The following is a 70,743-nucleotide window of genomic DNA, read 5'->3' as shown; positions in this document are numbered from 1 at the left end:
CTCAAAAATCAGACGCTACTTCAAAGGCCTCATAACTCTAACCCTGGGAATCTAGGCAGCAGCCTCCCTTGATCCATGGTTAAACAAGCATCTTAGCCCCTCGCCTTGGGAGCCACAAAGTTATAGAACTTCTGGGCTGAAAGAGGCCTTAGAACAGAGACTGTTAGAATTGGAAGAGATCTTAGAACAGAGTGTATGACAGAGCTGGAAGGAACCTTGGAACATGGGATGTCCGGAATGGCCCTTGGAATAAAGAGTTGACCTTGAAAAATAGGATGTTAGATCTGGAAACAATCTTAGGATCACAGATTAATAGGTGGAAGGGACCTCAGAGGTCATCAAAGTCTGCCACCTACTCTCAATTTACAGATGAGGAAACTGAGAGCTGGCTAGGGTAAGTGACTTGTCCTAGGTCCTGCCTTAGATCCAAGGCTCCATCTTGGGTCTTCTGACTTTGGTCCAGCACTCCTTCCACTGTATCAGTTGGTCTTCCTGAATCTGGTCCCATTCTTCATTTTATAGGGGAGGTAACTAAGGCATGGATAGATTAAGAAAGAGCATTTATTAAGTGCATACCCTGTGCCAGATACTGTGCTAAGTTCTGAAGATAAAAATGCAAACAAGAAAGATGATCCCTATCCTTTAGGGAGCTTATATTTTAATGAGGGGAAACAAGAAGTGAAGGAGGGGAGGAGGAAGAGTAACTGCAAGGTAGTGGGCAGATGAAGAGGAAGAAGAGGAGTCCATACAGAGTCCAGGAGAGACTGAGGTGAAGCATGGCTGGGCTCCTTATTAAAATCACTGTCTCAAGGATGGAGCTGCTAATGAGAAGGGAGGCTACAGGGCAGAGGTGAAATGACTTGTCCCCTGTCATGAAAGGGCTCTCACCAACAGGGAGGAGGTGGTTCCTGGGATGAAAATGATAGAAAATTTAGTGGGAATTGATCACTCTCTAATAATCATAGTTGGCATTTACATAGCAGTTTAGGATTCACAAAGAGCTTTATAAATATCATTATTTGCTCATTTCAGTCATGTCTGACTCTTCACGACCCCACTGGAGTTTTCTTGGCAGTTTCTCCAGCTCATTTGGCAAATGAGGAAACTGGGGCAGACAGGGTTAAGTGACTGGCCCAGGGTCATATAGCTGGTAAATGTCTCAGGAAGGATTTGAACTTGGGTCTTCCTGACTCCAAGCCTGACACCCTATCCACTGCATCACCTAGTTGCCAAATATTATTGGGTGTTGTTATTAGGTAGTAAGTATAAGAGCCGGCAAAGTACTCTTACTTGACATCCGGTGCTCTTTCCACAATATCACTGATCTTAATAAGAGGTATTGGTTCCTTTGTCTGTCTCCTCCTCCTTAACCATGAGCTTTAAACTGAAAAGCACGGAGGAAGGAGTAAATGGAGAGTGGTTCTAGTGAATGGAGGAGAACGATGGAGAGACACAAATTCCAAGAGGATCCAAGCAAGAGCTGGCAGCTATCTATGGCCTCAAAGGTCCAGACACAGATGACCCAAGCTTCAGCAACAAGGGGACTTAAGGTGCTCACACAACAGGCCAGGTTTGACCTCATACCAGGGGGCTGAAACCCATGACTGAAATGTGACTCCAGATGGAATGGCCAGAAGAAATGGGATGGCTAGAAACGGGTACCACCATTTAGGAAGGATGTTGATGAGATGGAGATGAAGTGAGTCACCAGAATGGTGAAGGCCTTGAGTCCATGTCACAGGAGAACCTGTTGGAGGAATTGGATATATTCCGTCTGGAGGAGAGAAGACTGACAGCTATCTTCAAGTATTTGAAGGATGATCACATGGAAGCGGAATTAGACTTCTTCTCTTTCTCCTTCTTCTTCCTCTTCTTCCTCCTAATCCTCCTCCTCTTTCTTCTTCTTCTTCTTCTTCTTCTTCTTCTTCTTCTCTTCTTCTTCTTCTTCTTCTTCTTCTTCTTCTTCTTCCTTCAGTACCAGGATCATTGAGTAGATGTAAAGAGGCAAAATCAGTGTGGATGTCAGGACAAATCTCCTGACAATGAGAAGTGGAATGGGATGCCTCAAGAAGTGGTGGTTCCCCCTTCTTAGAGGTCTTCAGGGAGAGGTCAAGTGACCATTTGGCAGGCATATTGCAGTAGGACTTCCTTTCCAGTAAAGGCTGAACTAGATGGGTGCTGAGGTCCCTTCCAACTCTGATATGCTGTGACTCTTTGAAGCTACTAAAAAATCTGTGAGCGAAAATGTTCCTGCTGTGTGCTGGGAGTCTTTTAATTCATTTGGAAGGAAAAAATAGAGCCAAGTTCATGGCTCAGAGATCAGGTTCTTCTGCCCTCCGCCCACCACCTTCTCTACACTGGGCAGCCGTAGGGAGCTGCCCTGCCTCTGAACAGGAGAAGACAGACCTTCGAGTCAATTCTCTGAATTGACTTTGGGGTCACTTGGAAGGAATCAGAAAGTGGAAAGAGGAGTACTTGGAAGCTTGGTTATGAATCAGTCTTACTAGTAGGAAATGAGGGAAGGAAAGAGGGAAGGTGCAGACAAAGGGAGACAGAAGAAGGGGGAGGTAAGCGGGTCACAAAGGTGGGGAGTGGAGGTGATGTAGAGGAGAGGAATAGAAGAGAGCGGGGGAGGTGACAGTTACAGAGGAAGGAGGAGAGTTGGACAGGGAAAAGTTGTAGAGGGGATTATATAGAAAGAGGAGCTGGGGGAGCTGGGGGGAGGGTCTGGAGAATAGAAGAAAGAAGCAGAGAAGGATGCAAAGGAGAGGTAAGGAGAAGAAATAAGGTAGAGGAAGTATGGAGCAGGGAAGAGATGCAAAAAAAACAAGATTATAAGGGAAGGGAGTGGACAAGAGGTCCTGGAGAGGATGGAAGGGAATTACAGAGCAGAAATAAGCAAGATGAGAGAAGATAAGAGGATTACAGATATAATCAATTGCTCCAAACCCCAAGTTCTGAGCTGACATGGTCTGGGTTTGATCTTGAGGGCATCTCAAAAATCACTGTCTTTGGCACATTTTGTCCTAATCCAGGTTTTTCTTGAGAATCTCAGAATTTGTCATTTGTGTGTCAAGCCAGAGTTTTCTCCGAGAATCTCAGCTCATGGTTAGGTCTCTACAGATGTGGGTAAAGGGGAATTCAGCTCTCATTGGGGATACAAATATACAAAATGAAACAGCCTCTGCCCTCAAAAAGCTTATATTCTATTAGAAGAGACAGCACATGTACATATAAGTACACACAGACTAAATACATAAGTACATAGTAATAAAATGCAAGGTGACGAAGGAGGGGCAAAAAGCATCAGCAAGTGTTGGTGACAATGAAGAAAGACTAGAAGGTAGTACTTACAGGATAGACTTTGTATATTTTACTCCACAGAAAGAATTTAGAACATATAGGATTCACAATGGCCTGCTAACAATCAAAACAATTCACCTTCCCTGCCTGGTGAGTCCTGTCTCCCTCAACAGAGATGCATGTGGTGCTCCAGACAAAATTTTTAAATTAAATTAATTTTTTAAAGAAATTTTAAAAAATGAAATAAACAGGTCCAGTCTTGACAAATCATAATTTGGACTCTCCCTCTCCTAGGGGAGGGAGAAGTATTTGGGGTCATTTAGAAGTCAACTCTTCACCAGTAAGACTTGCACAGTCTGGGTGATTCACAGTGCTTGGGCGCCTCCATCACTGTGCTAGCTTACAGCCCATAAGGTTCCCTATTCTCTTGGAGACACAGTTCCAGGACATTTCCAGACCATACTGCTTCCATTTCAGTACTTAGCACTGTGACTGGTACAAGGTAGCAGCTTAATAAATGTTTATTGACTGACTCCACTCTAGTCAACTTCTTTGAGAAAGCTCCAACCAGAACCATCTGGACCCTCACTCTGGGTCTTTAGGCTCTAATAGGTGAGCTTCCCTTTATCTTGTTCTCAAAGGATTCTTGGCCATTCCCAGACCATGTCTTTGCCCCTCCCCCTTTCTAGCTCCCCTCTATGAGTTATCTCTCCCATCAAAATGTAAGGGTTCCAAAGCTTACGGGTAGAAATGCTGTTGTTTGCTTCTTTCTGTAATTCTGGTGCTTGGAACCGGAGAACTTTATCTAACTGAAGTACTAAGAAGTTCTTTATCATTCATTCATTCATTCATTCATTCCTGTTTCCATAGCTACCTTCTCTGGGGCCTGAAGCTTTCGCTACTTCTTCACAGCCGGGCCCAGGAATGTGGATTCCAAGAACGCTTTCCCTTCCCGGACTGCTCCCAGTTATTACCATCTTTCAGGCAGGAAGGGTCTTTTGGTACCTCTCTATGCCTGCTAAGCCTGGCATAGGGAATGGCAGTGGGGAAGTCCTCGAATGTGTGTGGGGTTGGGCCAATGCACATACTTCACCTGCCTCCCATCCCTCCCACACCCACCCACCCCCCCAAGTCTGGTCTCTCAAGCATCTCTTTGTGATTCAGTTGGTCTTTCTGCTTCCTTTCATGGAGCCTGTTAAAATGAGATAGTATTTGTAAGAGCTTAGCATGGTGCTTAGTACATAGTATGGACCACATAAGGGCTTACCCATCCCTCGTTGCCCATTTGAGTTTATCTTCAGGGAGGGGCCATTATTATCCTCATTTTACAATTGAGGAGACTGAAGCAAAGATTAAGTGACTTGCCCAGGGTTGCACTGCTACTAAGTGTCTGAGGACAGATTTGAACTCAAGTCTTCTTGATTCCAGACCCAGCGCTCTATTCACTACATCACCTGCTGCCTCAGTAAAGTAGTCAGTAGCCTGACTCAATTAAATCATCCAGAAAAGTGAGACTTAATCACTCATTCTCAAGGCATTGAGAATGAATGGGTTAACAACTATCTAGGCCAAGGGCATTCCCTTTCTGCTCCTCCGAAATATGATGCAAATCCAAAGTGATATGTGGTTGGGACATAGCCTACATATCTCTATGCAGATTCCTCCCAGATCTGTCTCCAGCCCTAGCCTCTCTCCTGAGCTCTAGTCCAGTATCACCAACTGCCTCACAGACATCTCTGCCAGGATGTCCCATAGCCATCTCAAATTCAACATGTCTCAAATGGAATTCATTATCTTTCTCCTTAAACTCACCTTTCCCCCAAACTTTCCTCTTTCTCCTTTCAGTACCTTTGGGGAGCAACCACAGCATCATTCTCAGCTCTTCGTTCCCACGGCCCCTCTCCCCCCATATTCAATCAGTTGCCAAAGTCATCCATTCTGAACAGTGTATTTCCTATCCATCCTCTTCTCTCCTCCACTCACTAGCTGCTACTTTAGTTGAAGCTGTCATCACTCTCACCCAGACCATGGCAATAGTCTCTTAATTATATTCCTAACTTCCATTCTATCCCCCTCTCTCCTTTATCCTCCATCAGATGCTAAAATAATCTTCCTAAAGCCCAAGTCTGACCTTTTCATTCCCCTGTTCACAAGCCATTTCCTTCTCCAGCTTATTTTATAGATGAGGAAACTGAGGCAAACAGGGTGAAGTGACTTGCCCAGGGTCACATGCTATAAGTGTTTGAGGCCAGATTTGAACTCATGAAGAGTCTTCCCAATCCCAAGCTGTGTTCTGTGTGCCATGGCACCGCCTAACTGCTCTTCATACACTCTACATTCTATTCAAACTGGAAGTTACCATTCTCTAGACCTGGTAGCCCATCTCCCACCTCCATATCTTTGCTATATACAGTCTCCCCATGCCTGGATTTTCTTCCTGGTCACTTCTGCCACTTAGAATTGCTAACCTCATTCAAGACTCTTCAGATGCCGCCTCCTACAGGAAGCCTTTCTAGATTTCCTTAGTACTCTATGTATCAGAAATGATTGTCATGTGTAGACAAACTATATCATTAAAATGTGTTTTTAAAAAGAAAAAGTGTTGTTTTGTCCATCATAGGTGATGACTTGTCCATAAATTGGATTTAAGCGAGGCAGAGTTGCACAAAGTCATTAGGCTCACTCTCTCTTCCTGCGTCATCCAAGTCCAGTGGCAAGGCAAAAGTCAGGACCAAGGGTGATGGCTGGGATGCAGTGGATAACCTTGGCATCTTCCATGTCTGACCAAACTCTAAGTGCCCCACAGCACCTGCTTCAGCTGCCTTCGTGGCCTTTGGAACAAATTGTTCTCATCCACCCATTCCCCTGAGGGAAGTCTTCAGGGTTTGGGGTAGACACCCCCCTAATTCAACAATGGGTTTGAGGTCTGTCAATCACCATCAACCTGGTATAGCCCATCTGTCAAGATGGCTTTATCAGGGTGTAGAGCCACAGGTGAGAGCTGGGTGTATCAGATGGACACTAAAGGTGGGTGAGCAGCACTCCCACCAGAGGAGCTAGTCTTTCCTATACACCCTGATAAATGCTTATTGATTAATTGTAAGGTTGGAGGAATTAGAGGTGAATGAGGGCTGGAGTAGCTAGATAGGGCTGTGTGGGGGAAGCAGATCTAGAGATGAAATGTGAATCAAAGGTAGTATTTGAAGAAGTGGGAAGGGATATCCCAAGGAGATGGAAGACAGAGGGGCAGGAATGGGTATAACATGCTTCATGCACCTTTAGAAACTCACTGCCCTGTCTTTTGCCTTTCTTTGCATCCCTAGCACTTAGGACAGTACCTGACACATAGTAGGTACTTAATAAATGCTTGTTGAGTGACCTCAATTTTCTAAGACAAAATGACAGTCTTTAAGTAATTGGAAGACTGTTATATAGAAAAAGACTGACAACATGAGGGAATGACAGAATTAATTGAAGGATGGAGACTTGGTCATGTTTTTGGAAGGAGGGGAAGGTAAGGAACCAGAGAATAGGGAGAGATTGAAGGATGAGAGAAGTCTAGAGAACAGTGGAGCAGGAAAGCTCCTGGAGAATATGAAATGAGGAAAGGATGAAGGGCATAAGTAGAAAGGATGGTTTGGGGGAGGAGAAGGGCCACCTCTTCATTATCAGAAACTGGAACATAGGAGAAGAGGGTGGAGGATGTCGGGAGTGGTGCTGAGCTGTGGAATGGGGGAGGAGAGGGAGTTTTCAATGGTGGTCTTCATTTTCTTAGTAAAGTAAGAAGTGAGATCCTCTGCTGAGAGGGAACAGAGAAGAAGTGGAAAAGAGGCCCAGACTTAAAGGAGATTACAGAGTGGGCAGATCCTCTGATATCCTGGAAAAAGAAAGGCAAATCATAAACTGCTGCTTTCTGGCCTTAGCTATTCTTAACCAAGAGCAGCTAGGCAGTGCAGTGGATAGAGAGCCCAGCCTGGAGTCAGGAAGACTCATCTTTCTGAGTTCAAATCCGGCCTCAGTCCCTCACTAGCTGTGTGGCCCTGGGCAAGTCACTTCACTCTGTTCGCCTCAGTTTCCTCATCTGTAAAATGAGCTGGAGAAGGAAATAGTGAACCACTCCGGTATCTCTGCCAAGAAAACCCCCAATAAAGTCGTGAAGAGTTGGATCCAACTGAAAACAGCTCAACAACATTCTAGCTTTAAAGAAATAAGCACCATAATCCCTGGTACCTCTTTTTCTCACCCCCAGCCCTGCCTCAGTGGGTGCTATTTGACTAACGGGACACTGGTGTTGTTGCTGTCAGTGCCTTCTTCCAGCAGGAAGACTGTTGCCTGCCAGTGTGTTCCAAGACCCTCTGGGGGTTCTCCTGCCCTGCATGTTCCAGGGTATCCAGGGCCTCTAGTACTGAGGGCACGCCCCAGTCCTTTAGCTAGCAAAGGCCCTCAGCGAGCAGTACTCCATCCTATTTGATCCTCAGCAGATGGAGACACTTGCCAGCAAGACAATTAATTAATTGTGACTTTCTCCTGAGCGGTGAGACCCGTTTCTATTGATCTCCGGCCTGTCTGGAGTGAGAGAGACAATTAGGAGGGAACACAGCGGCTGCAGTTAATTACCAGTGGAATGAAAACCGTGCCTTTCAATTTATTAAACTTTTATCACAAAAATAACACAAGCGTACAGGCCCGGTGAGGAGCAGGGAAGGAGGGCCACTCTGAGCCCTCTTCCCTCCTTCCCTGTCCTTGGTGTTTGGGTATCTTAATATGGATAGGAAACTGGAACAGGGCCTGATTTCCAAACCCAGGGTCCATTAAGAACCAGAGGACAGCAGCCAGGCCAAGGAACACAAGTCCCCCCGCTTAAGCATTGAATGAAATTAGGCCTAGAGAGAAATAAGAATCAATCAATGGATCACGAAAAAAAAAATTCCTCCCTTAATAGGTTAGATTTGTGCAGTGTTAGCATAAGATGTGCATGTCCCCATGCAGCTGCCAAACACAGAAGAATGGATAGATAGCTCTGGAATCTGGCCCACCCTCTCCCAGGGAGGCTGTGATTCCTGTCTTGAGGGGAGCAGAAAAGGGACTTTTGCTGGGTTCTCTTTTCTCCAGTCCCTAGATACCTATTTGCCATTCCCTCAAATATTGTTGGTTTAAAACAGGGGTGGGGAACCTGGCCTAGGGGTATGACATGTTCAAAACAAAAGCCACTTCTCTGGCTAATAGCCCTTTGCTCTAATGGGAGAGGGTAGATCCAAGTTTATATTGACTCACCTCCTTCCCCCCAAATGCAGGTTGCATAAAAAAACCACCACAACTAGTGAATAGCAAGTAAACCCATTTATCCAAGCAAAATAGCAAACAAATTGGAAACGTTGTCCAGATTAGAATAGATCAGAAAAAAAATACCATAGCGAGTATGGGCTCCTCTGATGGGAGTGAGGCAAGATCTCAGCCTGAACCAATAGACAGAAACCCCAGTCTTACCCAAGGGTCAATTCTCTCTCTGAAATCTCTAGGGAGGAAAACTGTAGAACAAAGATGATTGAGGAGCCGGCTTCCACTATGTGTATGCAACTTCCAAAGCATTTCTCTCTCTCCATGTGTCTTTCTCCAAAAAGAGTCTGGAACCAAACATGTCTCTCCTTGAAGCTCTGCCTAGAAAAATATCTAGAGCAGGGCTGGGGAACCAGCTGCCTCCAGACCATGTGTGGCCTTCTAGGTCCTTGGGTGCAGCCTTTTGACTGAGTCCAAGTTTTATAGAACAAATCCTTTTATTAAGGAGATTTGTTCTGTGAAGTTTGGATTCAGTCAAAGGGATGCACTTGAGGATCTAGAGGGCCACATGTGGCCTCAAGGCCACAGGTTCCCCACCCCTGGGACTCTAGAACTAACTCCATCCCTCCCACAGGTTCACAGCATTCTATCAGCATTCTCTCTACCAATTAGGAGTTAAAACACACAAACAGCAACATACAAAATTTCCCAAACTTCATAGAAAAGCCAAGTTACAACTGAGTTGAAAAGGATCTTAGGACACAGAATTTCATGACTAGAAGGAGTCCTAGAATATCTACCTGTTAGAACTGGAAGAGAACTTAAAACATAGAACACTGTATTTGGAAGGGAACTTAGAAGATAGAATCTCAGAATTGGAAAGGACCTTAGATCATGGACCCTCCAAGGTAGGAGGGACCTTAGAACACAGGATATTGGGGGGCAGCTAGGTGGCACAGTGGATAGCACACCAGCCCTGAATTCAGAAGGACCTGAATTCAAATCCAGCCTCAGACACATAACACTTACTAGCTGTGTGACCCTGGGCAAGTCACTTAACCCCATTGCCTAGCCAAAAAAAACAAAAACAAAAAAAAAAAGAACATAGGATACTAGGCCTGGAATGGAAAACAGGACATAGAATGTCAGAGCTGGAGGCAGTAGAGGGACCTTAGAACACAAGACGCCAGGTCCAGAAAGGATCCTACAAGGTAAAAATCTTAGATATGGCAGGAATCTTAGAACGTGGAATCTCAGACCTGGAAAGAGTCTTAGAACTTGTCGGTGTTGAGCAGGGCCTTAGAACCATAGATTTCAAAGGTTGGTGGGTACTTAGGACACGTATTATTAGAGTTGTATAGCACTTCACTACAGATATTTTCCACCACCACCCCCAGCCTCGAGTGGGACAGGGTACAGTAGGAATAATATTATTTCCCAGAGCTCCCTGCCCATGGAAGCTAGGTTAGCTTTTCCTAAAACTCTATCCCATTCAGGCGAGTCAAGTTTTTCCTTAAAAGGTCCTTAAGCTGGCTTTTAAACACCTATGAGATTTTGCTGGCTCAGAGGATTTTATTAGCTGACATGCCTTCCTGGTCACCTATAAAAGAGACCTGCCCATCATGAAATAGCTTTCAGATTTGGTGGACATTCCAAGGCTATGGGAGTCATCACACCCTGCCTTGATGACCAAATATGTTTTGGAGCAAGACCGTGCATTGAGCATCTTTTTTTGGCTGAGTAAACGTTTTGTTAGTTGTTAAATGTCCTACAAGTATCTTTTTTAATTCTAGTATCAGACCTAAACTCCCAGGGGGCTGACCTGAGTCAGGCCACAAGAAGGAGTGAAGAAACATTCATGGATTCTGAATTCTACACCCAATTGAAATCCACTCTTGGGAGAGACACCCACACTCTGATTCCAAAGGAATATAGTATTCTTCACACCCTTTCACCCAACTCCACCTCCTTCAGATGAACAAACTGAGGTTCAGGCAGGAAATGACTTTCCCAAGGTCTTGTGGCTAGGCATTGGCAGAACTGAGCAGAGGAGCTAGAGCTTCTGTCTCTCAGCGGAGGGATTTTGCCCCTGTTCAGCAATTATCACCAAAGCTGGAGAGAAGGTCAGCTGCAGCTCCAGGACCTCTCTCCAGCTCACAGCAATGCCTGGCATTTTTTAAATTCTGTTTTGATTTTTGACATCTTTTATTTCTACATCCTCATCTCCTCCAATCTCATCTTCCTTCTGCCAGAAGCCTTTCCCACCCTTCCTCCTCATTCCCACCAGCTGTCATTGCCATCACCCTGAGATTACCTTCTAGATATTCTGAATATATCTGATGTCTACCTTCTTATTTTCATGTTTACCTCCCCTGTTAGAATGTAAGCCCCTTGAGGGAAGGGACTGCTTCTATGTGCCTTTGTATCCCCAGTGCTTAGCACAGTGCCTGGTGCATAAGTAAGGGCTTAATAAATGCTTGCTGAATGACTGACTGACTGAATAAATCCCTCTGCACTCCCCCAAATCAGTGAAACATCTCTCATAAAGAGAAAAAGGAAAATAAAAGTTCAGCGAAATCAATGAACACATCAAGTGAGTCCATACTCCTAGGCCCCCCTACTAGAGACACCATAGTGCATAGAGCACAGGACCTAGAGTCAGAAAGACTTCTCTTCCTGTGCTCAAATCCAGCCTCAGACACTTACTAACTGTGTGACCCTGGGCAAGTCACTTCACTCTGTTTGCCTCTGTTTCTTTCTCTGTAAAATGAACCAGAGAAGAAAATGGCAAACCACCACAGTATCTTTGCCAAGAAAACCCCAAATGGGGTTACAAGAAGTTGGGCATGACTGAAAAAAATGATTGAACAACAAAGTCCCCCATCTCTGCAAAGAAGGGAAGAAGGTAGTGTCCATAACTGGGGGATGTGTCTATAGTTATCCAGCTCCCATCCCCTTGGGTCTTCTACAACATCCACTTTCCTAAAGCATCTGCAAAAGACTGCTCAAAAATCATGAAATGGGGGCAGCTAGGTGGCGCAGTGGATAGAGCTCCGACCTTGGAGTCAGGAAGACCTGAGTTAAATCCAGTCTCAGACAATTGACACTTACTAGCTGTGTGACCCTGGGCAAGTCACTTAACCCCAATTGCCTCACCAAAAAAAAAGAAAGAAAGAAAAGAAAAATCGTAAAATGGAAGTAAGACAACAACATGACAAATGAAGGAGCATTTGTTTTGGAGTCAGAGAACCTAACTTCTAATTTGGATGCGGTTGCTAACTCCCTAAGTACCCTTCAGCAAGTTACTTTTTCATTCTGAGTCTCAGTTTCAAAACTTGTTAAATTAGGGTGTTGCACTAAGGTCTCATCAGGAGTATGGACCCTCAGAAGGTCATTGCCAACCCCTCACTTTACATAGGGGGAAGCTGAGGCAGGAGGAGGTTAGGTCACTTGCCCCAAAGTTACGTGAGTAGTGTTTGAGGATGTATAGGTTTCCCTTGGGGATCCAGATCCTTCGAGGAAGTGGGGCAGGACATGGGGGGAATTGATTGGGATTCAATAGTCTCACTTTTCAGGAGCAAGAAGAAAGACTGTGGATTCTGGAGGCACTGATCAACCCAGGTAGGACCCAGAGCCCAGCCCGGGGCCTTCCTCTCTACTCCACTCTCCTCATTGTGGAGGCGGGCCCAGCTTTAGGAAATCTCACTCATGAGCCCCATGCTCGAAACATCAAACAGGGAGACAGAGAGGAAGCTGCCAGGCCGACATCTCCTAGCAACAGCCTGTTCACGGCATGATGGGAAAGCTGAAGGAATAAAGAGACAAAGTGAATTTCTGGGGCACGCAAAAAAGTTGTTCAGGAAGGGGGGGTTATTGTGACTGCCCTTGCCCAGAGGAGGAAAAGATATCAGTGTTATAATGAGCCTGAGGAAACAGGAATGTTAATAGTCCCTTACACTTGCAGTATGCTTTCCATAGGCCTTTCACATTAATTTTCCCATTTGCAGATCCAGTTAGAATTATAGATTAGAAAACCTGGAAGGTAACACAGAATGTCAGAGCTGGGAGGACCCTTAGAACAGGATATGTTAGAGCTGAGGGGCCCTTAGAACACAGGATGTCAGAGCTGAAGGCCCTTAGAACACAGGATGTCAGAGCTGGGAGGGGCCTTAGAACACAGGATGTCAGAGCTGGGAGGGCCCTTAGGACACAGGATGTCAGAGCTGGGAGGGGCCTTAGAACACAGGACGTCAGAGCTGGGAGGGCCCTTAGAACAGGGTATGTTAGAGCTGAGGGGCCCTTAGAACACAGGATGTCAGAGCTGGGAGGGCCCTTAGAACAGGGTATGTTAGAGCTGAGGGGCCCTTAGAACACAGGATGTCAGAGCTGGGAGGGCCCTTAGAACACAGAATGTCAGAGCTGGGAGGGCCCTGAGAACACAGGATGTCAGAGCTGGGAGGGCCCTTAGAACACAGGATGTCAGAGCTGAAGGCCCTTAGAACACAGGATGTCAGAGCTGACGGCCCTTAGAACACAGAATGTCAGAGCTGGGAGGGATCTTAAAACAGATTATCAGAGTGTAGAAGGGGGCTTAGACATAAAATGTCAGAGCTGGGGGAAGGCGGATCTTAGAACATAGAATATTAAAATTGAAAAGAGATTCAGAACACAAAATGCCAGAGCTAGAAGATACTTCAGAACCTAGAATGTTAGAATATGAAATCTTAGAATAAAGAATGACTGGACATAATAAATCATTAAACCCACCCCCATTTGTGTTTTATATGAGAAAGCTGAGGCCAGTTTAATCTTGTCTTAATTGAGCCTTTTTCTCCCCTCCTCCTCACTGATTTAATCTTCACAACATCTTATTAGGTAGGTTGGACAGAACCTATCATCTCCATTTTACTGATAATGAAACCAAGGCCAAGAGGATTAAGTGACTTGACCAAAGTCACAGTTAGTAGTAGAACTGAGTCTAAATTAGCCCATGCTTTTTGCCCAGAGGCTCCCCGAAGGTATTGGCTGGTTCTTGGCCTATTTAAGGAAGGTGTAGTGTTTGAAAGTGATTGCTGTAAAGTCTGCAATTCTTATTAAAAATTCTAGGAAGCCTAAGGGCTCCTGTATGGCATATGCTAATTAAAAGGGAGGAGCTCCTTCCCATCTCTCTGGTAGCGTTTTTTTTTTCTGGAGCTGTTCCTCCCCAGCCCACCTTCTCTCTCTGTCCTCCTTGCCTCTCAACACAGTTCACTAGGGGTCTGTAAGCTAGCTGTCTTTGCACTAAATAGAACAGAACTGGGAGCTATCTTCTTGATTGATTCACACACTAGGATGAGTGGCATCTTTCCTTCTCTCAGTAACCAGGGACAGACAGATGGAGTCTATATTGGGTTTCATGGTTAGGAAGGAAGGTAGTCAGGAATGGGGTGTTTTACTCAGATTTATTTCCAGAGGACAACAGGGAGAAGAATCACAGAATCTCAGAATTAGGCAGGATTTTGGAGGGTCTCTAGTCCAACACATACATGGTTTAGAATCCCCTTTATAGAATCCTAACAAGTAGTTACCTGAAAAATGTGGTACAATGGAAATCATATGGGCTCCAGAGTCAAAGAACCTAAGTTCAAACCACCCCTCTGATTCTTACTGTCTTTTGGGACTTGGGCAAATCACATAACTCATCTAGATGCCAGTTTCATCATCTATAAAATGAGGGCATTGGAGCAGATGGCTTCTGAGGTACCTTATAACTCAAGAGCTAGTCTGCTCATAGAATCCCAGTGAAAGCTAACACACCACCTCCCAAGATCATCTATTTTCTTTTCAGACAGCTCTCATTATTCAGTTAGTTCTCTTTCTATTGTTCTGAAATCTGTCCCTCTGAAACTCCTAATTCTGCCTCCTGTGACCAAGTCCAAACAATAAACCTAATCCCTCTTTCACACTCCAAATGCTTGAACACCACAATGTCTTCCCTAACTCTTTTTTATTCCAGATTAAACAATCCCAGATCTTTCAACTGGATCCTGGAAAATCATGCTTTCCCCATCCTAGATTGATAGAGTTGATAGGGTTTTTTCACTTGTGTAGGAATCTCCATTTGCTCTTATTAAATTTAATCTTCTTAGATTCAACCCGATGTTCTAGACTATTGAGATATTTTTTATCTTGATTTTGTTATCCATTGTGTTATCTAACCCTCCAGCTATGGATTGTCTGCAATTTTGGCAGGCATATTTCTATAACTTCATTCAAATGATTATTTATGATGTTGAACTACTCAGTGCAAAGGACAAATCCTTGAGGCACTGTATTAGTAACTTAACCCCAAGCTAATAACAACCATTCATTTCTTCTCTTTGGGTTTATTCATTCAACCAGCTCTAAATCCCCATAAACATATTATTATATAGTTCTTTTTCCATCTTACTCACAAGGGTACATTGAAAAACTTTGTCAATTACTTTGCTAAGCTCTATACATACTTTGTCTACACATTCCCACAGTCTATCAATCTAGTTACCCTGTCAAAAAAGGAAATGGACCTTTAGTCCACATGACCTGTCCTTTATAAAGTTAGGCTGACTTTTGGTTATCCTTGCTCCCCTTCCTGGATGCTCCCAAATTGTCACTTTAATAATGTGTCCTAGAGGGGCAGCTAGGTGGTGCAGTGGATTGAGCACTAGCCCCGGAGTCAGGAGGACCTGAGTTCAAATCCGGCCTCAAACACATAACACTCACTTAGCTGTGTGACTCTGGGCAAGTCACTTAAATTGCCTCACCAAAAAGAAGAAAGAAAGAAAGAAAGAAAGAAAGAAAGAAAGAAAGAAAGAAAGAAAGAAAGAAAGAAAGAAAGAAAGAAAGAAAGAAAGAAAGAAAGAAAGAAAGAATGATGTGTTCTAGTGACATTCTAGAAAATGTCATTCCAATGACAGAATGCTGGCTTTGGAAGGGACCTTAAAACATGCTATAGAACTTTAGAACCTTGAGAACCATCCTCCTCCTTTACACAAATGGAGAAATGGGCTCAGAGAGTTTGGGGCTATGCATTTGAAAAGAGGACTTAGGCTAGGACTTTAATGGTAAACTTTTAGATAGGCTTATGAGGGATATTTTTTTTCATCAGGGAGAGAGCTAAGGGGATTGGGAAGGAGAGAGGGAAGAAGAAAAGGGAAGGAAGAGGAAGAAAAAAGGAGAGGGAAAGAGGAGGGAAGAAGAAAGGAAAAGAGTAAGGAAAGAGGAGGGAAGGGGAGAGGAGAGATTCATTCCTAATCAGTTCTAATTATTTAAAAACTCTTCCTAGGGGCAGCTAGGTGGTGCAGTGGATAGAGCTCTAGCCTTGGAGTCAGGAGGACCTGGGTTCAAATCCAGCCTCAGACACTTGACACTTACTAGCTGTGTGACCCTGGGGAAGTCACTTAACCCCAATTGCCTCACCAAAAAAAAAAACTCTTCCTTCCTCTGTCTCTCCCCTTCCCCCATCTTGCTAGAATGTCCCAGAGTATCCATCTTTTCCATTCAGGAGTTGGAATTGGTTTAGTTGGGAAAAGTGCTAGGTCTGGAGTCAGACCACTTGGGGTAAAATTCTGGTTTTGTTTCTTACTACTATGTGATGCTTGTCATGTTATTTCCATTCTCTGGGCCTCAGTTTCCTCACCTGTAAAATGAGATGTTTGGGCTAAATGTTCTCTAAGGTTCCTCAAAGTTCAAAATCCTATGGTCCTAGTTAGATTCCATCTATGTAGCTGCTGGAAACCAAAAGAGGACTGATGAAGCTTTAGGACAGTAATCCTTTTGCTACAACCTTAGCTAAGATTTCCAGTAAGGTCTAGAGGTGGCTTTGCAGATAGATTGGAGAAGATTTGGGGTAGTCTACAGGCACAAATAAGAAACAGAGCCAAGCCCTATCCATCTTGGTGGTAAGATTTGGTATTGCCGATATATAAGGGCCAGTGATACTGTAAGGGCATGATTGAGGACAAATGTCAGTGATGACTCAGGCAGAGGCCAGGACCCTGGACAGCTCAGAGGGGAGTGCTTTGCTGCGCCTGTTATTCTGATTTGTCCCTGGCTTCTGACACTGATTCCTGCAGCCACAGAATGACAATTTTAGAAAGTAATTTAGACAGAGAATTCAAGAGCCGGATGGAACCTTAGAACATAAAATACCACAGCGGGAAGGTAGCCAGGACTAGGAGAGACCTTAGAGCATAGAAGGCACCTTCCAAAAAGGTGTTAAAGACTTAATGTGTTTTCCCTCTTGGGTGTTTGGGGTGTGATTAAGGAAAGAAACAGAGGAAGATTGGATTTGAAAAGAGGAAACAGAGTAAAATTTAATCCAAAGGAATGTATCTCTCATTGTAGGTTTGCAGGCAGTATGACAGGCGTGTGGGGAGATAGATTTTGGCCAAAGAACCTTGCTTATGTCCTGAAAATCACACTACCCAGGGAACAAAATGATTTGGAAGACCAGCCCTGCTGAAATAACTACTGGGACAGTGTTTGCTTTTGTTTGGACAGTTTTCACCACCTATAAAGTGTTGAGAATGCTCAGCCTTCTCATGCATTGGCCATCTTTTTTTTTAATGTGTGTGAGAAAGATATTTCAGACACAGGCTTTTCAGGTATGCTCAGAGTCTAATAGGATTAGATTAATTCTGCCTGGCCTTGCAGGACAGAACTAGGACCAGTGGATAAAAGTTACCAGGAGACAAATATAAAAGAAAGACTTTGGGCAAGTCATTCAACAATGGGCCTCACCTGTGAATTTAGGAGTCTGGGCTATATCACAGATTTAGAGCTGAAAGGAACCTTGGAGGCCGATGAAGCTAACTTCTTTCATTCTACAGAGAAGGAAATTGAGGCTGGAAGAAGTTAAGTGAAGGCACAATGTCATATAGCTAGTAAACGGCTGAGGCAGGATTTACACTCAGGTCTTCTTGACTCTGAATACAATATTCTATGCACTGTGCCAGGATCAGGCATGGCATGCCCTAGATCAAAGATCTATGGTGCTAAGTGCTTCCTAACAATAGAAATAGAAGGGTAGGAGGCTCCTTGTCACTGGGAGGGGTCCCTAGCATGACCTCTCTGATTGGCCCTAATGTTCCTGAAGCCCTTATAACCTCCCTCTCAAGTAGAACTTCAACAGCTATTCATTTATTCACTGGGGGGCCTTGCAAAGTAAGCATCCCCCTGACAGTTTGTGATGCTAGATGGCCCCTTGCTGTGAGGCCTCTGATTGTCCCTAATGTGTCTGGAGTCCTTGCTGACAGGCCTGCTCTTGTTCAGGACCAGCTTCCTCCATCAAAGGGCTTCCCAGAGCCCACTTAAGAATGAAGGGCCTTCCAGCCTTCTCTGAGAGCTATCCAAGCTATTCATTTGCATAATGCTGGAAGAATCTGCTCCCATTTTCCCACCTGCAACAGACTCCTGTCTGATTAGAGCCCCCTCCCCTTATTTGGAAGCTAATTACCCTCCAACTCAGAACCGGGTGTTTATCTGTAATCAGTAACAGGATGGGAGGAGGGTGAGGAGAGGGAGATGGCAGCTGACATCCCAGCTCAATACTTCAATGGATGGCTGAGCTCATTGCTGTGGGCACTCCTCACTCCCCTCATTGGCATACACAGCACCTTGGTACAGCAGAAAGAGTACTGAATGTGGTATCGCAGGAAGTAAATCTGAGGCCCAGCTCTGTCACGTGCTACATGGGTGACCTTGGGTATGTTACTCCGACTCCATGGACCTCTGTAAAATGGAAGAACTGGCCTAGATGGCCCCTGCAGGCCCTTGCAGCTCTAGGCCAATAGTCCTACGATCATAATACCTATATGACCTCGAGCAATTAACTCAGTTTACCTCTCTGGACCTCAGTTCCCTCAACTGTAAAATGACATTGTACTTACTGGCCTCTGAGCTTTCTTCCAGCTCTAGAACTATGAGCCCTTGACTCTGTAATTCCTTTCCATGCTCTTCTACAAATCCACCCCAGAGCAGACCCCCTTCAATGTGCTGAAACTTCTAGTCCTTTTTCTATTTCCTGGCTATGGGCAGAATGCTCTTACTATTCATGTAGGTGGACTTGGAGTCAGGAAGACCTAAGTTCAAAATCAGCCTCAGACATTTACTGGGAGATCCTGGGAGAGTCACTTAACTTCTGTCTGCCTCAGTTTCCTCAACTGTAAAATGGAGATAACAATAGCACCTACCTCCCAGGGTAGTTGCTAGGATCAAGTGATATATAACAGGTAAAGTGCTTTGCAAACCTTAAAGTGCTGTATAAATGCTAACTGTTGTTATTCATAATGTAATTAGCTATCATTAGCAGCGTCTCTTACCCCTCATTCTTGCCATATGACTAGTCCAGCTCCCCAGTTCAACTGGATGGAAGAATCATTTATTAAGTAGGGAGCCGTGTGAAGTAGGGAGCAAAGGGCCAGACTAAGCCAGAAAGCTCGAGTTCTTGACACTGACACTTGCTAGCTGAGTGACCACGGGGAGTTCATGTAAGCTCTCCGAGCCTCAGTTTTCCTCATCTGTAAAAAGAATACCATAACACTTGCAGTACGTACCTCACAGGGTTGTAAAGGGCTTTGCAGACCTTGAAACTCTATATTGTTTGGGTTTGGAGGAGTATGTGTAAAGAGAATATACCTATGATTTCATTTATTCTTTTTTTGCCTTTGTGTCTTCAGAACTCAGTGCAGTGCCTGACATGTAGTAAGGGCTTAACAAGTGTTTGTTGAGGGCAGCTAGGTGGTGCAGTAGATAGAGCACTGGCCCTGGATTCAGGAGGACCTGAATTCAAATCTGGCCTCAGACACATAACTCTTACTAACTGTGTGACCCTGGGCAAGTCACTTAACCCCATTGCCTAGCAAAACAACAACAAAAAAAAAAACAAATGTTTGTTGAACAACTGACTGATTGATATGGGGAACTCCAGACAGAAAACTACCTTTATCAATGTAAATCAATGCCTTCTCTGCACTGGGTCTCTTAAAGAGTTGACTGGGAGCACTTAGAATTTAAGTGACTTGTCCAGGGTCACAAAGCCAGGAGGAGTCAAAAGTAAGACTTGAGTCCAGATTGTCCTGACTCCAAGATTGCCTCTCTTTTATGCCACACTGCCTATCAAGTTATTGTCACCATCAACATCTTCTTCTTCAACTTTATCATCATCTTCATCTTCATCATCATCATCATTACTGTGGTGGTTGTCGTAAAGCCTAGGGTGCTAGATCATACAGATTGTACAGGTCAATAATATGCCCAATGCCCCTCCTGCACATAGATCACTGGAGATACACAGTGGCTTTGTTGCGTTCACCATGAACTCCTCCATTGTCCTCTGGCTCGCCTGCAACTTTGACCCCTTAAAGACTGTCATTTTCCAAGATTATCGGCCATATGGCATCCTCCAGGAGGATATTTGTTTTGAGAAGATGGGTCTCTGCACTGGGTAGCTGGCATTAGGAAAAATGAATAAGAGGCAGAGGTGGCAGGTGGCCAGTCAAGAGACTGAGGGTTCCAGCCCCAGCTCTGCCACTGTTTGTGACCTTGAGAAAATCACTGCCCATCTCTGGACCTCTGTTTCCTCATCTGTAAAATGAGTGAGTTGGTCTAGAATCTAGATTAGGGGTTCTTGGCCTGGTATCCATAGACCCACCCCCAAATTATCCATTGATATATTTCAGAGAATCTGTGAACCTGGATGGAAAAAACAACATCTTTATTTTCATTCTCCTCTAACTGAAATTTAACATATTCTTCAATTATTCTAAAGTGTTATTCTGAGAAGATACATAGGCTTTACCAGAACTCCTAGGGGTGCCCATGACACGAAGAGGTTAAGAACTCCTGGTATAAACGCTCTCTAAGGTCTTGCCCCTCTTTGACATTCTATGTTCCAAGTACCCTTCCAGCTCTAACATTCCATGACTATGATTCTGCTCATATCAAAGCCATCCCTTGATACAGCCCCAGCGATGCCCCTAAGATGGTTATAGATGACCTACCCAGGCCCATTTAGCACCTACCTACCAGAAGTCCCGGATGAGACCAGGGTTTCCTGGGTGCATAAGGCATGAGAGACAGACATCAAAAGTCTTGATTTTACTAGATATTACTAATAATACCTAGCATTCATAGAGCCACTTTAAAATTTGCAAAATGATTTACATATATTGGCTTATGTAAGTCTCATAACAACCTTTTATGGTAGATACTATTATTATTCCCATTTTGAGATGGGAAACCAAGTCTTCAGGTTAAGTGACTCGTCCAGGGACATACAAAAAAAAGCCTCGGAGGCAGATTTGGGACTCGGGTGCAGCGCTCTAACCACTGCACCATGCAGCTGACTTAGCATCAGAGCATGTTAGGAGATTATTTCAGCTTTGATACTCACACCTCATCAGTGCCCTCAATGCCTCCATCCCTCTGATTGGAAGGCTCGAAGAAGGAGCAAAAAACTTCTCTCCAAACCTCCCTTTAGCTCAGCCAACTCTTCATTCCCCCCATCTGCCCTGCTTGGTTCTGACCTCACCATCATTATCTCTTCTCCTACCCCTGACCCTCCTTCAGCTTTCTTTGGTATGTTGCCTTCCTCCATTAGAGTGTAAGCTCCCTGAGGACAACAACTGTCTTTCTTTTTGTTATTGGTATTCCTAGCACTTAGCATGCTACCTGGCACATAGTGGGTGCTTAACAAATGTTTATTATATTGTATTGTACCTGGAAGACGCCTTAGAGACTCAGAGCATGAAGTCAATGACAATATTTGTTAAGCCCTTTCTGTGTGCCAGGCACTGTGCAAAGTGCTGGAATGCAAATACAAGCAGAAAGAAAGACAATCTCTGCCCTCAATGAACTTACATTCTAATGGGAGAATACAGAACATAAAGGGAACTGAAAAGGAGGAGGGAAGGAAGGAAAAGGTATTCATGAGGGGGAGTGGTAGAGAAAGTCCAGAGTGTCAGGAGTAGACTTCAGAGAGGAATGAAGACATGCCTAGCTTGGGTACTTTCCTTGGGGAAAAAAAAAATGAGGTTCTGGGAGGAACTAGTCAGTTGCTCCAGTCAAAGTAAGTGGTTTTATTGGCACAGTGAACTTTCAGAGTGGAAGGACCTCAGAGGCTATCCACCCTGCACTTGAACTAGAATACCATCTGCAACATTGTTTAAAAAAAAATGGCCACACAACCATTGCTTGAAATCTTCTCGTAAGGAGCCCATTACCTCCTGAAGTGGTCCATTCCTCTTCTGGATAACTCTCCTTGTTAAGGCAGTTTGCCTTATGGCAAGTCTAAATCTGCTTCTCTTCAATTTCTACTCATTGCTGTTAGTTCTGCCTTCTGGGTACAAGCACAACAAGTTAAATTTATGTTGCACACGATTCATTAAATTCTTGAAGACAGTGATGATGTCTTCTCTTCTCAGGCTTAACAACCCCAGGACCTTCAACCCATCCTCATTTGGCATGAACTCAAGGACTCTTCATTACCCTAGTCCAAATTCCCTTAGCTATGCTACACAGTCATCTAGCTGACGCCTCTCCATCTGGTCCACGAGAAAATAGCATCAGGGATGTACTATGTCTATAGCATGTCCCTTAATCTACCAGTCTCAAAATGTTGTCATACAAAAAAGGAAATGGGGGTATTCTTGCATGGACCTGTGCTTGATGAAGCCAGGTTGGCTCTTTGTGATCACTGCTTCCTTTTCTAGATGTTCACTAGCCATCCCTTTAATAACACATCCTAGAACTTAGCTCGGAATTAAAGTCAAGTTTGTTAACCTATGCTTTGCAGATTTCATTCTCTTCCTGTTTTGAATGGGATGACCCGTCCTTCTCTCTTGTGATTCTTCAAATATCACACTGACCATGGCTCAACAATTACACAATAATGATTGCTGGCGCTTACGTGACGTTTTAAGGTTTGCCAGGTACTTTACAAATGCCATCTCATTTGATCCTCACATCAACTCTGGAAGATGGATGCTGTTGTTAACCTCATTTTCCAGATGGGAAAATGGAGGTTGAGAGAGGTCAAGTAACTCGCCCAGGATCACAGTCAGCAAGTTTCTAAGGCAGGATTTGAACTCGGTTCTTCCTGACTCCAATTCCAGTGTGCTGGGCCTAGCCTAGTGTCTGGCCCCCACCCCCACCCTGGCTGCCATCCACCGATGCCTTCTGTATTCAGCTGGAACAAATGACTTGAACTCATCAAGAACAGCAAGATGTTCTCTTACTCTCTCCTATTTAACCCAGGAGATTTCTTACCAAATTCTTCAACTTATGTCTAAGGATCAATTTTGCCAGGAGAATACATCTCCTAATTTATAATTGAAGTTCGTGGGGAAATTGATTCTCTTTACAGAAGATCACTTTACAGTCAATTTAGCTGGGATGTCAATCTTCCAAAAAGTCAGAGATGCCTGAGACATCATCTACTCTCCAGGGAGTAGATGCAATATACACCTGCCAAAGAGGGGGTCTCTGAATGCAACCCTTAGCGGGCCCCTGATACTATAGACTTTACAATCCCCAAGAGATGCCCCCGTTCAAGGAGGCTCCAAAGCCAGATCTGATTGGGAGGAGGAAAAAAGTGAGCATCGGCTTGCCCAGGGCCCAGGCCCTCAGGAGAGACAGAAATCTGGAAAATGAGAACGGTTTATTATGCTGGGGATTAGGGGAGTGTTTGACAACTGTTCCCAGTAAGCTGATTGCTGGGAAGAGATGTACAGGTGCAGCCCTGCATCCTAATGATGTGATAGTACCTGGCCCGTACCAGGAGGGAGGATAACTGCAGCAGGGCACAGGGAACATGGAGGGGCCATCACCAGATGCCTGGGGATTGAGGACTGGTTGTGGTCCATGATCCCAGCAGACATGGGCTATGACTGGGCTTAAAAGATCAAGTCCTGACATTGCTTCTTACTGGCTATGTGACCTTCAGCAAGTCATTTCCTCTCTCAGAGCCACCATTTACTCATTTGTAAAAGTCAAGAGATTGGATTAGATCAGGGGTTCTTCAAGTGTCCTGAACCACTCAGGTGGCTTGGTGAAGCCTGGGAACCCCTTCTCAGAAGGATGTTTTTAAATGTGTAAAATGTAATCCATGGGCTTACAAAGAAAATAAATCAGTGAGGGTCCTTAGAGAAAAGAACATTAGAGCTGTGAGGGCCCTTAGAACACAGGATGTCAGAGCTTGGAGGGGCCTTAGAACACAGAATGTCAGAGCTGGGAGGGCCCTTAGAACACAGGATGTCAGAGCTGGGAGGGCCCTTAGGACACAGGATGTCAGAGCTGGGAGGGGCCTTAGGACACAGGATGTCAGAGCTGGGAGGGCCCTTAGAACATAGGATGTCAGAGCTGGGAGGGTCCCTAGAACACAGGATGTCAGAGCTGGGAGGGCCCTTAGGACACAGGATGTCAGAACTGGGAAGGCCCTTAGAACACAGGATGTCAGAGCTGGGAGGGGCCTTAAACACACGATGTCAGAGCTGGGAGGGCCCTTAGAACATAGGATGTCAGAGCTGGGAGGGTCCCTAGAACACAGGATGTCAGAGCTGGGAGGGCCCTTAGGACACAGGATGTCAGAACTGGGAAGGCCCTTAGAACACAGGATGTCAGAGCTGGGAGGGCCCTTAGAACACAGGATGTCAGAGCTGGGAGGGCCCTTAGGACACAGGATGTCAGAGCTGGGAGGGCCCTTAGGACACAGGATGTCAGAGCTGGGAGGGGCCTTAAACACACGATGTCAGAGCTGGGAGGGCCCTTAGAACATAGGATGTCAGAGCTGGGAGGGTCCCTAGAACACAGGATGTCAGAGCTGGGAGGGCCCTTAGAACACAGGATGTCAGAGCTGAGAGGGCCCTTAGGACACAGGATGTCAGAGCTGGGAGGGCCCTTAGGACACAGGATGTCAGAGCTGGGAGGGCCCTTAGGACACAGGATGTCAGAGCTGGGAGGGGCCTTAGAACACAGTATATTAGTGCTGGACAGAGGGGAGGGGGAGGCTTAGAACACAGGAATGTCAAAGCTGAAAAGACTATCTAGTCCAATACTTCCACTTCAAAGGTGAAAAAAGACAGCCCCAAGAGTCTCTCCAAGCTGCTCAAAGACACAGACCGAGTTAGTGGCAGAGTGCAGCTGTCATCTCGCCCAGTTGAGGGCTTTTTCTAAGGCACCTCTGTCTACCTAGTGTCCTAGAAGCAAAAGAGGAAGTCTTCCTTCGCACCATTAGGTCTGAGGCTTACAATGCTTGTCTCCTAAGAGAGAGAATTCACTCGACTGAGACATACGCAGTTGTCACTGACTGCAAACAGATGTTTCCCCTGAACGTAAGTTTAGAAGGAGGGTAAGGGAAGTATGAAAGGACATGGGCCCTAGACACCTAAGGGGAGAGTCACAGGACAGGACAGAGAGGCTAGGGGCCAAACCAAGAGGGAAAGAGACCTGAAAAGACCATCTGGCCCAGCTCCCACCTTCAAGTAGGTCAAGTTTTATTATTTCCATCTTACAGCAGAGATTAACTGAGGTCTAAGTAAATCAATTGGATTCAAATCAACAAGTATTTTTTGCCAGGCCCCGTGGTAAGCAGTTGGGGGGATGGATTACAAAGTCCTCTGTGGCAGAGTGGATGAAGGGCTCACTTGCAGTTAGGAAGACCTGGGTTCCAATCTCTCCTCTCATATCTGCCAGCTGTGTGATCTCATGAGCAGATCACTTTATCTTCCTGGGCCTTTGTTTCCTCATCTGTAAAATGGGAGTTGGACTCAGTGACCTCTGAGTTCCGTCCCAGCTCTACGCCTTCCATCTTATAATCAGGAACACACAGTCATGCCCACCTCACAGCGTTGCTGTGAGGCACCAATGGCATAACGTCTGGCTGACATTCTGTTAAAGTACCAGAGAAACGCCAAGTGTTCTCATTATCACAGGAGAAAGAGCACTAGGCTTAGAGTCAGGAGATCTCAGACTTTAATCTCTCATCTGTAAAATGGACATTTTTTTCCACTACTTCACAGATTTTTTGTGAAAAGCGCTTTCATGAGCTATGGAAATTGGAGATTTTAGGGGCGGCTAGGTGGCATAGTGGATAGAGCACTAGCCCAGAAGTCAGGAGGACCTGAGTTCAAATCCGGCCTCAGACCAAACACCTGACACTTACTAGCTGTGTGACCCTGGGCAAGTCACTTAACCCCAATTGCCTAAAAAAGAAACAAACAAACAAAAAAGAAATTGGAGATTTTATAATTCTACAAAGGTGACTGGTGGCCACAATCTTTCAGGAAATCAATTTGGAATTACACACAAAAAAGTTTTTAAACAGGGTAGCTGATCCTAGGCTTCTAACTCCAAAGAGATCAAAGATACAGGAAAAAGTTCTTTACATACAAAATACATCTGGAACAGCTCTTTTCATGGTGGAGAAAAACCCTGGAAACTAAGGGGGTGCCCAACAATTGAGGAATAACTGGGCAAATTCTGGCACATAAATGTGTCTGGACACTATTGCACTGTATGAAATGATGGAAAAGATGGATTTAGAGATACATGGGAAGACTCGTATGAACCAGGACAGAGCGAAATGAGCAGCACCAGAAGGACAATTTATACAATATCAACAACATTGTAAAGACAAACAATTAGAAACCTGTCAGAACTCTGTCAGCACAACGACATTCATGGTTCAGAGAGCCAATGATAAAGCATGCTCCCTACCTTCTGGACTCGGGGTGCAGAGCGAGACGTATTTTTCAAAGAGAGCCAATGAGGGGTTTTACTTTGCTTGACTATGAATATTTGTCACAAGGAATTTTATTTTCTTCACCTCCCCCCCCCAGAGTAGGAATAGGAAACAAAAATAGATTTCTGTTAATTAAAAAATTAAAAATTAATTTAGACCAAAAAAAGTCAAATGACTTGTCTAAGGTCACACGTTGAGTTGACCATGACATTTTGAGCTGTAGCTGAAAATTCATTGGCCCCTGGAGAGCCAGGTGAAAGCAAGACCTTATGACCAGGATGGTGAGTATGAAGTTCCCAGACTTAGGACAAGGCTGTGACAGGGAGGTGTAGGGATATGCTATGGGGAGCAATGGTTTGGATGAGGTCTCCTGAACGGAGAAATACCCTCCGTGCAGCTGGCACCACACTGGTCCAGGTTTCTGTCTTCAGATGGTTCAGGTATCATGAGTCCCATTTTACAGTAAAGTAACTAAAGGCCAGGTCAATGAAATACAGGACTTCCCTGGTTATACTGACCTCTAACTAAGTCTGGGGGCTAGACCTGAAGGACCCAATCATTTGGGCCTGTAAGACCCACAGGATTCCTCAGGACAGAGACCACCCCCCCTCCACCAGTGCCCCCCCTCCCCCATTTCTGGTACCTGTAAGGCTAAGGGAATCACTTCGTGTTTGATGTGAAATCTTATTCTATTTGCTCTTTAAACATCCGCATAATCCTCTTAATCTTTTTACATCTCACCTGCCAAAATGTCTCTGAGGCTTCCATTAGCCCCACTCTGGCTGGATTTACTTACTCAAGAATAACAAAATGTCAGAGCTGGGAGGGGCCCTAGACCACAGCACATCAGGGCCAGGCGGGCCTTTAGAACACGGGCTGTCAGAGCTGGGAGTAACCTTAGAGACCATCTAGCACAATGTTATTCAAACTTTTTGATCTCAGGATCTTTTTATAGTCTTAAAAATTATTGGGGACCTTTCTCTCAAAGAGCTTTTATGTGTGTTATTTTGATATTTACTCTGTTAGAAATTACAACTCAATATTATTATGAAAATAGTTTTCACCTCAAGGATCCCGCTGGGGTCCCTGGACTATACTTTGGGTGATAGTCTAACACTCTCCTCTTTTAAAGTAAGGGACTAACGCCCAAAAAAGGAAAGTGACTTAACCAAGGTCACACGGTGGAAAAACTGGGACTCACACTGAAGTCTTGGGCACCCCAAATCCTTCACCTTCTCAGTTCCTCCCACTTCCAGGTGAATGCTAAGTCACTTGGTAGTTGTCCATAACACCAAGCCTGTATATTCATCTCATACAGTCCTCTACTTCAGGGCCTAGTTATGCTAGCTTTCTGAGACTCGAGCAAACCACTCATAAAAGCCAAGAAGAGTTGAATTTCTTTGTTTTTTGCTTCAGGGTCCCCTCACAAAGGGCAAGGGGAGGATTTGTTCTGCAGTAAGGGTAATAGTATTGTACAGTGGAAAGCGCAAAGACCTGAGTTCAAATCCTGGTTGTGCAACTCTGAGTGACCTTGGGCAGATCATTTGCTCTTGAGCTGGTCCCTGAGTATTCAGGGTAAGAAGGAGTAAGGCCTTAGGAGGAGAGGAACCAACTGGTTTTCAGAGTTGCCACAGGAATGGTATCTCTCACCTGATGCCAAAAGAAAGAAGACTTTGGAGACAACAGAGGAACTGATGGTTGGGTAGTTGGGTGAAAGGAAAGAGGCTAGTGGAGGATTCTCTTGGTTCATTTGCAATGACATATTCAATAAGAGCCACCACTTGTGAGGAAAGAATGATTTTTTTCAGGGGTACTCCTTTGTTAAACCAGATAACTAGGTGGCACAGTGGGTATAAGCATAGGATTTGGAGTCAGGAAGATGAGTTCCAATCTAGCCTCAGACACTTACTAGCTGTGTGACCCTGAGCAAGTCACTTAACCATTTGCCTCAGTTTCCTCATTTGTAAAATGAGCTGGAGAAGGAATGGCAAACCACTCCAGGATCTTTGCCAAGAAAACCCCAAATGGAGTCATGAAGAGTCGGACGCAACTAATGACCAAAAAGAAAAAAGTGATCCTGAGCAAGTCACTTAACCTCTGTCTGACTTAGTTTCCTCCTCTGTAAAATTGGGGTACCTCACAGGTTGTTGTGGGGATATAATGAGATAATATTTATGAAGTGTTTTGTAACCTTAAGGTACTATATAAATGCTAGTTATTAACATCATCGTTATCTCTAAGTTCCCGCCCAACTCTGACATTCCCTGTTCTAAGACCCCTCCCGCCTCTCGCATTCACAGAATCACACAATATCAGAGTTCTAGGGGATCTCAAGGGTCCAATCCATATCTGAAGAGTATCCCCCTCTACAACATCTGGCAAGTGCTTGCTTTTCTTGAAAACCTTTCTCTAGAGACATCTCTGTAGACAGGAAAAGAGGAAGGAAATAATGGTTTACACAGTGCCTACTGCATCCCAGGCACTAGGACAAAAGCTTTACAAACCTGGATAATTAATTGTTAGGACGTTTTCTTTGGCATCAAGAAGAAGTTTGTTTCTTGATCACTTCCTCCTCCCTCATCACACTTAGTTCTGCCCTCTGTGGCCGAGCAGATAAAGTCTAATGCCCCCCCCCAACTCGACACCCCTGCGGTTCTTTAGACATGGGCTCTCGTAACACCCCTGCCACTTCTCTTCTCCAAGCTAGAAATCCGTTGTTCCTTCTGCCGCTCCTCTGATGGCATGATCTGAAGATGCTCGGCCATTTCCATCCCCCCTCCTCTGCACCCTCTCCAATGTGTCAATCTCCTTCCTAAATGGTGGTACCACCACACCATACTCCTGACTGTTACAGACTGTGGGCTGGCCAGGGCAGAGAGCAGCCATCTGCCTCTGAATGCACATTAATTTTTATGGCTGCCATGTTAAAGTGCTGATTCATATTGAACCGCCAGTTTATTTTTCAAAATGGGGAGGGGTGATAGAAAGAAGTCTGGTATTTTGGAAAGAGTACTGGACTGGAAGTTTTGAAAGACCCAGGTTTGAACCAAACCTCTCGCACAAATTAGTTGTTTGGTCACAGGCAAGTAAACCACTTAGTCTCTCTGAATCTCAGTCTTATCATCTACAGAATGGGAATAATAACAACTATAGTTTTGACTTTACAGGTTGTAAGAATTACATGAGATTTTCAAACCTTTAAAAAGCTGTACACATAATTTTTTGTTTTTGTTTTTGTTTTTTTTTTTGGCTAGGTAATGGGGTTAAGTGACTTGCCCAGGGTCACGGTTAGTAAGCATCAAGTATCTGAGGCCAGATTTGAACTCAGGTCCTCCTGACTTCAGGGCTGGTGCTCTATCCACTGTGCCACCTAGCTGCCCCATATACATAATTTTTCAGTAGTTTTTCAGTCAAGTCTGACTCTTCATAACCCCATTTGGGATTTTCTTGGCAAAAATACTAGAGTGTTTTGCCATTTCCTTCTCCAGTTCATTTTATAGGTGAGGAAACTGAGGCAACTAGGGTTACATGACTTGCCCAAGGTCATACAGCTAGTCAGTGTCTGAGGATGGATGTGAACTCAGGTCTTCCTGACTCCAGACCCAGCACTTTATCTGCTGAGCCACCTAGCTGCTTCCTACATACATAACAGCAAGCATTTATTTATGGATTTAAAGTTTTCCAAGCACTTTACAAATATTTTCTCATTTTATCCTTACAATAACCCTGTGAGATAGGTGCTATTATTATCTCCTTTTTTACAGATGAAGGCACTGAGGCATAGAGGGGTTAGTGACTTGCCCAAGGTCACAAGACTAGCCTCTGAGGCTGAATTTGAACTGGTCTACTTGACTCCAGACTCAGCACAGCCATCTAGTGGCCATGTCAAGTATTACTAAAGATTCCCAGTATGATGATGGTGATATTAACTAGCCATGCTTTCCACCTTCTGCTTGTGAAGTTAACTTTCTGAGAGCTAGTGTAGGATTTTACACTTCTTCTGTTGTGAGGCAATCAGGGTTAAGTGACTTGCCCAGGGTCACACAGCTAGTAAGTGTGATTTGAACTCAGGTCCTTCTGACTCCAGGTCTGATGTTCTATCCACTGTGCCACCTAGCTGCCCCTGACTTTACACTTCTGATTGTTGAATTTTATACTATTAGATTCAGCCCAGATCTTTGTAGATCCTGACTCTGTCATCCAGCACATTAACCATCCTTCCAAGTATTGCAGTATCTGCAAATTTGATAGACATACCCTTCAGTCAAATTCAACAAGCATTTAAGTGCCTATGGTGTGCCTGGCATTTGGCATGACATCTATGCCTTTATTCAAGCCATTGATAAAAATGTTACATTGTACTCTGTCAAGAACAGATCCCTGAGATGTCCACTAGAGACCTCTCCCAAGCTGACATCAAGCCTTTAATGAAGGATCCCAGTCATGAACAGATTTTGGGTGAAGGCCTTTAAACAAAAGGCTCTGACACCACTTTATTTCCATTATGTAGCCCACATCTCTCCACCTTCTTTAGAACTGTTGCTAAGGCGTTCTAGCAGAGTGGCAACTAAGGGGAACATTTAAGTATGAAAAACAAACAGGCATATGTCCAAAAAATGAGATGACCTTGTATGATCTGGTCTTTGATGTGATGTAGCCCCTATTAGCTCTAACATTGCATGAGTCTGTGAGTATAATAGTCCTGTGAGGGTTGCCAGTGGGCAGATGTTATTATCCCCATTTTGTGGATAGGGAAACTGAGGGATGGAGATATTTGCCTACTGATGATCCCAATTAGTGGGTGCAGGCCCAGTCGGCTGCCTCAGAGCCTAGCGTTCTCTCCTTTAGATCCTGCTGCCTCTGGCGGTGCCACTCCTTCTATAAGAAAGCCTGCTCCCCTCTGAGCTAGTCAAGGAAGCACTTATAAAGCAAAATACTCATTAAGACAAAGTGGAATGATGTGATCTGTCCAGGACCTGAGGTCCCTGGTCCCTAGACTAGGGGAGACAGAACAGAGCCGAGCAGCTGCCTTCTCAAAGACATCCTTTCCCTCCCTGCTTTCACACCTCTCCTCCTTCCCCACAGGGCCATCTTTCATCTTTGTTCTTATGGATTTTGTCTCTCTCTTTCACTCTCTGTCTCCGTTTCTCTCTGTGTGTCTGTATCTTTGTCTCTCTGTCTATGTCTTTCCATCTCCCTCTGTCTCTGTCTCTTTGTCTATCTGTGTTTCTGTCTCCCTCTCTACTTTTGTCTATGTGTCTCTGTCATTTCCCTCTGTCTCTCTCTCTGTTTTCCCATTTTTATTGGTTTCTCTCATTCTGTGACACCTCTTCTCCATTTCTCTGTCTCTCCCTCTTTCTCTGTTCTTGTGTGTCCCCTTTTTGTACACCTCTGTGTCTCCCTTGCACTCTATTTCTCTCTGTCTCTATCTTTCTCTGTTTCTTGTTCATCATTTCAGTCATGTCTGACTCTTTGTGATCCCATCTGGGGTTTTCTTGGCAAAGATACTGGAGTGGTTTACCATTTCCTTTTCCAGCTCATTTTACAGATAAGGAAACTGAGGCATGGTGGAAGGGGTACTCAAGTGACTTCCTAAGGACACCCATGTAGTGAGTGAAAGATGTGGAATTTGAATACAAGTCCACATACTCCAAAGCTCAGCTTTCTCATGCATTGAAGAAGAAACACACTCAGAAAGGAGAAGTGTTAGAACCTGCACTAATTATCGGGTCTTCTTCTCTTGCCCAATCACTCTTCCCGCCCATCATGGTTCTTTAAGGAGGTTCTGGTTTCCACGAATGTGTCTGTTGTCCCCTCCAGACTGCTTCCCTGCCCCACCAGCCACCTGCCCCCCAGGCCCCAGCTTCCCCTTTCATTTCTCAGAAGCCTCCCTATTTTTGCTGAGTTTGTCTGTTTCTCTGGTGGAACCCCACCGGGGTTTATTGGTCAGGAAAGGGGAAGTGGGGAGGGATGTGAAAGTTGGCACCCCTTTCTAAAGGAAGAATAAGGTCATTTCCCTTCAGGCCCTTAGTGACTCCCCTTTCTTGAGGGCGCAGACGGCTTAGAGCCAGGCGGTCAGTGGAAGCGTCTTACCCAAGCCCAGCACTCCCAGGGCAGGTAAGACCTGAGAGTTCAGCCCCATCTTAAGGGAGCTGGGCCTTGAGGCTGGGACCCAAGTTCATGTCCAGTGAACTGGGTCTGGGGCTGAGGCTGAGGCTGAGGCTGCAAAATCATTTCCAGGGTCAGGATGCTCCCAAACGTTGCCTCAGAAATATCTGGGAACTAGTCTCATGGTTAAGGGATAGGAAGAATGACCAAGGAATGAGAGGGCTGGAGAGGTGGAGCTGAGGGTGGGGGTGATGATGTGGGCTCAGGGTGGGGGAGATGATAGACCTGAATGACAATTGGGGGTGGGGGAAGGGAATTGAGGAATCTGGGCATAAAAGGAATGGAGATGAGGGGAACTGCTAATATGGGAGATGGACCTTGGGGAGAATGGGGTAGGAGGGGGATGGAATTTAAAGGGGAAAGGGGGAGAAAAAACCAGGCCTCAGGATGTTGGAATACAGGTAGAGGGTCCCACACGCTCAATGCTCACTCCTCTCCCTTGTCCCATTCTCTGACAGCCCTCCCTCCCAGCAGAGCACCAAGCCCACGCCCGCCTTTGTCTCTCAACCCCATCTCTCATTCCTGCCCTCCAGAGCAACTCCAGGGGTCCCTCTGCTAGGTATGGCCCAAGGAAAGGGATGGGGAAGGGCTGCTGCCTCCTGGCACCACAGGCCTCCTCAGAGACAGGTGTCTGGCTATGATCTTTTCTGGGGCTGGCCCAGCTGAGATGGGCCTGAATAGGGCAGGCTCTTGTGGGCAGGAGGATGAGACAAAGGGATTAATGGGGCACCTGCCTCTGACCCCCTCCCGGTGCGGCCTTTTTCCCCACAGGCAGCATGGCCTCGTGGGCCTGGCTGGCAGCCTGTGTGCTGGCCCTGTGCCTGGGCTCCACCTTGCCACAGGATGTGTGCAGAGCTCCTGATGGGAAGCCGGGGCAGCCTGGAGCCCCAGGTCTGAATGGGCGCCCAGGACCTAAGGGGGATCATGGTGAGCAAGGTAAGCGCAGCCTCCAGGACAAATGCCCTCCTCCCCACTCTAGGCAACCCAGCTCCGAAGGCCAGGGTGAGCACAGGGCAGAGGGTGGGGAGAGGGTGGTGAGCTGAGAGATTCTTCAGCAAGTTGTAGTGACAGATGGAAATCCCAGCTTTGCCGCTGGCCCGCTAAGTGACTTTGGGCAAGTCTTGTTTACACGTCTGGGCTTCGGTTTTTCTCCCCCTCTCCATCCCCCTCCCCCCATTTAAAAAGTAATGAAGTAAATGGGTTGTGTAATCTTCATGGTCACTTCTTCTAGATCTAAGTTCTATAATTCCCTAAACTCCAAGGCAGAAAGGGTCAATGAACAGAGGCTTGGGATAATTCAGTACTAAATTTATAGCTCCCCAGCATTACCAAGCCCAACCAGCCTGAGCTCTGTCCTTCAGGGCATGAGAGGAAAGAAAAGGATCTTAGGGAAATGGGAAGAATCCATTTAGAGCCGATGGAACATCTTAGGCCATTAAGTTCAACCCCTCCATTTTGTGGATAAGGGAACTAAGGCCAGAGAGGGGAAGTGACTTGGCCAAGGTCACACAAGGAGTAAGAGGCGGCAATGGGGTTCCAATTCAGCTTTTCTGTTCCCAAATCCAGTGCTCATTCAACAGCACCAGAATAGGGGAAAACAAAACAAAGTGGGGCAATTTGTCTGTGTTCTGTGGATTCCGAGGATCCACCCCACCTCCCAGACAGACAGAGGCCGGTGTGCCCCTTCCCCAACTGAGCAAACCAGTCCAGACAGATCCTGCTCTTTTTTTTTTTACCTCTGGGACTCTGTGCTCCAAGAGCCCTCCCATCTCTGACATCCTCTGTTCTAAGGCCCCTTCTAGGCCTGCTTCTCTATATTCGTGCATTCTGTCTTCTAATGCTTGCAGGTCTTTACCTGGGTGCTCAGCTTTACCCACATGTGGCCCATGTCCCATCCTAGGGTACTGCCCTCAAGGTCCCTCCAACGTTGCTCCAGCTAAGCTGGAGTCTCTGGTGCTCAGACCACGGGCTCCCAGAGAAACTCGCACTCAGTCACCGAAATCTCTTTCACAACAGGGATGCCAGGAGCAAAGACAGGAATTCGGGGTCTCAAGGGGGATGAGGGTGAACCTGGTCCCCCTGGAAAGCCAGGGAATAGAGGCTTTGGAGGTCCGGCTGGCCCCCAAGGACCCCCAGGACTGCCTGGAAAAAGCGGTCCCAAGGGAGAGATGGGAAGAGTTCAAAACCAGCTCCAGCCAGCCTTCTCAGCAGTCCGGAAGAACCCACGACAGGATGGCAACGTGGTCATATTTGACCACATCATCACCAACCAGGAAGACCGCTATCAAAGCAACACTGGCAAGTTTATCTGTAATTTCGCCGGCTACTACTACTTTACCTTCCACGTGGTGTCCACTGGGGACCTTTGTCTCTTCATCACGACCTCCAAAGGAGGCCAGACCAGACGCTCCTTGGGCTTCTGCGACAGCAACAGTAAGGGACTTTATCAGGTCAACTCTGGTGGCACAGTGCTGAAACTGGCAGAGAGTGACCAGGTGTGGATTGAAACAGACCCTCACCGGGGCAACAAAATCTACAATGGTAAAGATATTGATAGCGTCTTCAGCGGCTTCCTACTTTTCCCCTCCAACTGAATTTGAGGCCGTAGGGTAGAGAAGCTTGGAATGTCCAGCAAAGGCCAGTCTTTCAGCTTCTGTCCCTCTAATCCTTGCCATCCACACAGGACCATAGCTCTGGGGCTGGAAGGGACCTCAGGGGTCATCACGTCCAATGCCTTGATTTCACAGATGAGGATACAGGCTGTCAGAGAGTTACAGTGACATAGCCAGGGTTACAAAGCAAATGTCTGAAGCAGGATGCTAACCCAGTGCTACCACGTGATGCCTGCCTCTTGGGCAAGCCATTTAAAAACAATAACATCTATTTCTTTTAGTACCTTAGGAACTTTCCAAAGCATCGTCTTCGCAAAACACCTTGGGACTGGGAGAGAAGGGTCATTATCCTCATTTGTCAGGTGGGGAAACTGAGACTAGGAGCTGAAAGACAACTTGTCCGGAGCCACACGGTCCATGTCAGAGGTAGTGCTTGCACTGTCCCGCGTGGCCTCCCCATGTAACCACACTTCTCTTGCCCTCTCTGTATAACGTAAGAAGGATCCTTTGACTGCTCGAGGGTGGAGGGCATGGACCAGGTGATTGGTCTCTTGAGGCCCTTTCCAGCTCCAGCATCCAGAATGCTCTGTCTCCCTGTCCTTGAGCCCCCAATCCCACAGTAGCTCCCTTCTGCCCCAACCCCGGGGCCATCAACGCAGCATTTACCAGAGCAAGAGGATGAGTATTCCATCTTTGCCAAAGCCTGTGTGCCCCTCTGCTTGGCTCTCCCGCTTCTGAAGAAGACCCTCTCCAGGCTTTGGCATCCCTGTGCTGACGGCTGTCCTCCCTCCTCTGTCTGGTCTCACTCATGGCCTTGACTTTGCCTCTATGCTCTGCAGCCCTGGGCCCATCCGGTCACTCCTTCCAAGCCACCTCTGCCCATCCCTACTCCCCCAGTGTTGAGGGGGACAGTGATCCCTTTGCATCCTCAGCACAGCCTATAACCGCCTGTACCGAGGTCTTAATGAATAAACAAAGTGATTCAGTTCTTTCTGCCTTCTTCCTATTTTCTTTCAGGTATGACCTAGAGTGGAGATAGGGCAAGGATGAGGTGAGGATGGAGTGGAAAGTTTATAGGAGAATGGGGCTGAGAGAGGGTGGTCCTAGGGAAGACGGGGCTAGAAGGATGGGAAGGGGATACTGGAAATGTGGAAGTAGGAAAAAGAGAATGGGGGGGTGATAGGGCCCCAGGAAGAAATGGCTGAGAAAGGATGGTCTTGAGGGGAATGGAGTTGGAAGAATGGGCCTGGGGAGACATGAGGTTGGAAGACTCAGTATGTGGGCCCAGGAAAAGGGCAAAAGGGATAGGAATAATCGATTTTCTGAAGAGACGGAACTAGGAAGTTGAAGATGTAGGAATGGGTGTATAGGGTTAAGAAAATGGAGGGATGGGAAGGGGGACTGTAGATCAGGAGATGAAGGGTTGGGGATGGGGAAGTTGGGGAGGAAGATGGTGGGGATGGGAAAAGGAGCTGGGGGAATATTCTCAGGGAGGACAGAGGGGAAAGCCAACTGCTCCTTCTCTACTCTGGCCTCTCACCTCTTTTCCTCTCAGCTTTCCCTCACCCCTCACTCTTGGACCCTCACTAAGCCACCACTCCCTGTGTCTCTTGGCGCTAAATCCCCTCCTTCATCTCTGGATGAGACCCTCAGAAACATCTTCAAAGATTCCTCATTTCTCCCTCTATGTCCTGACACCAAACTGGAAGGAGAGGAGGGGTGGGAGGTGAGGGTGGGGGTGGGGGTGGGGAAGGTGTTGAGAAAGCTCGGAATGGGGAAAAACGTCCTGGGTGGCCCAAAGCTGGGGACTAATCACGTGCCCCACTCGGGACAAAGCCCTTCTTCGTGAGCCGCGGCCGCCACCTGCTGGCCAACGCTGGTCTGCACATGAAGGTCATTACCAGTTATTCACGCCCCCGTATCACAGTCATGAGTGATCGAAATTCTGGCTAGGATGGGCCCAGGCAGCCCAGGGGAAGCCACAGGGGCCAGCATCAGCTCAGGAGCAGCAGAGGTGCAGGACATCCCAGAATCACAAATGGGGGGAAGAGAAGATGGGACCTTAGAACAGGGAATGTTAAAATTTAAAATGTTAGAGCTGGAAGGGACCATCGAGGTCATCTGCAGGTCTAATCCAATCACCCAACCCACAGAAAAGGAAAGTGACTTAACCAAGGTCACACAGATCTCTGTGGGTTCGAGTCTGTGAACTTTGCACTCCATCATAATAAGAATAATAAGACCAATAGAGCACTATTAAGGCTTGTAAAACACTTTACATATTTTGATCTTTACAACAACTCTATTAAATTCGTGCTATTTTTATCCCCGTTTTACAGATGAGGAAACTAAGGCTGAGAGAGGGTAAGTGACTCTCCCAGGGTCACACAGCTACAATGGATCTAAGGATTTGAAGTCAGGTCTACTTGATTCCTAGCTGACCCTGTCTCCCCACTGGCTTTGATCCATACTATACCCAAAGTGCAGCTACTCTCTTAGGCCTCTCCTGCTTAAGGCATGGATTCTGTGTTGTGTGTCCAGCCATGGGAATAGATCAGGGTGAGACCTTTCCAACCAAAGGTGTCTATTTGCTCCCTGACTTCAGGCATATCCCCACCACACTCCCACCTTGAATCTCTCTCCAATCCATGATAAATCCCAAGAGTTTTTCTGCTGCATGGATTAAGATGATGGAGGCTCCAATTAAGTGTTAGCTAGGAGGAAGAAACAACACAACATCTATGAAGCCATTATCAGTCATTAACACCTGAGCAAAGATGAGCTTATTGGACTTTCCAGTCTCCTCACAAGGCCATGAAAGATTAGGATGAAGGTAGGAAGGAAGCAAACCTAGGAGACCTGGGCTGGGGTCCTCTGCCCCTACGTCCTTGTGTGACATTGGGGTCATCATTTCCTTTCTCTGAGCCTCAGTTCCTCCTGTATAAAATGAGTAAGTTGAACCAGATGGCCTCTAAGGGCCCTCCCAGCTCTGACATTCTGTGTTCTAAGGGCCCTCCCAGGTCTGACATCCTGTGTTCTAAGGGCCCTTCTAGCACCAATATTCTGTAATCACCTAATTCCTCCTCTTTTGCAGGAAGCTCCCTGCCCTACCCCCTGACCCAGGTTCTTCCTAATCCCCAGCACTCTTCACACCCTGTCATACTCTCCCCCTCATCTGGATCAGTCCAGAGGTTCTGGGCCTAGGCCAGGAAAAAGGAGCTTCTCAGTAGCCTCTCTCCCTACTCCTTCAACCCCAATTTTATGCCCCTCCCCACCTTCACAAGACCTCCAACCTTCTTGTCTCCAGGCTGAAGTTTGTGGGTGAGTGAAAAAGGGGCTGCCCTCCCCCCCAGGAGAGCTGTCACTAACACCTTTAAACCAGTCCTCCCAGGCCGTGAGCCATGCTGAGGAGCAATGAAAAAGCCAGTTTGGGCCGAACACCAGATCTGAATTTGGGAGTGCCAAAACCAAAGCTTAAAATCAATCAACAAGCCTTAATTAAGTGTCTACTACGTGTCAAGCACTGTGCTCGGCCCTGCGGTTCCAAAGGCAAAAATGAAGCAAACATTCGATTACTGAGAATGAGACAGCCTGTACACTAATTCCAATCAGCTCATGGAGGGCCCTGAATGTCAAGCTCAGGAGCCTGGGCTTAACACTAGAGGCAATGAGAGCCATTGAAAGTGCTTGAGCAGAAAAGGGTCTTGTTAAGATTTAGGAAAATTAATCCTTCAGCCTGTCCAAAACGGGGAGAGGGGAAGGGTCGTGCAGGGACATGAGAGCTTTCTCTAACCCTCTAAGGTCACATTCATCCGTTTTGTTGTTGTTCAGTGACGTCTGACTCTTTGTGAACCCTTTTGGACTTTTCTCAGCAAAGATGCTGGAGTGGTTTGCTGTTGCCTTCTCCAGCTCATTTTACAGATGAGGAAACTGAGGCAAACAAGGCTAAGTGACTTGCCCAGGGTCACACAGCTAATAAGTGTCTGAGACCAGATTTGAACTGGAGTCTTCCTGACTCCAGGCCCATTATGCTACCTGGCTGCCCCAACTTTGAATATAGTACTTGTTACATGTTTTCTCCTTGGGGGCAGGAACTCTTTTTACTTTCTTAATACTAACTTAACACAGTGCCTAGTTACTGGAGTGCGGGACCTGTGGTCTGGAGGCCGCATGCAGCCCTCTAGTCCTCAAGTGTGTCCCTTTGACTGAATCCAAACTTCACAGAACAAATTTGCCAACGGCCACACTTGAGGACCTAGAGGGCCACATATGGCCTCAAGGCTGCAGGTTCCCCACCAGTACATAGTAAGCTTAATAAATGCTCACTGATTGATTGTTTTCTTCCCTCCCTTCCCAGCCCTTGAATTGATTCCATTCGAATCTGGCCTCAAAACGCTTCGTGTGTGTTTGTTGGGATGAATCTGTTATGTCAAAACACAATGATCAAGTTTGGGGTTTTTATAAATCAGCTTCCCAAGCTGGGGGCCTGTTGAGATCCCAAGGCTTCCGTATTCTTTGTCAGGCTCAGGGGTCCTGTTGTGGATACCCTTCTACCACCCCTCCCCCAAGGCCTCCTGGCCAGCCTGCCCGCCCTCCCTCCTCCCCTCCTCTCCTCTCCTCTCCCATCTTCCTTGGTAGCATCTCCCGTAACCTTTCTTCCTGCCCGTCCCCTACTCCCCAGCCATGGGTGGGCAATGATCTCTAACAACTTCCGAGGTCCTCTGTCAAAGAAGGAGATGAAGAGAGAAACCTCAGAGACTCCGGAACCATCCTGCTCTAGAAGGGGTTAGAGTAGGGCAGAAGACTCTGGGCCCCAGGGAGAGCCATCTTTTCCATTCCAGACTCTTCCCACCCTCCAAGGTCCAAGTTCTCCATTCACCTGCCTCCTATTTCTGTTCTGGGATGGGAAGGAATATGAAGGTATAAAGAATTATAAACCAAAAGATAAAAGGGGATCATGATACAGATATGGGGGAGAGGAACATTTTTTAAGCACCCCCTATATGCTAGGCACCATGTTAAACACTTTACAAATATGATAGACAGATGAATAGATAGACAGATAGGTAGATGGATAGATAGATAGATAGATAGATAGATAGATAGATAGATAGATAGATATAGATAGATAGATAGATAGATAGATAGATAGATAGATAGATAGATAGATAGACAGATAGGGAGAGATAGATGAATACATAGATAGGTAGGTAGATAGATAGATAGATAGATAGATAGATAGATAGATAGATAGACAGATAGATGGATAGATAGACAGACAGATAGATAGATGGATAGATGGAAGGAGGAAGGGAGAGGCAGGTGAATAGATAGATAGACAGATGGACATATAGATGAATAGACAGATGAATGGATGGATAGATAGATGAACAGACAAATAGATGAATAGATAGGCAGACAGATAGTGAATAGACAGGTAGGTAGATAGACAGATGAAAAGACAGACATAGACAGACAGATAGACAGACAGACAGACAGACAGGCAGACAGAAAGATAGATAGATAGATAGATAGATAGATAGATAGATAGATAGATAGACAGACAGACAGATAGATGGATAGATAGATAGACAGATAGATGGATAGATGGATGGATGGAGGGAGAGATAGATGAATACATAGATAGGTAGGTAGATAGATAGATAGATAGATAGATAGATAGATAGATAGATAGATAGATAGGGAGAGATAGATGAATACATAGATAGGTAGGTAGATAGATAGATAGATAGATAGATAGATAGACAGATGGATAGATAGACAGACAGATAGATAGATGGATAGATGGAAGGAGGAAGGGAGAGGTAGGTGAATAGATAGACAGATGGACATATAGATGAATGGATGGATAGATAGATGAACAGACAAATAGATGAATAGATAGGCAGACAGATAGTGAATAGACAGGTAGGTAGATAGACAGATGAAAAGACAGACATAGAAAGACAGATAGACAGACAGACAGACAGACAGACAGACAGATACATACATAGATAGATAGATAGATAGATAGATAGATAGATAGATAGATAGATAGATAGATGATGGATGGATAGACACAGAGAGTGAGAGAAGAGATGATGGAGTACGTAGTGTTTTCTCTATGCCAGGCACTGTGCCAAGCAGCACTGAGTATATAAATTCAAGCAGATATGAGAGACTCTGCCCTCAAGGAGCTTCCATTCTACTGAAGGAGCTAGGGAGGGTAGGTGGACCGGGGGAAAGTGGTTTGAAGTGACTTGAAGACCCTGTTCCAGATAAGATGAGGTAAAAGCTCCCCTAACAGAGCCTGGTTTCCCAGAGTTCTGATGGAGATGAAGATGAAGATGATGGTCCAAGCCATGGGCCACATGGTAAGTAGATGAAAAGAATCCTGGGCTGATAGTCAGAGGTCTTGGGTTTCAGACCTGACCCTGACACTTAGTAACTGTGTGACATTAGGCCACAAATTCCTCACTGTGGGTTTCAGGGCATTCACCTATAAAATGATAGACTTGACAAGCTTGGCCAAAAGATGAAGAAATGAACCTGCCTCCCTTGTTGGCAGAGGTGGGGGGCTGGTGGTGAGGAACACTTCCTATCCTGTCAGACTCAGTTCATGGATTGATGAGTTTTGCAGTGACTTTGTCTCCTTTCTTTTTCTCTCTCCCTCTTTATTTCAAGGGAAGATTCCCTAGATAGGGAAGGGAAAAGGGATGAATTCAGAAGTGAAGGTAATATAAAAGGAAGACAATAAAAACTTAAAACTAAAAAAAAAAAAAACAACCTGGGGCTTGACTTTGGTGGTTTCTAAGAGTCCTTTCAGCTAACACTCTATGTGAGAACCCTCTATATTCTAAGATCCCTTTCAGACCTAATATTCTAAGTTTGTAAGTCACACCATCTGAGTACCAGACCAGGCCAGCTTTGGCTTTCCTCTTGAAAAAGGGACTCCTAGTTCCCGTCCCTATCTGTCAACACATAGGTTCTCAGAGATCTGGGTGGGTTTTCATGTGGTCAGCCTAGCTCAGCAATCCCCAAGGTCCCTATTTGGGGGAAACAAGGCAAAAGAGGATGTAAGATCTGTGAGGGAAAGAGGGAGGGAGCTGGGGAGAGGGGGACGGGACATGGTGTCCCGAGGCTCCCACCGACCAGACTTCCTCCTGCCTTCTGAGGAGGGAAGCAGCGGCCACTGAGGCACCACTTCTGAAAACAGGCCTAGTGCCTTCCAGCCGATCCCAGGAGGCAGCAGCCCCCAGGTGAGACTGGGCTTTCTCCTTCCCAATATCTTCCCAGGGCTGACTGGTTAGCATGACAGTATCTCGAGGGAGTCAAAGGAACAGAGGGCGGAAGGGAGAGAAGGGGAAAGGAGAGAGTTTTCTCATCCATAAAATTATCTCTACTTTATCTCTAAGGGCACTTCCAGCTCCAATATTCTCTGTTCTGAGAGTCCTCTCAGACTTGACAATCTATGTTCTAAGCTCTCTTCTGGCTCTGACACTGCGTGTTCTGAGGTTCTCCCAAGCTGACGCTCGGTGTGCTAAGAAAGGTCCCTTCCAGACTTCATGGTCTGTATTCTGATAATATTCTAAATGCCAGATGTCCCCACAGTCCTGAGATGTAGCTCAGGGATTCCTAAGAATCTTACTGAACATAGGACTGAGGAAGGGGGAAAGGATTAAGAGTAGAAGGGAAGGAAAGGTGGAAGTGGAGAAAGAGGGTAGGTCCCATGTTTCCTTCTGAACCTAGGAGTCTGGTCTTGGGGAGAAAGCCTTTTCTTCTGCAGGTAAGACTGAGGGGGAGGGGGCCAGAGGCAAGCAAATGGAGTGGTGACCCCCAGCTAGCCTAGCTATGGCCAGCTGGATTTCCACTTGGCTTTCCATCCCCTGTACCCCTGGTAGGTGTTCTTGGAGGGGGGGTTGCTCTCCAAAGGGTTTTAGAAAGGGAGAGCCCGGAAGCTTCTTCCTCCCTCACTCGTGCTGGGATTTCCACAGGATGGACATGAAGCCACCTCAGGGCCATGGCCTGAATCGGCTCCTGTTCCTATTGGCCCTTCTGGGAGCAACCCAGGCTGACCCTGCCTCCAGCTGCTATGGGATCCCTGGAATGCCTGGCCTGCCTGGGGCTCCAGGGAAAGATGGCCGAGATGGGCTGAAGGGGCCCAAGGGGGAGCCAGGTGAGTCCTGCCAGCCTACAGAAAGTGACTGAATGGGGAAGAGCGGAGATAGGAGTGGGAATGGAGGGAAGGGGGCACCACGGCTCCCTGGGGTCCAGTGTTTGGCTACCATGCCTTGCCTCAATTTACAGTAATCCCCTATTCGTGGGAGATGCTGAAGGACGATGCCAGCAGATGCCCATCCCCTTGGAATGCAAACCTGGCAGGGGGCTCTATATTCCATGCTTAAGGAGCCGTGAGACTCTCAGAATGCTTCACGCCCTCTTCTCCTCCGAGGGTGCGGGGCTCCATTCTGGAAGCTCAGAACTGTCGGGGATCATAGAAGAGAGGCAAGCTCAGCATCCAGTCCTATGCCCTCATTTTACAGATAAAGAAATTGTAATTGAGGCAGAGGAAGGCTTTTGTACAAGATCATGGGCCCATTAAGTGGAAAAGTGAGAGCTAGAACCCAGGGGTCCTGACTCCCAATGCACAGCAACGGCGTCATCTGCTCACCACGACCAAACCTTGGGAAGACTCTGCTCTCTCCTCCTTTCTCCCCTGCCCAGAGGATCTTAGTCATCAATTAAGTGAAGAGGAAGAAGGAGGGGAAGATGGACCACAGCCCCAGGGAACCAGAAATGTGTGAGGGTGGGATCTGACCATAGAGATCTGGGGGAAGGGTGGGTTAGGGGGCAACGTCTGCTTCTATGTCTGTATTGTACTGGGGCTCCAGGTCTATACAGCAGGAAATTAAGAAGGGTTGGCCTCAGTAAGGGAGGGAGTCTCTCTGAGTGTGTTTGTACATGTGTGTGTTCACAATATCCCTACCTGTGACCAAATGAGGCAATAGACATGACACACAAATGCTAATATATACCCACCTGGAGGTTAAATATCTGTAAAAGACTGTGTGTGTGTGTGTGTGTGTGTGTGAGATAGGCTGTGCAGGTGTGTGCCTGAGTCTATATGAGTATGTCTGAGGGGCGTCTGCGGGGAGCTTTGTATGTATTTCTGTAACTTTGTGTCAGTGTGAGACGATGTGTGTGTTCAAGGTTGTAGAGCTGTGCAGAGAGCACGTAAACAAGAAAAGCAGTTACTAATAACAGTAACACACAGATATACAGAGCGCTAAGGTTCACAAAGTGCTATAAATGCCACCTCCAGCAACTCATAGTCATAACTCACCTTTATAAAGAGACGTAAGGTTTCCCAAGCAATTTTTTACATGTGTAATCTCATTAGAGATTACCTGCACAACCCAGGGAGGTGGCTGCTATTATTTCCCCATTTTGTGGAAGGGGAAACTGAGGCTCAGAGAAGTTAGAGACTCAGCTGGTAAGGATCTTAGGTAGGAGTTAAACTTTGACCCCAGGTTCAAACTTCTCCACTTAACATGTTGTGTGGTCTCCGTAGGCACGTTTGTCATTGAAAGTGTATATAGGAAGCAGGCTGTGTGTTTCTGTGTGTGTGTTCGTGGGATGCTCTGTGGTGGGAGGAGAGGAGGTATGGGGGTGTACCTAGAGGGTGAGGAGGGGCAAAGTGGGGGGCATACTCAGGGGAAGCCCTATATGTATGTTAATGCATCTATCTGGAGAAGGTTTAGGGTTCCCTCCACTTCTAATATTCCCAGAGCACTTTGGCCTTTGCCCCATTCCACTTTGTTTTCCTTATTTCTATGTGCACTTGGCACATCTCTAACAACTGACTCTAAGCGAGTTCCTTAGGGACACAGACTGTGTGGCCTTTCATCTTTGGATCCCCATCTCCCAGCACAAGACCTTGCATATAGTGGGTGTTTAATAAAGGCTTGGCGAATTGAATGGCGAGCACCTGGGGCAGGGAGTCTGCACACCTGGTTCTAGCTCCAGTCCTATTTCCTTTCCTGTAGCTGAACTATGGTGAACGAGTGTACATTGGGAAATGGCTGGGGCTGGAAGGAAGACTTCTCTGACTTTCTGAGGACAGGCAGTATGGTGTCATCCTAATTCTAACAAGTCACATTCCCAGGGAGCCCTTGGAGGTCCACAAAGCACATTCCTCAAAATGAGATGGACGATATAGGTATTATTCTCCCCATTTTACAAATGCAGAAATGATGACTTATCCAAGGTCACATAACTTATAAGCACTCAAGCCCAATCCTGAATTTAAGACAGTCACACCTTCCTTTGCACCACCTTGTCAGGGAGGTTAGCTAGGCAGCATGGGTTAATGGCAAACATTCTAGATTTGGAACCAGAAGATCTGGTCTGACTCTGCCTGCTATGAACCAGATCATACAGACAAGGAAGTAATTTCTCCTCTCCACTATTCAGTGTCCCCATCTACAAAATGGGGAGACTATTCCTCACACTCCCTGTACCTGGTCACCTTACAGGTAACCCTATGGGGTTTTGAGGAGCCTGTTTTGTAAACTATAAAGTGCAACAGAGATGGGAATGGTTACTAATGATCATTGATCTCCTACTAAGTGCCCAGGGCTCTCTGAGATGCTTTGGAAGGTACAAAGAGCTCTAAGGTTCAGACCTTGACCTCAATCAGCCAACCAGCATTTGTTAAGAGCCCCTTTGTGTCAAGTCCTGTGGCAGGCACTGGGGAACCAAAGAGAAAAGGGAAAAAAAAAACCCTGCCCTCAGGGAGTTTATATTCTATCAGGAAAAAACAAAAGGTACACATATAAACATCTATGAAATGCATACAAAGTTAAGACAAGGTTGTTTCAAAGGGTAGTGGGGTTCTTCATGTTGGTGAGAGAAAACCCACATCAATATTTAAATTTAAAAAACCATGAAGTTTCAAAAAGCAGAATCCCTGAGTGTGGATGAAGTAGTGTGTGCAAACAGACAGCTGTAGAGCACGAGAATCCATCCTGAGTTGTGGTGATCAGAAATGGTTTTATGGAAGAGGTGGACCCAGAGCTGAGCCTTAGAGGACCAGCAGAATTAGGGGAGAGGGAGAAAAGGGAGACTTCACTTCTGAGAGGGGCATGGTGGGAGGTAAACATATGGATGGTATGTCTCCTAAAATATGAAACACTTAGGAAATCTCTTTCTTTCTCCTTGTCCACTCCTTTCTTTCTCTTATGAAATCACAGCACCTCAAAGCTGGAAAGAGCCCAAGGGAAGGGTGGTCCTAGAATATCCCTACCTGAGCAGGAATCCTTTTTATAGTAAGAGTGTCAAACCTGAATTTAATGGATGTGGAACCTTGGACATGGCATTTAATGGCTCCAAACCTTAGTTTCCTCATCTGTAAAATGGGCATCAGAACATTCACATTGCCCATGAGGAAAGCTTTTTGTAGACCTTAGCATACTATAGGGATGTGAGTCATGGATTATTGTTATTGTTCATAATAATAAGCAATGCTTCTATTAATGTATTCTGAGGTGGTAACAATAATAACATATTTGTTTAGCAGGTTAAGGTTTATAAAATGCATTCTCATCATAACCCAGTGAGGTAGACAATATAAGTATTATTCTTCCTATTCTATAGACCAGAATACTGAGGCTCAGATGTACCATTTTCCTTTTGTCTTTGCATTCCCCGCACCTAATGTAGTATTTGGCATATAATATTGCTTAATAAATTCTCACTAATGAATTGATTGAGCTCCAGTATAGGATGTCCTCTCTGAAATGTCCCTTCTTTCCACAGGGATACCAGCCATTCCTGGGACGCGTGGACCCAAGGGCCAGAAAGGAGAACCAGGACTCCCAGGTCACCCTGGGAAGAACGGTCCCATGGGACCAGCTGGGCCCCCTGGTGATGCAGGCTCCCAGGGTCCACCAGGAGAGCCAGGTATCCCTGGCAAATACAAGCTGAAGTACCAGTCGGTGTTCTCAGTGACACGGAAGACCCAGGAGTACCCAGAGCCCAATAAACTGGTGAGGTTCAACACGGTCATCACCAACCCTCAAGGGGACTATGACGTGACCACGGGCAAATTCACCTGCAAGGTGCCAGGCCTCTATTACTTTGTCTACCACACATCCCAAACGGCCAACATGTGCCTCTCCCTGTTCCTGAGTGGTACCAAAAAGGCCTCCTTCTGTGACCATTTATCCAACAAAAAGCAAGTCACCTCAGGCGGGGTCCTGCTCCAAGTGGCATTGGGAGAGGAGGTGTGGCTGGAGGTCAACGACTTTAATGGCATGGTTGGCACTGAGGGTTCTGATAGCGTCTTCTCTGGCTTCCTGCTCTTTCCAGACTAGACCCTTATGATAGCTTGTCCAGCCTTCTCTCCACCCATCATCTCCCATGCTTGTCTCATGCTCTTTCTCTCACAAATAGAATGGAAGCTCTTTGCGGGCAGGGGGTGGTTCACTGTTTTACTTTGTATCCCCAGGACCTGACACCTAGTAGGCATTTAATAAATAATTGTGGATTGATTGGAGAGACCTCCTTTCTCCCTCCCTATCAGCTGAATCCTGCTGGTCTTACCTCTGCTGTCTTGACTTGGCCAGCCCACACCAATCTCTCGCTCCCATGCTCTTATGATGCCATCCGCCCCCCTATTTAGCTCTGAGCATAGACTACTCTGGGCTGTAGCTGACTGATCATGCCAGTTAGCCTCTCTTGCCTCCACCATCCGGCCGTGAGCTTCTGGAGGGCAGAATCTATGCCAATGGACCCAGGATGCAGTAGTATTCAATAAATGTCGGTCGTGCTGATGATGTCTAGAAGTTCTAAGCCCTCTGGGAAGCCATCCTGGCAATCATGAGGGGCCCTTGAATGTCAAGGACATTATTTGTTTGTTGGTTTATTCTTCAGAAAATGTGTTTTAAGGTTTGCCTTTGTTTGTTTCTTCTGCCTCCATTAAAGCTGTTAGTACTCAAGTCATTGAAAATGTGTTTGAATTCTCACAAGTATGTTTGAATGTGGAAGGACAGCCTGGGAGGGTGGATAGAGAACCAGCCTAAAAACCAGGAAGTCCCTCCTCCCACACATATTGGCATGACCCTGGACAAGTCACTAAAACATCTCAGAGCTCTAAGCAATTCTCTAAGAATGGAAGATGCATAGAGGGTGCCAATCTGCACTGGTGGAGGGAGTATCCTCACCTGGGAGTTCCCTGTCCCAGTGAAATCACAAGTCCAGCCCCTAGCCTTGTGTCTAAATGTGAATTTTGCCTTCCACAGGAGAGCTCACTTAACAAATGACTCAGCCATCATCACAGAATCACTAACCGAGGTCTAATTAAAGCATCTGATCCTTGTTCTTCCCTGCTGTGCACATTAGCCAGTATTTGGTCAATAGCCAGGACATGCAAAATACTCTCTAAGAGATATTAAAACTCATTCACCACCCCAGCCCCCGCACAAGAACCCCAATGGGCCAACTCAGTCAACCAGAAAGATCTCGGTTTCTTGAATAGTTAAAAAAAAGTCAGGGAGGGGGCAGCAAGGTAGTGCAGTGGATAGAGCACTGGCCCTGGAGTCAGGAGGACCTGAGTTCAAATCCAGTGTCAGACACTTACTAACTACGTGACCCTGGACAAGTTACTTAACTCCAATTGCCTCCAAAACAAAAAGTCAGGGAGTAAGAGGATCTGAATTCTAGTCCAACTTCTGAGCTCTGAAGGAGCTGCAGGATACTAGGGAAGGGAATAAGCATTTATATGGTACCTACTATGTGCCCATCTCTGTGTTAAGTGCTTCTTCAATATTGTCTCATTTAATCCTCACAATTACCCTGGGAGATGGGTATTGTTATTATACCCATTTGACAGTTGAGGAAACTGAGGCAGACAGCGGTGAAGTGACTTGCCCAGCGTCACACAGCTGGTGAGTGTCTGAGGCTGGATTTGAATTTAGGTCTTCCTGAACTGCAGCCTAGTGCTCTAACCACTGCATCTCCTGGCTTGAGCTTCCTCCTCTACAAAATGAAAGGGTAAGTCTGAATAGTTGCTCTATGGTCCCTTCCAGACCTGACAAACCATTCCTCTAGCTCTCGCACCCCTGCCATTCTAGTAGGAGAAGGAATTCCCAGGTGAGGGACATCCCTCTACAAATGCAGGTCAGTACCTTCTCTGCAAAGTGTCGGGTTAGACGGCTGCCTAGGTCACTGAGAGCTTAAGGGACTTGCCTAATTAGGGTCACACATCCAGGATATGTCAATGGGGGGACCTGAACCCAGCCCTTTCTCTATGCAGTGGGCCCTTTCATTGTGCAGATGGGAAGCCTGAGGCACAGACTGGCTCAGTGTCTCAGCCCAGGTAGCAAAGGTAGGAAATGCCTGAACAAGCACAGAAACCAAGGCCCTCTAACTCCAAATCTTGCATTCTTTCCAAGAAAGTTGCTTGTCTCTAACACGCTGTGTTCTAAGGGCCCTCCCACCTCTGACATCCTGTGTTCTAAGGCCCCTCCCAGCTCTGACATTCTGTGTTCTAAGGCCCCTCCTGCCTCTGATATTCTGTGTTCTAAGGGCCTTCCCAGCTCTGACATCCTGTGTTCTAAGGGCCCTCCCAGCTTCAGCATTCCAAGTTCTAAGGGCTCTCCCAGCTCTGACATCCCATGTTCTAAGGGCTCTCCCAGCTCTGACATTCCGTGTTCTAAGGGCTCTCCCAGTTTTCACATTCTGTGTTCTAAAGGCCCTCCTAGCTCTGACATCCTGTGTTCTAAGGTTCTCCCAGTTCTGACACTCTGTGTTCCGAGGTCCATTTGAAGTCTAATATTCTAGCAGTTTGACTCCCTTCTCCATCTCACTTCCCTCCATCCCTGCCCAGTTAAACAAGGCATAAGGAACTTGCTGTAGCCCTGAGTTTCAGCAAATCACAAATCCCCGGTTTCTGGGGAAGCCTTTGATGTTGAGTAGATTTGCATACTTTAGGCCATGGTTCCATTAGGTTTCCTATGGTGCTTTTGCCTGAACTGTCCTTGAGTTTCTGGAATAAATTCTTGATCTGACCACCTATATGTTCTTCCCTTGACCCCACAGAACGAAAGCCACCACTGGGTGTTCAATGGGGTGAAGAGGGGTTGGAGCAGGATGGCAAAGGTGGAAAGGGAGAGGCCGAGAGGAGAGGGAAGGCTGGGATCTGGGGATAACTTAGATGGGGGACAAAGGTGGGGGGAGGAAGCTGGAATTTGAGCTGAAGCTTTGAGACCCCAAGCCAAAACGTGATCAGTAGAATTCCTCATCTTCTGTAGTCTATCTCAGGACACATCCCTCCCCTCGACTCCCTTTTCCTTTTCTGTTTCAATCTCTATTCTCTCAAGTCTTTAGCTCTACACTCTGTTTTAAATCACTTCCATCTCTGCCATAAGAGCATAGATTTGGAACTGCAAGGTACCTGAGAGGTCATCTAGTTAAACTGCCTCATTTTATACCTGAGGAAACTGAGGCACAGTTAGGCTGCACGATTTACCTGGGGTCACACAGCTAATGTCTGAGGCAATATTTGAACAGACTAATAATGCCCTATACACTTTGTTATAATGCCTATACATTCTATATGCCAAGAATCATCACAATTCTGACATTCTATGTTCCAAAGCCCTTCCCAGCTCTGACCTTCCATGTTCTAAGGCCCTTTGCAACTCTGACATTCTATGTTCTAAGGGCTCTCCCAGCTCTGACATTTTGGGTTCTAAGGTCCCTTCCAGCTCTGACACTCAATGTCCTAAGGTCTCTCCTAGCTCTGACTTTTTTTTTTCCTAAGGACTCTCCCAGCTCTGACGTTCTGTGTTCTGAGGACTGGTTCTAAGGTCCCTTCCAGTTCTGACATTCAATGTTCTAAGATCTCTCCTAGCTCTGACTTTTTTTTCCCTAAAGGCTCTTCCAGCTCTGACATTCTGTGTTCTGAAGGCCTTCCCAACTCTTACATTCTCTGTTCTAAGGTCTCTCCTAACTCTAACATTCTGTAGTTCTATGATCAACAAATTTCAAAATTTTTATTATGGACAGATGATGGCTGGAGAGAGAAGGGGATCACTTGGGACTTGTATTTGGGGAGTGTTAAGTTGGGGAAGGAGCACAGAGATAAGTGATCTCAGGGGAAGAGAATAGACAAACAACTAAATTCACATTTTTACTCTGGATTATTCCTGAGAACCAGACTTACCGAAAGACATGAAGATCCAAATCAGAGCATGGTATCTTCATGTGCGTGGATAGGACAGGGAGTGTCAGGGGAGAAGAACAGTTTCAATTTCCCCATCTTCTTCAGAAGAAGATCTTGAGGCCAGAGGGCCTCTTGAGTGGGTGAGAGAAGTCAAGATGTGGAAGTCCTGCCTGGACCGTATGTCCCCACAGCTGCCCGACTGCTGCTGAGCCAGCAGAACTAACTACCCCAAAGCCACAGGGTCAGTCCATTTGCTATAAATATCTAACTGGACTTCCACAACAGGACCTGAAACTGCCTGATGAAGCAGCAATGAAGTAGGGGAAAGGGAAAGGGGGTGTGGGACTCTGGCCTGGCTCTCTGCCCTTGGGTGTGGGGGAGGGAGGGAGAGTGGAAACTTCTCCTTAGAGCTCAAAGCAACCAGATTCTAATGACAGACTCCTGCCACCCTTGGGACCTCCTCAAACTGCAAGCGACTGACCTACCCAGGTAAGCATGAGCTTTGGTGACATAATGGAGATATTGAGTCCCAGTTGGGAGTAAGCAGGGTAGGCATTTTATCTATAGATCTAGAGACCATAGAATGTTAGAAATGGAAGGGACTTTAGAACAGAGACTCTCAGAGCTGAGAAGGACCTCAGAAGTTAAAATGGCAGAGCTGAAAAGGAACTTAGAACATACACGTATCGGGGATAGGAGGGGTCATAGCCCATCATTTCATTTTAGAGACTATGAAACTGAGACCTGAAGAATTTAGTGGAAGAGCTGGGACTGGGACTGAGGTCTCTCAAGCCCCTGCTTCTGTTCTCTCCCTTAGCTTTCGCTTAGAGGATCTTGCATTTCTGTATGCTCCAACTCTCATCCTCTCTGATTTTGGTTGGAACTCAGAATTGCTGGCTTCCTGAGAAGTCTCTCTTCTTGCCAGTCTGAAATCTTCTGAAGACAAATCTTTTCTTCCTCTAGCACTCTACCTCCAGTCCCCCGACGACTGGGTCCTGTTTAATCTTATTGTTTTATAACTCTCAGATTCTCTGACCTCTCCTGAAAGAGAGAGGGACTACCCATTGAGACAGATTAATAATTGGTCATCACACAAGCCCGGGCTAGTAGAAATAATAGAAATGAAAGAGAGACGACCCGGATTCTCATCCTGGACTTTACCGCTAACTTTCTGCATTAACTTAAGGAAGTAGCTGATCTTCCTTGGGCCTCAGTTTCTTTATCAATTAAGTGAGAGGGTCTTGGAGGTCCCTTCTGGCTCCAACAGTCCGAGGCAGTCACGTAATATGTCTGAGGCATAACTGTAATGTGAAGAGGCTGCTTTGATAACCCACATTTGAAATGGGTCTAACACAGACGCCCTCAGCACGATTACTTCAGGGTTAAAATACAAACCAGGAGAACTAGAGGGAAGGAGAGCTGGATTTTGGGTCAAAAGCCAGTCATTAGAGTCCTGACCCCACCACTTCCCATCCATGTGGGAAGGGGAATAAACATTCAGTAAGGGCCTACTCTGTGGCAGGCACTGTGCGAAGTGCTTTACAAATAACTATCTTATGTGATCTTTACAACAACCCCATAAGTTGGGGCTATAATTATCCCCATTTTACAGTTGAGGAAACTGAGGCAGACAGAGGTTAAGTGACTTTCCCAGAGTCACACAGTTAAATTTCTGAGGCTGAATTTGAACTCAGGACTTCTGGACTCCAAGCTTAGTGGTCTTCTGGACTCTATATTCTGGTGTTACCAACCAGCCAGTGACCTTGTTTCCTCTTTCCAGGCAGGCCTCAGTTTACCCATCTACAAAATGGGGGCACTAATACCCTCACTACCTTCATCACAGGGGTCTTATGAATTTCATGTGAAGGTTCTTTGTAAGGGAAACTACCCAACTCTCCCAAACTCTCCCAAAACTCTCCCCCAATGTGCTGTGTAATTATGACCAAGCTTGGCCCAAAAGAAAAGATGAAAAAGAAGATAGGGAAAATGTATCTCTCTATTTTCCTTGGAAAGGTGGAAGACTTCTGGTATGTACTGTTAGACTTGACTGATTTATTACTTAGATTTCATAATAAGCTCTCCACCCCACCCCACCCCACTTTTTTTCATTCTTTGTTGTAAGGGATGGCTCTTTGGGGAGAGAAAAGGAGAAGTTTGGAAATGCTAGCTTTTAATAAGCTATCAACAAACAGTAAAAACCATTTTTTTAAAAGAAAAGTACTCCATAAAGTATAACAGAAGTGGTGACAAACTGGAGAAGGAAGGAGGGAAGAAGGGATGGGAGGAAGGGAAAGAAGAGAAAGAAGATGAGAAAAAGAATCCAGAAAAAATAGCTAGAACATATGGACTGAGGTTTCAGAGAGGTCAGCTGCCACTCAACCTAAGGAAATCAGAGCTATACCTGGGCTGTGTTGGGAAGTAGTGAGTTCTCCATCACTGGGAGTCTTCAGCTGGAAGCTTAATGTCCTCTTGTCAGGAATTTGTCAAGGGGATTTCTGCTCAGATACCTGTCAAAGCCACAGAACTCTGAGGTCCCCATTAGACTGTAACCTCCTTAAAAGGAGGAATTGTTCCATTCCTTTGCTTGGCATCCCCATTGCCTAGCACAATGCTTGACCCACAGCAAGTACTTAACAGGTACTTTTTTGATGGGGAGGCAGGGGTGAAGTGACTTACCCAGGGTCACCAGCTAGTGTCAGGCTCTCCTGACATAGTGCTCTGTGCACTATGGCGCCACCTAGCCGTCCCTAATAAGTACTTGTTAACCAATTGTCTCTTCAAATGTTTGAAGACAGTGGTGGTGGTGGTGGTGGTGGCGGTGAGGATGAGGATGTCAGGGAATGAAATCAGAGGTTGGATATCACCCCAGACACACATTCACCAGACGGCGTGGTTTGGGTTTGGGAGAGCTCTTTGAATCCCTCCTGGATAGGTGATCTCACTGGGAACTGAAGGCTGGCAGGGCTGGACAGCTCCCAACTGACTGTTGACAAGACCAGACTCAGGAGCAGGGGAGGAGATGCTGCCTGCCTCGAGGCCCTCCCATTAGAGGCAGGGAGTTAACACCAGCTAGGTAGGTAGTGGGTTCCCTGTCCCTGATGGTCATTGCGTGAAGACTGGATGACTATTTGTCCAGGTTGGCAGAGAGGAGATTCTTACTCAGATAAAGGTTAAGCTAGTCTCTCCTCCTGCCCTAAGATTTTGTGACTAACACTCAACCAGCCTTTATTAAGCACCTGCTACTTTGTGCCAAGCACGGGACATACAAAGACAAAAATGGAGCCCTGTCTACAAGGAACACAAAGTCTATTGGACAGATAACGATATAGGACAGTGCTTGATAAAGGCCACATAAGTGGTGCAGAGAGTACGCTCAGAGTAGGAGAGAGCTATCAAAGAGGGGCTGTCATCATAGAGAAGGTGAATATGAAGGTCAGACAGGGTGTGGAGGGACAAAGAGAGGGGTAAGAGGGCATTCTGGAAAGAGGGAGAGGGATGAGCAAAAGCATAGAGGTAGCAAAAGGCATTAGTAGACCAAGTTGTCTGAAGCAGAGCATTTATGTTGGGGAGAATTGTAGAATGTTAGAGTTCAGATCTGGAAGAAACCTAGGTCACAGAAAGTACAGCTAGAAAGTGTCTTAGAACAGAGAATTTCAGAGCTAGAAAGGACCTTAGAATACAGAATGTCAGAGCTAAGAGAAGCCTTAGAACACAGAATGTCAGAGCTGGGAGAGGTCTTAGAAGAGAGAATGTCAGAGCTGGGAGGGTCTTTAGGACACAAAATTTTGGCCCTGGAAGGGAACAGAAGAATATTAGCAATGAAAGAGATCTCAGAATGTAGCCTTTTAGAGAGAGAAGAGGCCTTAGAACAGAGGAGTATTAGAAATGGAAAGAACCATAGAACTTGGAATGTCAGACCTAGGAGGGACCTAAAAGATCATCTTGCCTACCTCCTTACTTTACAGATGAGGGCACTGAGGCCGAAGGAGACACAGTGCTTTTTCCAGGGTTCCCTAGCTAGTAAGTGGAAGAGCCTAGATTCTCACCCATTTCTAACTCCTCCCCTCCTCTTTGCGCTGTCCAGCACCTCCTCCTGCAGGTAGGATGATGAGACTTGGAGCCGAACAGAGAAGGGCCCTGAACACCAGGTAGAAGACCAGTCACTGAAAGCTTTTGAGCAGTTAGCAACCTGATGAAAACTATGTTTTTGGAAGGTTTACAGGATTCAGAGCTGCAGCATAATTGAGAGATCATCTAAGTCTAACACCCTAGGGAAGAAAACACAGGCCCAGAGAGGAGATAGGCCTTTCTCAACTTTCCCAAGCCTTATCAATCTTCCCAGCATCACTTGCATATGTCCACTCCTCTCCACCCACCCCAGCTCCAGCCTCATCATCCCTCACCTGCACTACTGCAGTAGCATCCCCATTGGCTCCCTACCCCAAGTCTCTCCCAACTCCCATCCATCCTCCACTCAGTTGCCAAAGCGATTTTCCTAAAGTACAAGTTTGACCATGTGACCACCCCTATACTTAGGATACCTCCAGGATCAGTATCAAATCCCTTGCTTGGCATTTAAAATTCTTTACAACCCAGCCGTTTCCTACCTAGCCACACCTTATACCCTTCCACAAACTCCACAATCCAGACACACTGGCCTTCTTGGGTGCTCTTTGCCTATGACAATCTGGCTCGGTGCCTTGGCACTGGCTGTCCCCATTCCTGGGCACTGTCCCTCTTCATTCCCTCCTCTGAGCACACCTGGCTTCCTTTAAGACTCAGCTAAAACACTACCTTCTCCAGGTGAGCCCTTTCCCAGATCCCCCGGTGTTTGAGCCTTCCCTTTCAAAATGTCTTTCCAACTAGTCTGTGAGGATCTTGCACAGACCCAGTTATTTACATGGTGTCTCTCCCAGGACAGAAGGGACCCTGTCCTTACCTTTCTTTGTGTATCCAGTGCTTAGCACATAAGTACAAATGCCTGTTCATTGATTGATATTTGCCTGATGGTAATTCTGAGGGCATTTTTTCTATAATTGAAAAGCCTAGAATCAGAGAAAGTCACCTTAAACTTTCTCCCCTGGCTCTTTGGGTCCCCTAAGGACTGAGGAAAGAACGTTAGCCAGTTAACTGCAAAGAAACTTGTGTGTGTGTGTGTGTGTCTGTCTGTCTGTCTGTCTGTCTGCTGTCTGTTTGTCTGTCTCTCTGGGTGTCTGGGTGTGTCTGCTTATCCCTCTAGGAGACAGCAGTAACAGAGCAGAGTGAAGATGAAACCTTTGGAGTGGGCATTGGTGACATTGCTCCTGCTGGCCCTGGCTGTTGTCACACTGGCTGAGGTCTCCTGCACTGGGCATGCTGCCATCCCAGGGATTCCTGGAACACCAGGGGTAGCTGGCACCAATGGCAAAGATGGCAGCCCTGGGATAAAGGGAGAGAAAGGTATGGAAAATATCTGTGGCTTGGATCTTTGGAGAATTTCCCTCCTCCAACCAACCTCCCTTCTCTCCAAGCCTTCCTGAACTTATTCTCCCTCTACAATCCCCTTAGGGAACATGGGTCAGCAAATTAATCCCATTGGGGTAAAGTTGGGGTGGGGCATAGGGGAAGGAATGATTTCTGTCTGTATCCTTCCCCCCAAAAAAGAACCCAAGAATCAACAGGGTTATCAATGGTATGATAGAACAAGAGCTGACCTGGGAGTCCTTGTCACCCTCTACAATTAGTTTTGCTATATTACTTTGAGCAAATCATTTCCCTTCTCTGACACTCAGTTTTCTTATCTGTCCAATGAGGTCATTGGGATAAGGTTCCTTCCAGTTCTAACATTCTATGGAAAGTGCCTTTCAACCCTAATGCTCTTCCATTTCTAAATCCATAATCCTAATATTCTGTGTTCTAATGGCCCTTCCAGTTCTAACATGTTGTGTTATAACATTTTGTGGTCTTATACCTATTCCAACTCCAATATTCCACATTCCGAATTCTATTTTCTTTCCATTTATATCATGAAGCTCTTTCTGGCTCTAATATTCTATCTTCTAACATCTCTTCCAGACATGACACTCTATGTTCACTCCAGGTCCTTTCTAGCTCTAACATTCTGTGTTCTAGCACCTCTTTCCATTCTGATGATCTCCACTCTAGGGTCTGACACCCTACTGAGGACCCTTCTGTCTCTTAACATTTTATTTTCCAAGGGTGTGTGGAGTGATTAAGCGATTCTCCCCTCAGGTCTATGAATTTAACTAGTTTCCTCTTCTCTGTTTTGTCAGGGCTGCCCGGAGTGTTGGGAGATTCAGGAGAAATTGGGGAAAAGGGAGATTCTGGGAGCCCTGGAAACCCAGGGAAAGTTGGTCCAAAGGGTCCCACTGGCCCCAAAGGCATCCCTGGGCCTGTAGGTCCCCCTGGACCTCCAGGTGAATCCGGAGACTATGGCAACGTGGCAAAGTCAGCCTTCTCTGCCTCAAGGACCATCCACGCCCAGCTGCGGAAGGACCAGCCCATCCGCTTTGACCGGATCATCACCAGGGAAGGCAGTGATTACGAGCCCAGGAATGGCAAGTTTAGTTGCCGGACCCCAGGAATCTACTACTTCACCTACCATGCCAGCTCCCGTGGCAACTTGTGTGTCATCCTAATCAAGGCAAGCCGAGGCTCAGCTAAGGAGGGAGTGGTGACCTTCTGTGACTTTGTCTACAATACCTTCCAGGTCACCACAGGTGGAGCGGTCCTCAAGCTGGAGGCAGGTGATTCAGTTTGGCTGGAGGTCAATGACAAAAATTCCCTGGTGGGCTTGGATGGAGCCAACAGCATCTTCTCTGGGTTCCTGCTCTTCTCTGATGCGTGACCTGCTAACTCTAATCCTGTCTGTCTCTACTTTCCTCCGCACTGTGTTCCCACCCTCTCACCCCCAACCAATTTCACTTCATGTAAAAATAAAGAATTTTAGAGCTACAAAGGACCTCAGAACATAGAATGTCAGAGCTGGGAGGGCCCTTAGAACACAGGATGGCAGAGCTGGGAGGGCCCTTAGAACACAGGATGTCAGAGCTGGGAGGGCCCTTAGAACACAGAATGTCAGAGCTGGGAGGGTCCTTAGAACACAGGATGTCAGCGCTGGGAGGGCCCTTAGAACACAGGATGGCAGAGCTGGGAGGGCCCTTAGAACACAGAACATCAGAGCTGAGAGGAATCTTAGAACAGGGTATTTTCTAGTTAGAAGGAGCCTTATGATATAGAATGTCAAATATGGAAAGAACCATAGAATGCCAGAGAAGAAAGGGACCTTAGTGATCACCTCTTCCAACCCCCTTATTTTGCAGATTGGGAAACTGAGGACCAGGGAAGGAATTAATTTGCCTAAGGTCAAAGAGTAGCAGAGCTGAGATTTTGACTGAAGTCCCAGTCCCAGACCAGTGACTTTTCCACTCTGCCTCATCCCTTAGAGGATTGTTAGGGCTACCAAGCCTCAAGTCAAGGCTTTTGGGGTTCATGGAGTCACCTGGCTTGGCTGGGTTTGTAAGTCCTTAGGTATATTAACTGGCTGCTTAGCAGAATTTGAGATATTTTAGGAAGGCTCCCTCCCTACTCTTCCACAAATTTCACCCTTCCTCTGCACACTACCTGAAAGTCCACAGTTAGAGTTTATTCCCTGCTAAATTCCTCTTTTATAGGATTAACTTAGAGAAGGAGTTTACAGTCCCTAACTTTCTAGTATGAATAAATTTTTCAGCCCCATCCCTTATAACCAGAGGGACAAATTATTTAGGAAAAGGGAAAAGACAAAAGGGACCAGGTTGACATGGCTCTAGGTACCTTCTTCCATTGAAAGCAAGAGTTATGTTCAGGGGGCAGCTAGGTGGCGCAGTGGATAGAACACTGGTCCTGGAGTCAGGAGGACCTGAGTTCAAATCTGACTTCAGACACATAACACTTACTAGCTGTGTGACTCTGGGCAAGTCACTTAACCCCAATTGCCTCACCAAAAAAAAAAAAAAAGAGTTATATTCACTTTGGAGACATAAAAGCACAGACCCAAAGAACAGAGGCACTGAGTAGGTACTGGGAGATGACCTTGTTCAATGCCTTCATTTCACAGCTGAGGAAACGGAATCCCACAGGAGAGAACTTTGTACCTGAACTTTGTCCAAGGTCACCCAACAAAATTAGTGATAAAATTGGGGCTTGACTTGACCAATTCTTCCGACCCCAAGCCCAGCACTCTTTCCATTATGACAGATATCTTTTAACTTTCCCAGATTGTTTCTTTAAACCCTTACCTGTTTCCCTGAGCAGTAAAGACCCTCAGGAAGCTAGAATGAGCCTTCATGTGTGTGTGTGTGTGTGTGTGTGTGTGTGTGTGTGTGGTTTTCTGTTTCTTTATTTTGGTAGATACATCAGGAAAGAAGGAGATGTAGAAATCAGTTCCATATTGAAGAGGTCCTGGATAAAAGGACCTTCTGGGGGAGATTGAGTGGTGGCTGCAACTTTTTCAGAGCAGAAGAACTTGGGGCCCAAAGGAGAGAAGAAAGAGGAATTCAAGCTGTTCTAGGTTTGAGGAGCTAACCCCAAGGTTTAGGAAGGTGATTAGTCTCTCCCACTTAACTCCCCAGTTTCCCAATTTAGTAGCAATTCCTAAGTGCCTAATGATGTGGGAAGGCTTAATTCTGGCTGTGCCAATAAAGAAAAAGCAAAACCCAACCTTACATACATTCCACTTATATTAATGAGGGACATGGTATTCTAAAATTACTTTTAAAATGACAGTGAAGAATCTACTATTGTCTCGGAGGAGGAAAGCGTGCAAAGGCTTCCAGTAAAGTAGTTTGTAACAATAACAAAAATTACAACAAGGAAAAAAATTTTTTGAATATTTAGCATGAAAACCATGAGGGGATAATGGTTATTCCCTAAAAAAAAAAAAAGAGAGAGAGAAAAGAACCTATTAATTCAAGCAAGGATGCTAACAACCAAAACTGTCATTGAAAGGGCATTGCCTCATACAAAGTGAAGCCTGCATAAGACCTTAATTTAGAAAGGCCAAGGTCTCCCACTGCATCCTGGGCCATCACCGGTCTTCTTGACCTACATCTTGCCTCTGGACTCAGATGACTCTGGAGGAGAGAGTGGGGCTGACGACTTTGTGCAGCTCTGCCTCACTTAAATCCAATTCATTCGAAAGTCAAGACCTCACTTTCATGAGGTCATTGGTCCTTGTTTGAGACTGAAAGATGAGCAAAGATAGAAAGTATTAAGTATAGTTTGTATATGTTTCCTAAAGAAAGAAATCTCCCAAACAGGTATTGAGCTGGAAGTTTCTGTAGACAATAAATAGACCTAATCTGAGGTAGGACCCGATTTATACAGGCAGAAATTCATATATCAAGAGCACTCAGGGTAGCAGGTCTAACCTGGGGTTCATGGACCCACAAGAGACCTGAGAATAGCTTTCAGTTGGTCTTAGAATGGGGGGGGGGAAATTATATCTTTATTTCCCTTCACCTCTAACTGAAATTTAGCATTTTCTTCAATTGTTTAAAAACATGATTCTTAGAAAGGCTGTATAGGTTTTACCATACTGCCAAAGGGGTCCATAACACCAAAAAGAATTAAGACCCACCCCCCAACTTGAAATCTTAAAGGGGGTGACAGCAGTAACCTGGGGTGGCGGTATTGTTGTTTAGTCATTTTTCAGTCATATCTGACTCTTCATGACCCCTTTTGGGGTTTTCTTGTCAAAGAAAAACTGGAGAAGTTTGCCAGTGCCTTCTTTGGCTCATTTGACAGATGAGGAAACTGAGGCAAACAGGGTTAAGTGACTTGCCCAGGGTCACCCAGCTAGTGTCTGAAGCTAGATTTGAACTCAAGTCTTCCTGACTCCAGGTTCAGCATTCTATCCACCTAGCTGGGGTGCCAACCAATTAAAAAGTCATCCGGAACATTGACCAAGCCTCAGTGTCTCCAGGGATTTCACAGAAAAAGAAAGTTGGAAGGGTCTTCAGAAGCTGTTTCATCCAATCTATGCCTGACAAAGAGCTCCCCGTGACATTCTCCTCCAGTGAGGAGAAGCCTACCACCTCCCAAGACAGCCCATCCCACTTTGGATCAGCTCCCCCTGTCAGGAAGTTTTTCTGACATCAAGCCTAAACTGGCCTCCACTACTTCCACCCACTGTTGCTGATTCTTCCTTCTGTGGCCAAGCAGAAAAAAGTATAATCCCACTTCAACACAACAGCCCATCAGACACTTTTAGACAGCTCTCCTGGTGCACACACTCCCTGAATAAGTCTTCTCTAGACTAACCATTCCCAGTGCCTTTTGCTGAGAGTCAAATGAGATGATCTCAAGGCTCTTCCCTATACTGGTTGCCCTCCTGGGGATGCTCCCCATTTTATCAGCAACCTTCCTAAAATGGAAGCTCAGAACTGCATGCTGTACTCCACTGGGGTCTCAGGCACTCAACCCAACACCCCTTGCAACAGATATGTAAGTATCTAGAGTGTCCCCAGTCATGACCACAGGGCTGGAATTTATACAGAATTTTGATAAGACACAGAGTCTTTGTCCAAATGGAACCCACAGTCTAGTAAAGAGCTAAGACACATCCAGAGAATTTTAATGCAATTTTCTAGCTCTGTGATCTCATCCTTGAAAGAATCCTAGGATTGTGCGCCATCTTGGGGAGGGTGGTGGGGAGGAACGGGGAGAAAAATTTTAAACTCCTAAGCATATGGAAGTAATTGTTGATAAATCAAAATATATTAATAAAAATTTTTTTAAAAAAGAAAGAATCCTAGGATTTAGAGTCAGAAGGGACCCTAGAGGTTGAGTTCAACCACCTCATCCTACAAATGAGAAAACTGAGGCCCAGAGAAATGAGGTGACTTGCCCTATGTCCCACAGTGGTAGAGGCAGGATCCTAATCCAAGTTTTCTGACCTCAAATACAGTCACCTTATCCTTGTTACTCCTTTTATTTGGGCCAGCTTTTGATTTATAGAGCAAAGAATGTTGGTTTTGGAGTGAAGGGTCCAAGAGTCAGATTCCAGCTCTGCTATTGACTTTGCTTAGCCATGGGCAAGTCATTTAACCTCTCTGGGCCTCAGTTTCCTCATCTGTAAAATGAGGGTGTTGGACTAGATGATTTCTAAGACCTCTTACTGCTCTATGCTTTTTCTATGCTCCTATAAGAGAGGCAACATGACCTAGTGGATAGAGGGGCTAGGCTAGGAATGAGGAAGACCCAGGTTAAGTCCTGTCTCTCACATGTACTAGCTATATGGGCTTTGGCTGAGTCACTTAACATCTTAATGTTCCCAAGCAACTCTCTTAAATGATGCTGATCTGCATTGGTGGTGGAAATGGCCTTACATGCATGAAATCACAGGTTCGGACTTTTTTAATGCTATTATGGTCATAGAGCACATGGATGAGATTAAAGACTGGAAGATAGAAAGGAGCTGGATTTTTTTTTAAATATTTGATCGTGGAGGTAATAGGGAGTCACTGAAATTTATTGATTAGGGAAATAAGGTCACTGCAACTTAGGAAAATCACTTTGACAGCTAAATGGAAGATGGACTGGCAGGGATACCAATGAGACAGCTGTTGTATTTGTGCCCAACTTGTGGTAGAGCTCTTCTGAGCTCACACTGGTCTGATCAGTGATGGTCGGACACACTGTACCTTGATTCCAATATAGTGATGTCATTTTTGGTCCTCTTCAAGAATGAAGGACAACAAGTGAGACCAGGTATGAAGTGATGAGGTCCCCTGCCCCAAGAGAAGAGAAGAGAACATATACAAATAGTGTTGTGAAAGTAGAAGTGACCACAGGCAGCTGATTGGGAAAGTCATATCCCTTCTGTAGGCCTCAGCTTTCTCCCTGAAGGGGGCTGGACTAGATGATCTCAAAATTCGAGAGATGTAAGGAGGGGAGAAACAAGGAGATCTGGTAACAGATTAGATATGTGGGGCGGGTGCAAATGTCAAGGATGACATCTCAGTTGTGAGCCCGGGTAACTGGGAGGATGGCACCTTGGACAGTACCTTGGACAGTACCTTGGGAAACGAGGAACAGGGAGGAAAGAATAAATTCTGTTTTGTACATGTTGAGGACATCGTGCATCAAAGACTGCAAAGAGGGCAAGAAGTATAAGGATTGAGAAAAGGTCATTAGATTTGGGAATCATGAGATCTATTATCTTTTACAGATGATCCTCAGAGCTATTTATCCAGCCCTAATCTCTCTCCTGACCTCTAGTCTAACATCTCCAGCTGTCTCTTGGACATCTCATACTGGGTATCACTTAGACATCTTAAACTCAACATGTCCAAAACAGAACCTACAACCTTTCCTCCCAAGCATTCTCCTTGTTAACAGGATTTTACTGAGCTGGTCTCTAACCTGAGGATGACAAAACAGCAGGGCAGAGACAAAGTGCCAGAGAAAATCAGGTAGGCATTTAATTAATTAGTTTCATTATGAGGGACAGATTTGCAACTTGGGAATTCTCCTGATCAGAATTCCACCTTCTGAAGTGAAGACAGAGATTATACACATAAATCACCAGTGGGAAGGAAGGGGGGAAGGTGGATTACAGAGTGATTTCCCATGACACACCCACAAATGGAAGAAAATACAACAATTTTGTAGTCCTGTGGGAGCAACATTGCTTGAGTTCTTGAGAGTCATTACTTGGTGGGTAAAGACAGAACCAGAGTTCTGGGATGGGAACAGGTTCTACGGTCTTTGGTTCCCTTCACTTCAGGAACCCAGGCAGAAGGATGCCAGTGATTGTGAGCCTTATCAAAGTCTGATTGATTAGTTCAAGCTGCATTGAGAGTTTGGCTCACAAGCCGGAAAAGGCAGTTCTGAAAGATCTAATCTATTAGTATATTCATTACACATATCATATCGATTATTATAAAAAATCTGAATTTCCTTCACATATTCCCAGATTTCTATTACTGCTGAGATTACTATCATCCTCCCATTCACTTAGGCTCAAAACTCATTGAGGGATGACCCTCAACTCTTCACTCTTTCAACCCCCACATCCAATGTGTTGCCAAGTTCTTTCATTTATACCTTCATGACATCTGTCATATATACCCCCATATTAGGACCAGCTCGTTGTTCTTTAGTCATTTTTAGTCATCTCTGACTCTTTGTGATGCCTTTTGGTGGGTTTTCTTGGCAATGGTACTAGACTGGTTTGCCATTTCCTTCTCTAGCTCATTTCTACAGATGAGAAAACTGAAGCCACCAGGCATAAGTGACTTGCCCATGATCACACAGCTAGGAAGTGTCTGAGACCATATTTGAATTCAGGCAGTTAAGTCTTCTCAACTCCAAGCCTGGCACTCTAGCCACGTTTCTGCAAGACAAGGATTAATTTTCCTTAAAAGTCTGTCCCTGGGACCTGATTGGCCTTTGACTCCATGGTCACCCAAGAGCATAAAAAGTCCCACTCATATGGGGTCAAAGCCTTTTCAATTTGGTGGGTGCCTAAAGACCACATAATTCATCATGAACTCCCTTCTGACCTGATGAGCTTCTCTACAGACATAAATGGAGCTAAGGGCCACTGTATCCTTACTGCATATCCTTGCTGTACTAAGGCAAAGGAAACTTCCTTTTGTTAGCTGTTCAATTATTTGCAAGTATTTAATTTTATCCCCAAATTGAACCTGAACTAACAGGGTACTGGTGTTAGGCCCTCCCCTAACTACCCTATTTCTTCTCTCCTCTGACACTGCCCCGGCCCTGGTACAGAACCTCAACACCTCACACCTGGACTGCTGCAATCGCCTTCTGGCTGGCTTCTGTGCCTCAAATCTCTCCTCATTCTAGCCCATCCTCCACTCAGCTGCCAAAGTAATCTTCCCAAGGCACAAGTCTTACCCTCTACCTCAATAAACTCCAGTGGCTCCCTACTACCTCTGGAGTCAAATGGAGAATACTCTGGCATTTAAAGCCGCTTATAACTTGGCAGCTAGGTAGTATAGCGGATAGAGCACACTGGGCTTGGATTCAGGAAAACATCTTCATGAGTTCAAATCCAGCCTCAGACACTAGCTATGTGACCCTGGGCAAGTCACTTAACCCTGTGTGTCTCAGTTTACTCATTTGTAAAATGAGTTGGAGACAGAAATGGCAAACTACTCCAGTATCTTTGCCAAGAAAACCCCAAATGGGGTCACAAAAAGTCGGAAACAACTGAACAAAAAAAAATTGCTCTATAAATGCTGTTACTATTATCATTCTTAGCTATGCCAGTAGACCATATGCTCTGACAGGCTTTACCACACTGGAAGAGCTTTGAATAACTTCCAAGAAGAGCACTGGCTAAGTGTGGAGAGACTCCCCCCTAGGAAGATGGTGTCAAGGTAATGAATTATTTGGCGATAGTAAACCATGAGAAAAAGAAAAAATTTTAAATGTCCCTCAGTCCAATGCAGATCCCTTTCAATTTCACAGTGAGGGTAACAGAGAGATGGAAAAGGGGCCAGAGGGAGCTAAGATTCACATGGCTTTTAGGCCATCTGTTAACAATTGGTACCCAAAAACATGCAATCTTTGTCCAATAACCAATGATTCATGTACATTTAGAAGAAGTGAATATCAACATTGAAGAAAGAAGTTAAGTTGCAACTAAATGGAAAGATGGTTCACCTGTTCTCCTTGGAGAGGCAAAGAGAGAACTTGGTTTCATCTGTGCCCAATCAACAGCATCTAACTATGTGGCAGGCACCGTGCTAAATGCTGGGAATACAAAGAAAGACCCAAACTGTGCTTGCCCTCAGGGAGTTTAAGTTCTAATGAGGAGACAATAGGTACATAATAGATACATAAACATACATACAGAGTAAATGGAAGGTAATCCTAGTGGGGAAGGCTCTCTAGCAGCTAGGGAAATCTAGAAAGACTTCCTGCAGAAGGTAGCTCTTAAGCTGAGTCTTCCTTGAGAAGTCAGTGATTCTAAGTCCCGGGGGGGGGGTAGGGAAGGGGAGAACTCCAGGTATGGGGGACAGCCACTGAAAAGGTATGGAGGTGAGAGATGGCGTGTCAGCAAATAGATCAGTGTGTAGGGATAGTAGGATGCATGGATGGGAGTAAGGTGTGGGAAGACTGGCAAAGTCAAAAGGGACCACATTGAATGCCAAGCAAAGGAGTTTGGTCATTGTTCAAGGGGATGACATGGTGAGCCTTACACTTTAGAAAGAGGATAATTTCGTATGACAATTGGTCGTCTCACCTTGCAACATTCAGGACAAACATAAGAAAAAAGACTGCCATGGAGATGGCGATCCAGGCACTAACATCTGCTGGAGTGAAGAGACAGAGACAGGGGGAGAGAGAGAGAGAGAGAGAGAGAGAGAGAGAGAGAGAGAGAGAGAGAGAGAGAGAGAGACAGAGAGAGAGACAGAGAGACAGAGAGACAGAGACAGAAAAAGAAAAAGAAAGAGACAGACAGACAGAGAGAAAGAGAGACAGAGACAGAGAAAGACAGAGAGAGACAGGCAGAGAGAGACAGAGACAGGGAGAGAGACAGAGACAGGGAGAGAGACAGAGAAAGAGAAAGAGACAGAGACAGAGAGAGATTCCACAATAAACTTGATGAGATCCCACAAACCAACTCAACGTAGACTTTGCTACTACTCATTGACTTCATGTGAAGTCATGGGGAAGGATGGTGAAAAGTGCATTGGGAAATATGGTTCAAGTTTGAGAAATTAAAGAGGCTAAAAGCTTGTAGAATAGTCATAAGCCTCACATCTATATCCCATCAATACATTCTTCCAGATAGGGATCAAGATGGTATCTGTGATTTCATTGACATAGGGAACTCCCATGTGTAGAAACTCCCTCTACCAATAGTTTCCTAGAACACTGAGAGATTATGAGTTCTTTTTCTTTTTTTTTTACTTTTTTATTTTTATGCAATTGGGGTTAAGTGACTTGCCCAGGGTCACACAGCTAGTAAGTGTCAAGTGTTTGGTCTGAGGCTGGATTTGAACTCAGGTCCTCCTGATTTCAGGACCCGTGCTCTATCCATTGCGCCACCCATCTGCCCCAGTTATTTTTCTAAAAGAGAGTTGAAAGGCACTAGGCCTGGTGAGAACCAAAACTGCAAGTGATTCTAACTTAAATGGACAATATGTGACCGATATTGTGGATATCATGTCAGAATTAGCTGCCAGTGTGCAATCAGACCATCATCTCATTTGGGCAAAGGCCAAAATCAGCATCAAATTAGAAGAAAAGACAAAAGTTAAGAAAATGCTGTTAGGTATAATTGGATATAGCCTTAACTTAACCTATTCAAATGAGGTCCTAATGTTCCACTACACAGAGGTCAAAAGAATAGAGAAACTTCCTTGGCCAGAAGACATTTGATATGAGAGAGAAACAGAGATGCTGAGACAGAGAGAGAAGAGAGAAAAAGAGAGAGGGAGAGAGAAAGGGAGAAAAGGAAGAAGGTGGGAGAGAAGGGGGAGGATATAGAGAGGGAGAGGGAGAAAAGAGAGAGAAGAGAGAAAGGAGACAGAGAGATACAAACAGAGAGAGAGAGAGAGAGAGAGAGAGAGAGAGAGAGAGAGAGAGAGAGAGGAGGGGGATATGAGAGAGAGAGAGAGAGAGAGAGAGAGAGAGAGAGAGGAGGGGATGAGAGAGATGAGCGACAGCAGTTTAGAACAAAAGCTCATTTGTAAAACTCTGCAAAGGGTGATGGCAGATGAAGAGCTTCACAAAACAGTGGAAAGCAGTGAAAGAAAAATAAGTCTGTAGAAAACTTGGCATGAAACCCAAATGAGCCACAGTATCCCAAGAACATTCCTAGATGAAGCTGGCAGGAGGACAACAACAGACAGAAAATGGAACTGATGTCTCACTGTTTTTATAGCAAACTAATTTCATCATCGGTTACCATAGAACTACCTTGCTCCTCAATAGCGTTTTTCATTATGAGAAAGCAGACATGGTTCTTATGAGGATGGAGTCAGGAAGAGTCACTGGAGGGGTCCAAGTATAGAATGAGGATAAAGTCCACACTGCCAGAGGAGGTACAATTTTGAAACCATCAAGAGGCTACTTTACAAGTTATCTCAGGATGAGGATTTCAGAATGTCTTACCTGGAAGGGGCCTTAGCATCTATGTAGCCCAATCTACACCCCAAAAAGAATCCCCAGAACAACAGGCTGGACAAATAGACTTTCAATGAGAAGGACCCACTATTAGCCAAGGCAAGTCATTCCTTTTTGAATAACTCATTGGAAGGAAATTGGTTCCATTATTAAGCCTAAATTCACCTCTTTGTAGCTTCTCTCCATTGAGTCTGGGATAGGTTCTTAGGAAACCAATGTCTTTAGGTTCCTGGAGGGAGTATGGTTATAAAACTGAAAGGAATTTATAGAAGGGCACCACCAGGAGTGGAACCTGCAGCTTAATTTGACCCCACATGGGAAATGTCACCCAGCCTGGCCACAGAAAGGACTGACAAATTGATAGCCCCTTCTTGATTCTATGGGCAGTGGGGCATAGCCATTCTTAGTTGATGGAGTGGTTTATCTGGTTGATTCCAATAACAAAAGAGACTCCAGCATGCTGACTAGGTTTGTGTCCCAACTTCTTTGAGGGACAAGTGGCATTCAGCCCCCTAAGAATGAACAAGGAGGTTGAGCCTCCTTGAGTCAAAAAGAATGAGTCTGATCCCTCCCACACACAATGATTTTTCAAATACTTGATCATAGCTATCATGTCCCAACCCAGCCTCATCCTCTTTAGGCTAAACATCTCTAGTTCCTTTAACCCAGTCCTCATATGCCATGGACTGAAGGTTCTTCACTACTCTGGTCGTCCTCCTCTGGACGTGCTCCGGTTTGTCAGTGTCTCTCCTAAACTGTGGTGCCCAGAATCAAACACAATACTGCAGATATTGGACTGGGTTCGGTGGGACTATTGTTTTCTTATTCCTGAAAGTTGCATTTCTCTCAGTGCAGCCAAAGTTAATGTTAGGGTTTTTGGTGCCAAATCACACTACTAATTCATATTAAGCTTTCTTTCAGTCCACTAAAGACCTCAAATCTTCAGACAAACTGCTAATAAGCTAGATAGGCTATCTAATCCTGTCTCCCCCATTTTGTATTTATTATGTTGATTTCTTGACCAAATGTAAGATGTTCTATTTATCACCATTGAAAATCATTTTGTTGATTCAACCCAATTTTTGAGCCTATCCAGATCCTAGCTCCATTTCCAAGTGTGTTAACTATTCCTCTCAGCTTTGTGTTGTCTGCAAATTTATTAAATATTCCATCTATGCTTTTATCCACATTGTTTGAAAAATAATAATAAACATCAGAATCAAACATGTAGCCCTGGAGTATTCTATTGAAGACCTCCTTCCAAATTGACATCAAACCATTAATGACCACCATATTATTCTCACCATTCAACAAGATCTATATTTATCTAATGGTACTATATAGTCTAGTCCATACCTCTCCATCTTTTCCACAACAATTGCATGAAATCCTTTGTCAAAAACTTTGCTAAAATCTAAGATACATGTAGATATAGATATAGATATATGTAGATTGATATAGATATGTAACATTTCCCTTAGTTTGGTAAGGTTTAGTAATCCTTCCCAAAAAATGAAATCAGGTTAGTCTGGCATGACCTTTCTTGGCAAAACCATGATTTTGGGTTTTTTTGGTTTTTGTTGTTGTTTTTTGGTGACCATCACTTCCTTATGTAGATGGTCTCTTATATATTGAGTACTCTAGCCTCACTCTGCCAGAGAAAGGGCTCGCTATATCTTCCTCCTCCAGGTTCTAGGGGTACACTTGAGGAGTTAGGTGTCTCTTTTCTAATGCTAGGGACTGCAGCCCCCACTCTTAGCTGCCAGTGATTAGTACCCTCAGTTAACCAATTAACATTAATTAGCTTTTACAAATGGATATTTACTTCAAAGATATAGCAAGAACAGAAGTATAAAATCCCCTCCCCGCAAAAAACAAACTTTGGGAGCACGTTCTCCCCTATAACACCTCATTCTCTATGGAATGACAATTCAATATCTACTCAGCATGAGTCCCAACAAATTCACATCTAAATGCAGCATGAAAGTTGGACAAGCACTTGTTTTAGCCACCACCGAACTGGGTCATGAAAGTTAGACCACAATTCTTGGGACCTCAAAACTAAACTGACTGGATGCAAACCTTGGCACAAACTCAACTCTCAGACCCCCTAGTGACTTGCTCTCCTTAGCTTTTAAACTCATAAAGTCATAGCTTCCAATCTTCTTCCCCTAAGACAAAAGAACAAGCACCAAGCTAAAGTATTAAGCCTGTCTTCATGGGCTGCATGTTAGCCTTAGGTGAAGAGGCCT

General features: G+C 45.5%; 3 protein-coding genes across 4 annotated transcripts; all 3 read left to right on the top strand.

Moving 5' to 3' along the window:
* Positions 1–32,344: 32,344 nt before the first annotated feature.
* C1QA (complement C1q A chain) lies at positions 32,345–36,107 on the top strand. Of its 2 annotated transcripts, XM_020983035.2 has the most exons (4): positions 32,355–32,455; positions 32,965–33,065; positions 33,278–33,442; positions 34,523–36,107. In XM_020983035.2, the coding sequence occupies exons 3-4, from the start codon at positions 33,283–33,285 to the stop codon at positions 35,098–35,100; spliced, it is 738 nt and encodes a 245-aa protein (XP_020838694.1). In that variant the 5' UTR covers positions 32,355–32,455; positions 32,965–33,065; positions 33,278–33,282; the 3' UTR covers positions 35,101–36,107. The 2 variants fall into 2 exon arrangements, with proteins under 2 accessions (XP_020838693.1, XP_020838694.1); XM_020983034.2 differs by lacking the exon at positions 32,965–33,065 and having other exon boundaries at positions 32,345–32,455.
* A 6,090-nt stretch (positions 36,108–42,197) lies between these two features.
* C1QC (complement C1q C chain) lies at positions 42,198–48,116 on the top strand. Its single transcript, XM_020983036.2, has 3 exons — positions 42,198–42,377; positions 43,113–43,294; positions 46,936–48,116. Exons 2-3 carry the CDS (start codon positions 43,114–43,116, stop codon positions 47,490–47,492), a joined length of 738 nt encoding a protein of 245 aa, XP_020838695.1. The 5' UTR covers positions 42,198–42,377; position 43,113; the 3' UTR covers positions 47,493–48,116.
* Positions 48,117–51,718: 3,602 nt separating this feature from the next.
* On the top strand, positions 51,719–58,301 carry C1QB (complement C1q B chain). The gene is made up of 3 exons (XM_020983037.2): positions 51,719–51,832; positions 56,583–56,782; positions 57,616–58,301. The coding sequence occupies exons 2-3, from the start codon at positions 56,611–56,613 to the stop codon at positions 58,188–58,190; spliced, it is 747 nt and encodes a 248-aa protein (XP_020838696.1). The 5' UTR covers positions 51,719–51,832; positions 56,583–56,610; the 3' UTR covers positions 58,191–58,301.
* The last annotated feature ends 12,442 nt before the right edge of the window (positions 58,302–70,743 follow it).

The sequence above is a fragment of the Phascolarctos cinereus genome, unplaced genomic scaffold (genome assembly GCF_003287225.1).
Source record: "Phascolarctos cinereus isolate Bilbo 61053 unplaced genomic scaffold, phaCin_HiC Scaffold_726;HRSCAF=1367, whole genome shotgun sequence".
Lineage (NCBI taxonomy): Eukaryota > Metazoa > Chordata > Mammalia > Diprotodontia > Phascolarctidae > Phascolarctos > Phascolarctos cinereus.
The sequence above is the reverse complement of the archived record's forward strand: the minus strand, read 5'-3'. Positions and strand labels throughout refer to the sequence as shown.

What these genes read in the sequence shown, in the direction of transcription:
- C1QA (XM_020983034.2), top strand. Translation starts at nt 33,283, where the DNA reads ATGGCCTCGTGGGCCTGGCTGGCAGCCTGTGTGCTGGCCCTGTGCCTG. An exon ending in GGGGGATCATGGTGAGCAAG is followed by an intron (nt 33,443 to 34,522) that starts GTAAGCGCAGCC and finishes CTTTCACAACAG; the next exon opens with GGATGCCAGGAGCAAAGACA.
- C1QB (XM_020983037.2), top strand. Translation starts at nt 56,611, where the DNA reads ATGAAACCTTTGGAGTGGGCATTGGTGACATTGCTCCTGCTGGCCCTG. An exon ending in TGGGATAAAGGGAGAGAAAG is followed by an intron (nt 56,783 to 57,615) that starts GTATGGAAAATA and finishes CTGTTTTGTCAG; the next exon opens with GGCTGCCCGGAGTGTTGGGA.
- C1QC (XM_020983036.2), top strand. Translation starts at nt 43,114, where the DNA reads ATGGACATGAAGCCACCTCAGGGCCATGGCCTGAATCGGCTCCTGTTC. An exon ending in GGGGCCCAAGGGGGAGCCAG is followed by an intron (nt 43,295 to 46,935) that starts GTGAGTCCTGCC and finishes TTCTTTCCACAG; the next exon opens with GGATACCAGCCATTCCTGGG.